The 72,089-nt window shown below is 45.4% G+C and overlaps 2 protein-coding genes across 4 annotated transcripts; one reads left to right on the forward strand and one right to left on the reverse strand.

Annotated features, from left to right (window-relative positions):
* The first annotated feature begins 13,752 nt into the window (after positions 1 to 13,752).
* spopla (speckle type BTB/POZ protein like a) lies at positions 13,753 to 24,719 on the forward strand. Of its 3 annotated transcripts, none has more exons than XM_056289707.1 (12): positions 13,753 to 13,898; positions 15,170 to 15,251; positions 16,932 to 17,057; positions 18,792 to 18,913; positions 19,110 to 19,261; positions 19,414 to 19,541; positions 20,708 to 20,885; positions 21,482 to 21,537; positions 21,783 to 21,905; positions 22,425 to 22,567; positions 22,662 to 22,715; positions 23,239 to 24,719. In XM_056289707.1, exons 3-12 carry the CDS (start codon positions 16,980 to 16,982, stop codon positions 23,381 to 23,383), a joined length of 1,179 nt encoding a protein of 392 aa, XP_056145682.1. In that variant the 5' UTR covers positions 13,753 to 13,898; positions 15,170 to 15,251; positions 16,932 to 16,979; the 3' UTR covers positions 23,384 to 24,719. The 3 variants fall into 3 exon arrangements, with proteins under 3 accessions (XP_056145682.1, XP_056145683.1, XP_056145684.1); XM_056289708.1 differs by having other exon boundaries at positions 15,175 to 15,251; XM_056289709.1 differs by having other exon boundaries at positions 13,769 to 13,835.
* A 5,626-nt stretch (positions 24,720 to 30,345) lies between these two features.
* On the reverse strand, positions 30,346 to 36,295 carry nxph2a (neurexophilin 2a). The gene is made up of 2 exons (XM_056288931.1): positions 36,188 to 36,295; positions 30,346 to 31,092 (listed from the first exon to the last, which is right to left on the reverse strand). The coding sequence occupies exons 1-2, from the start codon at positions 36,293 to 36,295 to the stop codon at positions 30,346 to 30,348; spliced, it is 855 nt and encodes a 284-aa protein (XP_056144906.1).
* Between the last annotated feature and the right edge of the window lie 35,794 nt (positions 36,296 to 72,089).

The raw sequence follows: 72,089 nt of genomic DNA on the forward strand, positions 1-72,089 counted from the left end.
CCTCAGAAGTTGTGCTACTTCTCAAAGGGACATAGTGGTATAGTGCAGTATACCAGGCGGGGAGTGTGCTGCTCCTTTAAGAGAGTTGCCTGAATGTTGACTGCTGCGCTGTTTGTCCGTGTAGACTTGCCGTAGTTTCCATTGCTCTGGAAAAAAGCCTCGAAGAAAAGCTGTTGTTTTTTCTCCTCTCGTTCACCTTTTTACTCCGCTGAGCACTAAAGAACATATGTCTGTGAGTAATACTTACCTTTATGTGAAACTCGCCTGTAATGGTTAATTGAAACAGTTGTTATTTTGTGTGGAAAACGTAAAAACTGTAGCGATGATATCCGCATTAGCCTGTCTACGGCATTTCCAATGTTAAGTTAGCATTGATGCTAATCGTTAGTTAGCTGTAGTGCTAATCAACGATAACCCCAGCACATGTTGAGGCGTAATTGTGTTGTTTTTATTTCTGTATTTTAGTTTCACAGTGCTTCTGACAGTAAACATCCTAAACTTAACTGCTGTCTCCTAGATGTTTATTAAGGAACCTGTTTAAATAGACTCGCTAGCCCTTGGCTAACGGGTCGGACCCTTTAGTCGACTGGTTAACGTTGTCACGGGGAGCTGCGGCGATTCCCGGGCTGCCCCCGAATTCGCTACAATATGAAAACTTTGATCTCTTCAAAGCTATAAGTCGGACATCTTTAATTACCTGTAGTAATAGATATATTACTGAATAAAGAACATTCCTCTAAAATTATTAATTTACAAAAAAGCCTTTTTTTCATCTGCCCCAGTGCAATTAGGATATTATTTCATTAGGATATCATTACAGTATTTCAATTGTTGATATTTAATCGAATTAAATTAGAGTAAAATCATGAGGCTGTTTTCCCACACGCTTTGTTAAGTTTTATAGAATCATATTCCGAACAAACTTGAGAACTGTGGTTGAACAAAGATGTCCTTTTTTTTGTTGTCAACAACTTTATAGGTTTTTTGAAAGGGTCACTGTTGGGTCATCTACTCACAGTAGTCCCATTCCCCCAAGTCATAACTTCTGTCTTTATCGTTCATCATCACTGAGAACACTGACTTCTAGTGAGGAGCAATATCATTAGTTCTTTTGAGATCCCTTTTGCCAGAGCCCTATCAGGCAAAGATTGTCCTAGCCATTGTGTTGGAAGATATTGATGCAGATGGATACGCATACGTAATAAATTTCGTGTCATTGAGGATAAAGGCATTTATAAATGGATATTCAAAGCCATTCATTACAAAATTGAATGAGTAGAGACCAAAATTAAAACCAGCAACAATAAAAATGATGTAAACGTTCCTCAAAATTGCTGAGGATATATTAAATTTGAAAAGTCCAGCGAGGATTTCACATCTACGGACTGGTTAGTGAACATTATATTTTCCACATCCGCCAACTCAGTGTTAGAGCATGGACAACAGGCGATTAGATTGGCATTGTTAATCATTCTGATTTCTGAATTATCATTATTATTAATGTCTGTGGTAGCATCCAGTTAAGCCTGTCTTCCCAACTGTAAAATAAACTGATTCAAGTTTATGATAAGCCTTCCTATAGCTGTTAAGCCATGAGCTTATCATCCATCGCTTCCATTTTAAAACGGGTCAGTGTATCATCTCTATTGCTTCAAAAGCATCTGATGTACATCTTGATATCAAAATCTGACATTTTGCAGCTATGTTTCCTCAAACATTTGACCAAACCAGGGAAGTATACACAATTGCTTCTAGCATTCGTAGTGGCTAACATGAAAACCATACTTGTGGGTTTTTTTTTTAAGCACAAAAATTTCATGATCCTAGCATAGTCTCCATACAACAATACCATGAATGTAGAGTGATTGGTGCAGAGGAGCCATTCATCGTCTGTTCTGTTGAATCGTGGACCATCCATCTAAACGGGAATTAGTTACACAGGGCCTACAGGGTGTCATTATAAAGCATTGTTTCAGAGAAAGGCAAAGTGAAAAGGCTGACTGAGAATCAGACAGAGTTGGGGGTTTCATCGATCATTTAAACAAAACTATAACATGTCTCCATTTAAAAATAAGGTATTAGCGTTACGCTGTGATGTATCTAGCCAATTTGTTGTATGCTTTACACTAAGATAATCATAGTCACATGATTTAATCCTTCCTTTATGCACAAACATCTCATGTACAAGCACATGTATACATAGTCACACTGCACACGAAAAAAATCAAATAGATAAACAGACACACACTCTGCTTGCATTACTTTGGACTTCTGAAAAGCCAATTTTATCAGTAAGCCATCCCAGTGAATAATACAGTGTGCAAATAAGATTGGTTTATTTAATCAGAATTAGCTCTCTGACTTCCTGCAGGCTCATCACAAAAGCTAATTGTGCTTTTACCATTCAGCTCCCTAGCTAGTATGCCTTACCTTTGAGAAACCTGATGCGTGTGTGTGTGTGTGTGTGTGTGTGTGTGTGTGTGTGTGTATATATGTATGTATGTATGTATGTATGTATGTATGTATGTATGTATGTATGTATGTATGTATGTATGTATGTATGTATGTATGTATGTATGTATGTATGTACACTACCGTTCAAAAGTTTGGGATCACATTGAAATGTCCATATTTTTGAAGGAAAAGCACTGTACTTTTCAATGAAGATAACTTTAAACTAGTCTTAACTTTAAAGAAATACACTCTATACATTGCTAATGTGGTAAATGACTATTCTAGCTGCAAATGTCTGGTTTTTGGTGCAATATCTACATAGGTGTATAGAGGCCCATTTCAAGCAACTATCACTCCAGTGTTCTAATGGTACAATGTGTTTGCTCATTGGCTCAGAAGGCTAATTGATGATTAGAAAACCCTTGTGCAATCATATTCACACAACCTAAAACAGTTTAGCTCGTTACAGAAGCTACAAAACTGACCTTCCTTTGAGCAGATTGAGTTTCTGGAGCATCACATTTGTGGGGTCAATTAAACGCTCAAAATGGCCAGAAAAAGAGAACTTTCATCTGAAACTCGACAGTCTATTCTTGTTCTTAGAAATGAAGGCTATTCCATGCGAGAAATTGCTAAGAAATTGAAGATTTCCTACACCGGTTTGTACTACTCCCTTCAGAGGACAGCACAAACAGGCTCTAACCAGAGTAGAAAAAGAAGTGGGAGGCCGCGTTGCACAACTGAGCAAGAAGATAAGTACATTAGAGTCTCTAGTTTGAGAAACAGACGCCTCACAGGTCCCCAACTGGCATCTTCATTAAATAGTACCTGTTAGAGCCTGTTTGTGCTGTCCTCTGAAGGGAGTAGTACACACCGGTGTAGGAAATCTTCAATTTCTTAGCAATTTCTCGCATGGAATAGCCTTCATTTCTAAGAACAAGAATAGACTGTCGAGTTTCAGATGAAAGTTCTCTTTTTCTGGCCATTTTGAGCGTTTAATTGACCCCACAAATGTGATGCTCCAGAAACTCAATCTGCTCAAAGAAGTGCCCATCCAACCAATCCAACTTGCGGGAGCTGCTTCTGGAAGCGTGGGGTGCAATTTCTCCAGATTACCTCAACAAATTAACAGCTAGAATGCCAAAGGTCTGCAATGCTGTAATTGCTGCAAATGGAGGATTCTTTAACGAAAGCAAAGTTTGATGTAAAAAAAATCTTATTTCAAATAAAAATCATTATTTCTAACCTTGTCAATGTCTTGACTCTATTTTCTATTCATTTCACAACATATGGTGGTGAATAAGTGTGACTTTTCATGGAAAACACGAAATTGTTTGGGTGATCCCAAACTTTTGAACGGTAGTGTACATATAAAGTGTATATATATACATATAAAGTATATACATATATATATATATATACACACACACACACACACATATATATAAAGTATATATATATACACACATATATAAAGTATATATATATATATATAAAGTATATATATATACACACATATATAAAGTATATATATATATATATATATATATATAAAGTATATATACATATAGATATAGATATATAGATGCAGTCTGTACAAAGATGCCCCTGAGACAGTCCAGCACTTAGTAGCAGGATGTAAGAGGCTAGCTGGGGAAGCGTACCCTGAAAAGTGTGTCTGACATTCTTCTGTAAGAAGTGGGGTTGTTGTGAAGCGTCTAGTGTGTTGGTGTAGTGTTCTGTGCCTGTCTCGTCTCACTCTCAACCTTCACCGCTGGCTAGCAGACATGCGAACAGGAGAGCCAAGCACGTAAGTCTCTCCCTGCCAGTCCATAGCCTCTCCAACAGCAAGCCCTACGTAGTGCCTCCTCGTGGCGACACATGGTAAATAGGTACACCCTGAACCCTGGCTGAACTACAAGGGACTTGGAGGAGGTCTGGCCCCTAGACGTGCAGTACGCAGGCCCACCGGTGTGTGGATATTCCCTGTAGCCCACGAACCAGCCCCCCAGCTATGGGTTAAATAGTGCCACTGCCTAGTGGGTACCTCGCGAGAGGAATAGGCTACCGGAGTAAACCCCTACAGAAAATCAATGTCTACAGTGCTGTTGTTTTTTGTTTTTCTTGCCCTTTTGATCTGTCCAAGTCGGAGAGTACTGCTGGCGTCGTGTGTGGCTGCCGCTTCTTCCCTCTTGTAGCCCCCCTTCCCATCCACCCCTGTATATTTGTGTTATGTTTATCTGTTGTCTAGTTTCGCCGCCGTTTATTGTAAAGCGACTTTGAGTCTTAGAAAAGTGCTATATAAGTTTGATTTATTATTATTATTATTATAACCAAGTGGCTGGGATAGTGTACAGGAACATCTGTACTTCATCTGCCACAGTTCCATATCCTCCGGGCGGACTGCAAAATGGAGCTATCGGGGGAAAAAATGGGGTGGTGGCATATGCTTTTACATAAACGAAGGTTGGAGTACGGATGTCACAGTGCTGAAGAAATCATGCAGCTCTCACTTAGAGACTTTCTTCATTGACTGTAAACCATTCTATTCATCACGGGAATATTCATCATCATTTATTCTGGTCAGTGTCTATATCCCACCCCAGGCCCGTGTTAAAGAGGCGTTAAAACACCTGGCTGATCAAATTACAAAAATGGAGCACAAATATCCAGACTCCCTACTCATTATCCCGGGGGATTTTAAAAGAGTAAACTTCAGCCATGAACTGCCAAAATATAGACAGCATTTTAAATGTCCCACCAGGCACAAAAACACTCTGGATCATTGCTACACAATATTAAAGGACGCCTATCCCCCTGTCCCCCATGCAGCCCTGGGACTCTCTGATCACTGTCTGATTCATCTTCTCCCAACCTACAGGCAGAAACTAAAATCTGCAAAGCCTGTGTTTAAAACTGTGAGGAAATGGACCAATGAGTCAAAACTCCAGGCCGGCCTGGACTGCACTGACTGGAGTGTTTCTGAGGTTGCATCTACAGACCTGGACGAACTTACTGACACTGGGCCATCTTAGGTCAGCTTTTGTGAGGACATGTGTGTACCCACCAAAACTTTATGTAACTTCAACAACAATAAGCCCTGGTTCACAGCAAAACTCAGGCAGCGTCATCAGGCCAAAGAAGAAGCCTACAGGCATGGAGATAGGATCTGATATAACAAAGCCAGAAATACACTCACAAAGGAGTTCACAGTGGGAAAAAGGTGCAACACTGAAAAGATGAAAAACTGGTTTTCTGCCAACGACCCAGCATCAGTCTGGAGAGGTTTGAAAGACATTACCAACTACAGGAGACCATGCCCCCACACTGCAGGGAACCATCAACTGGCTGACGACCTAAATGGGTTTTACTGCAGGTTCTAAAAGAAAATTTTTACACCTCTCAACCTCTCCGGCCACAACACACAACCAACTCCTTTCCCTGCCAGCCACTCTCCCCTTCCCACTTAACCCCCACCAGCACTCAGGATCTAGGTTGAGGATGTGCACCAGCTGGTCCAGAAACAGAAGACCAGCAAAGCACTGGGCCCGGATGGAATGTCACCCTCCATCCACACTGAATTAGGTCATGTCTCAAGGTGCTGCAAAGATCATGGAATGCCAAATCTTTTTTTACCTATCTCAGTGGCCTGGTAGCATTTTTGTCAAGATTACCTAAACACACAAAATTATTGGATGACATATGTCTGTACCGCTACCCAGAGTTGCCTCAACATCTCTCTTGGTCAACACAGTATATAACAGGAGAGAAGAGCTATGAGAGGTGTTTTGAGCACATTGTAGCTCATCACGAGGACTTTGATGCTGACAGCGTTTGCTGTGCAGATGGGTATGTCAACCTTATGTCCAGCTTCAAGTTCCATTTCCTTCTGGCTACCTTCAACTCCCATCTTTGCACACTCGGATGTACGTTTTGACATTCTGCAGACTTAGTGTTGGACATGCGGTTTTATCTGAAGAGGATTGGTGACTTTTATGACATCATTGAGAGGGAGAAGGTGAGCTTCCATGCCATCTATGAGGAAACATTTGGTGAGACTGGGGTACCCAGAAGGCGGCAAGGCTGGAGCACAGTCAGTATGACGTGCACACTCTTTACCAACAACTACAATGTAGGATAATGGGCAACTTGCACACACATGTAGGGACAGCTTCAAAGACCATGAAAGACTCATGTTTCTTGCACTACTAGACCCACAGCAGTTTATTGCATATAGGCAGAGCTTCCTCAACACAGCTCTCTGCAGTCTGGAGGAAAGTTATGGGTGCCACTTTGACATATCCTGTCTGAAGACTGAGCTATGTGTAATTTATGCTATGTCTGACTTAGAAGGACGGAGCCCTTCTGATCTCCCCCACTTTCTTCAGCAAAAAGGACTGACCAAAAGTAGGCCCCAACTCCACCTTCTCACTTTCCTGGTCTTAACCATCCCTGTGTCCACAGCTTCCATGGAGAGCACATTCTCAGCACTGAAAATGATAAAAACATACACAAGAAACAGCACTGGACAGGCTCATCTGTCAGTCTTGGCTTTAATCTCAGTTGAGAAAGAACTTCTTATGGAGTTGAAGTCAAGGGACAAACTGTAGGATCCAGCAATTGCTCACTTTGTTAAAAAGGATCGCAGGATGGACTTTGTTTTCAAGTGATCTTCATTTGGTGAGTACGCAGCTTTTCAGGTGGTTTTCTCTATTTTTATTCTATCTCAAAATTATGCAACTTTTGCTGACGTCTGCTGTTCTAATGAGGCATCTGTAAATTATTTTTAGTGTGTTTGTAAACGATTGACCAGAGGGGTATACTAGAAGCTGGGTTATAAGGTTTTCCGGAATCACCTTTGTGTGTTGTGAAGCCAGTTAGGGCAAAGAAACCTTTAATATACTGAACTTCCATGTGACAGGGCTCTGGCTATTATTTTTATTGCTATGTTTGATTTTTTTATTGCCACATGTGGCCCTACTGAAGTCCCAAGGTCCAAGGCCACAGTTCACCACTGGTCAGAAGTGAGATCAGATGGCGTGCCAAACCGGGCTACCCAGGACCCGATGAACACCCGGGCCACCTTGGCAGATGTGGTGGATGACAATGGAATAGCCTTTGGCCACCTGGTGGTGCAGTCCACCATGGTGAGAAGGTGAGTGAAACCACCGGAGGAGGGAAGGGGTCCTACTAGGTCCACAGTGACATGGTCGAAATGCCTCCCGGGCACCAGGAACAGCGCTGGGGGTGCCTTGGTGTGGTGGTGAACCTTGGACCACTGACACGCCATGCAGGTGCCTGCCCAGTCCTTGACGTCCTTCCTGAGGCCATGCCACATGAACTTGGCCCCCACCAACTTCGTCGACACCTTCATGCCTGGGTGTGAAAGGCCATGGATGGCGTCGAAAACGCCATCCATGGCCTTTTGTCGAGCAAATTAAGAAAACAATATGCAAAATATTCTCAAACAATGGGCTAAAAATCACAATGGAAGCAAACAAAAAACAAACTGACTTTCTGGACATCTCAATGGACCTTAGGAATGGCAACCATAAGCCATACATTAAGCCCAACAACACGCTGCAGTATGTCTATAGAGAAAGCAACCACCCACCCTCCATCCCAGAAAGCATTAATAGAAGACTCTCAAAATTATCATCTAATTAGTCCATCTTCAATGAAGCTACAAAGAGCGGCTACAATTTAAGTTCAAGTACAACCCACCAATAAATAGACTGCCAGCAAATCAACAAACATAGCAGAAGACAAAACATCATCTGGTACAACCCACCCTACAGTGATACCATGGCCACAAACATCAATAAGCAGTTTTTTTGAACTTTTGGATAAGTGCTTTACCCCGGACCATCAACTGAGGAAGATATTCAGTAAGTAAGAACACCATTAAAATTAGTTACAGCTGCGTGCCTAACATTCAACAAATAACATTGTCCCACAACACAAGAATCATGAACAAATCAATGACACCTTCATTACAATCAGACTTCCCCAACTGCAACTGCCGTGTGAACGACTCATGCCCCCTCGAAAGAAAATGCCAGACAAAAGGAGTTATCTACCAAGCTACGGTGACGAGAAATGACAACGGCAAAATAATAATAATAATGATAAATTAAACTTATATAGCGCTTTTCTAATACTCAAAGTCGTTTTAAAATATACAGGGTGAAACAAGACGACAGATAAACATAACACATACATACAGGGGTGGGTGGGAAGGGGGGCTACGAGAGGGAGAAGCGGCAGCCACACACGACGCCAGCAGTACTCTCTGACTTGGACAGATACAGAAGGGAAAGAAAAACAAGTATCATAAATCACAGATGAAGTCTGAAGAGGTGAGTCCCGACCAATGACCTGAATGTGGGCAGCCCGCAGCAGTGTCCGATGCGCTTGGGGAGGGACTTGAGGGAGGGGGCAGGTCGAGCGCTCAGTCCCCAGCCTGCCCCAGACCAGGGGTGGACGAGAGGATGGGGGGGGGGGGGGGGCACGACAAGGCAATGGAGAAAATGTGTGTCTTGAGACGGGATTGGAAGAGTGGGAGAGATTCTGAGTCTCTAATGATTTGGGGGAGTGAGTTCCAGAGCCTGGGAGCTGCCCTGGAGAAGGCTCGGTCACCAAAGCTGCGGAGCTAGGACCTGGGGGTAGAGAGAAGGGAGGCGGGGGTGGATCTGAGGGACCGAGAGGGTTGATAGGGGGAGAGGAGATCGGTGAGGTATGGGGGAGCCAGTTTGTGAAGGGCTTTATAAGTAAGAACCAGGATTTTGTAATTGATCCGGTGGGAGATGGGTAGCCAGTGGAGGTCTTTTAGGACTGGGGTGATGTGGTGCCAGGATTTGGTGAAATTTAAATGTCGGGCGGATGCGTTCTGGACCAATTGGAGTCTCTTGATAGAGCTAGCACTGATGCCATAGAGGAATGAGTTGCAGTAATCAAGGCGAGAGGAGATGAATGCATGGATCAGTATCTCAGCAGCAGGGCGTGTGAGAGAGCATCTTATTTTTGCAATGTTGCGACGGTGGTAGAAGGAGGATTTGACCATTTGGCGGATATGTGGCTCAAGGGAGAGGGTGGGATCAAGGATCACACCAAGGCTGCGTGCCTGGGAGGAAGGGGAGACAGCAGTGCCATTGATGGTGAGTGCAAGGTTGTTGATTTGGCTGAGAGTGGACTTGGAGCCAATTAAGAGGAGTTCAGTTTTGTCACTGTTGAGTTTGAGAAGGTTTTGCTGCATCCAGACTTTAATTGCAGACAGACAGGCGTCGATGTGAGAGAGGGGTGGATTGTGAGGGGATCTGGTGCTGAGGTATATCTAGGTGTCATCAGCATAACAGTGGAAGTCCAAGTTGAAATGGCAGAGAATCTGACCAAGAGGGAGGATGTAGATGATGAAAAGGAGTGGGCCGAGTACAGAACCTTGGGGAACACCTTGCGTGACTGTGGACGGAACAGAGGAGTGGTTGTGAAGTGAGATGAAGTGTGACCTGTTGGAGAGGTAGGACTGGAGCCAGCTGAGTACGGTGCCTTCAATACTGACATCTTTCAATCTGGTGAGCAGGACGTTGTGGCTCACAGTATCGAAGGCTGCACTCAGGTCTAGGAGGATGAGGATGTTAAGGGCTCCAGTATCAGCAGAGGTGAGGAGGTCATTAAGTACTTTAAGGAGTGCAGTTTCAGTGCTGTGGAGTGGGCGAAAATCGGACTGGAGGGGTTCGAGTAGGTTGTTGGAGTGTAGGTAGGTTTGGATTTGTGTGGCAGCAATGCATTCCAGGGTTTTAGAGAGGGAGGGAAGGTTGGAGATTGGCCGGTAGTGGTTGAGGCAGGATGGATCAAGACCGAGTTTCTTGAGAATTCGGGTGACAGCGGCAGTTTTGTAGGGAGAGGGGACAATTCCATGGGACAGAGAAGAATTGAAAAGGTTGGTGAGGTAGGGGCATAGGGCAGATAGGCCTTTTTTCAGTAGGGGGGTGGGGAGGGGATCAAGGGAGGAGGTTGTGGATTTTGATGAGCTGATGAGTTCAGAGATAGTGGTAAGGGCAACTGGAACAAACTGGGAGAGGTGGCGATCAGGGGGAGGGGTATGGAGGTCAAGAGGAATGGGTAGAAGAGGGGCCGGAGTAGGTGCTGCCGAGTCAGATGCAGGGGACAGTGATTTGTTGATAGCGGCGATTTTGTTTGCAAAAAATTGGAGAAATGAGTTGCATTGTTCAGGAGTAGAGCTGGAGAGGGCATCGGCACGGGGCTTGAGGAGGTTGTTTACAGTTGAGAAGAGGGTGCGGGGGTTACGGTTGGAATCATTAATGATGGTGGAAAAATAGGCAGACTTGGCAGCAGTGAGGGCATCTTTGTAGGCAGAGAGGTGGAGGTTGTGGGCTCCTTGATGTACAGTGAGAGATATTTTCTTGACGAGTCGTTCCAGTTGGCGGGCAGTCTGTTTCATTGTGCGGAGCTCAGGTGTGAACCAGGGTGCAGAGGTGTTGAAGGAGACTGTTTTTGTTTTGAGAGGGGCCAGTGTGTTGAGGGGGGCAGACAGAGTGGCGTTGAGGTGATTGGTGAGATCATCAGGTGAGGTAGAGGCTGGTTCCAAGGGGAGAGCAGATCAGAGAGTTAGAGGGGGTCAATAGATTTAGTATTGCAAAATGTTATTTCTCTGAGGAGGTGTGGCCGAGGAGTTGGGGATGGAATAGTGAACTGGATGAGATTATGGTTTGACAGAGGAGATGGGGATGAATGGATGTTGTGTACCGGTAGATTGACAGAGCAGATCAGGTCAAGGATATGGCCTTTGACATGGGTGGGGAAAGTGACGTGCTGGGTGAGGTTGAAATTGTCCAACAGAGTGATGAATTCTGATGCAAACTTACAGGTGGGTAAATCAATGTGGATGCTAAAATCACCAAGCAGTAGTAAGTGTGAGGAGAGAGATGAGGCTATTGTGAGGAGTTCAGAGAGGTCAGACAGGAAAGATGGATTTGGTGTGGGTGGCCGGTAGATCAGAATGACAGCCATTGAGCAGGTTTTAAAGGCGAGGAATTCAAATGATGAGACGGTAGGGAGTGAGAGCTCAGTGGTCCTGAAATTCCGATTGAATAAAACAGCAAGACCACCTCCACGATGGGAGGGATGGGGTCTGCAGATGTAGCCAAAACCAGGGGAGGATGCTTCGTTGAGGGAGAAAAAGTCGCCAGGTTGATGCCAGGTTTCAGTGAGCAGGAGAAAGTCAAATCAGTGATTGTTTAATGTAGGATAAGGGCTTTGTTATTTAGTGATCGGGTATTAAGGAGGGCAAGGTTGATGGAATGAGAGGGTAACGTAGTGGGGGCATACTGGAGAGGTCTGAGGTTGTCCAGGTTAGCAGTGCGGGGAGGTGCAGTGGAGGGGGGCGGTGGGAACACAGGGTTTGGATGTGGGATATCTTATTGGGGTTAGTTGAAGGATGTAGATGGCGGGAGCGTCTGGAGCCTCGATGAAGATAACGGCGGCAGCGGAGGACGCCAGCAGACAGAGCGGAGGTGCTTGCAATAGAGGATAGCCGGTAGTTTTTGTTGAGGGACAGGAATTCATCAGGAGAGTAGTGTAAGGGAGGAGGAGAGAAACTAAACAGGGGAGCAAATAAAAAGGGAAACCAGGGGGACACGAATTCATCAGGAGAGTAGTGTAAGGGAGGAGGAGGGAAACTAAACAGGGGAGAAAATAAAAAGGGAAACCAGGGGGACAGGAATTCATCAGGAGAGTAGTGTAAGGGAGGAGGAGGGAAACTAAACAGGGGAGAAAATAAAAAGGGAAATCAGGGTATTCTAATGTAGTCCCCGCGCTTAAGCATATCAGCTCCAATGTAGCGAATTCCGGGGACAACGCAACCGCAGGAACTGCCGCAGCCGGGAAGCGAACCCGCATCGCCCGCACCGCAGGAGACATCGCTAACCGCTAGGCTAAAGGTTCAGACCCGGCGGCCAGAGTGTCTTGTTATCCATGCACGTTACAGTATCGATAGGCTGCAACTGGTACAGAATGCGGCAGCAAGGGTCATAACAAAAACCAGGATGAGAGATCACATTACCCCAGTTTTAGCATCTTTACACTGGCTTCCTGTAGCATTGAGGATTGATTTTAAAATTCGTGTACTTATGTTTAAAGCTCTACATGGTTTAGCGCCCTCATACCTATCTGACTGCTTATCTGATTATGTTCCGAGCCGCTCTCTTAGCTCCTCTGGTGCTGGCCTGCTCAGTGTCCCCTAGGATGAACTACAGAAAGTATGGCGAAGCAGCGTTCTGCTTTTATGCACCGACGGCTTGGAATAGACTCCCCCAACAAATAAGAGAAGCAACGGCCATAGATTGTTTTAAGAATCAGCTCAAGACCCATTTTTATGCTCTTGCTTTTAATTAATTCCATTTTATGTCTTTTATTCTTATTTTTTTATCTCGTATTGTGGTTTTATTTCTTGCCTTGTTTCATGTTTCTTGCCTAGGTCTGTGTTTTATTACTTTTAACTTATTTTATCTGTACTGTTGTTGAGTTTTATCGTTTCCCTTGTTTTTAATGTAAATCACTTTGAGCTGCGTTTTATGTATGAAAGGTGCTATAAAAATAAAGTTTGTTATTATTATTATTATTATTCAACCACCTGCAAAATCCCCTCAAAAACAAAGCATATTGCACACCTCTCCCTTCCCCATTGGACGATGTGCACGTGATGTGCATAACGAGGCAGTAAATGGTATGTTCTTTCCTGTGTAGCTTTATTGTCAGCTGATGATCGCTTGCCTGCCACTGTCTCATAAAGAATTTACTTGACTCACTGGATTATTTTGCTCCTTATTTGTCGAGCACTTTCCCTACCATTAAGTGTTTCATATGTGTGTGTGTGTGTGTGTGTGTGTGTGTGTGTGTAAATCACGTTTGTTTGTCTCTTTTCCTTTGACAGTTTTGTTTTGATTTTAATTTTCACCTGTGATTAATCTTTGATCCTTGATTTGTACCCCTCTGCCTTTTTGGCCTTTAAGTGCCATGGAATAATCTTTCGTAATACCGCCATTGTTGTCTTTATTACGGTTATTACAAGTGACAGTAGTTGAAGGGTTGGTGGTGGTCGTAACACTAAATTTTATTATTTGTGACACCCCCCCCCCCAATTCAGTCTTGCCTGTTTGGCAGATCAGCTGATCAGCTGTTCAATTAGGAGGGCAGAAAGTTTGGCTCTGTACTGCGCACGCGCTGAATGTAAGCAACATTTTTATTTCCTGCCTCTGAAGCTGTTAGCCAGCTAGCAAGATACACCTCAGATAGGAAAATAGACAAAGAGGGCTGGTGGGTAAATTGAGTAAAATAAGAGTTTGACGGCCGCATCCCTCACCGTACGTTGTTTCAGAAAGAGCTGTTTACGTTAGTTAACATAAAAGGAAGCATGAAATTGAAAGGTTCGTTGTTAAAACGTATTTTATAACTTTTTATAAACGTTACTTTGCACACGTTAGCTTCAGCCAACTGCTGGTTAGCCTGCGCTAGCGTCGTTTTCCATTAAGCGGATGGTGGCTAGCCGAGATGGCTAACACTGGCTGGCTAGCATTTTACCACAGGGATTAGCAAAGGCCCTATTATCTTTGCACTGGAGAATTAAAGCTAGTCAACTCTGATAAAGTACACGCATTGACTTGCCGTTAATGTAGTGCAATTCGATTTGCAATTGTGTGGAAAGTAGTCCTAAAGCTAAACCCTAGCTAGCGGAATGCTAGCTAGGGTTTAGCGTAAAGACCGTAAATGTAGCGAATACTAGCTAAACCCAAAACATTTTAGCTAGCTAGCAATTTGCTGCATTTACGGTCCTAGGCTGTTGTAAAGTGATGTTGTATAACCTGTGATAACATTTACTAAGTCACTGCATATTGCCTACAAAATATTTTGTGTCTTACAACACTTTTCCTGCAAGATCCCAATTTACTGACGTTAATTACCCTTCCCGTAAGATCCGCTAACGCTGTGAATCAAACTAGAAGTTGACGCAGGCATGCTAGCTGTCGCTAACATTAGCTAGTAGCATTGACATATTCTCTTCGACTATACTAATTCTTTTATTTTCATTCATTGAGCCAGCGCTGACTTAATATTGGTAACTCAGACTGACATGTCTTAACGTTTCTTTAAAGCTAGATGTGCCTGATTTCTCTTCTTAGTTAGGTTAACAGCACAGCTGTTTGGTTGGCGTGCCTTCTGCTGTATACAAAGGCAATATCCTTCCAGTGCCAACTAGCTCTAGTTGAAGAACTTCAGTTTTATTACAGAATATGCCATATTTTGACTAGATGTTTTATCAAGCAAATATTCAACATTACAGTCAAACTTCTTTCTGCAGGCATTTATACTATTAGTAAATGGCATTTAGCATTTGCTCGTTATCCCAACTATGTGTAGCTCATCGTCCAGTGATCTGTCCAGTTTTTTTCCAAAATGTTTGCCTTTTGGAGCATTCGAAGCAAGACATCTTTGCCAGCCTTGCAATTTAAGCATAACTATTTGACTAACGTTTCTTAACAACAATTACCAGCTTGATAAAATGGTATCTTGGTAGATACAACAAACCTAGTTAAGAGCAATATGTTTCCACACAAGAATACCTGTTGGGCTACTAATTCTGTATAGATGGATTAATTCGCCTAATTTTCTGATTCTATTTTTTTTGTTGCTTTTCTAGTGTAGGTTCTGGAGATAAGGCCATGGAGCATCCGGTGATTACTTAAAAAAAGTCATCTTTGAACATTTCTCCCACTGAAGAGGTATGTTTATGGGTACATACCACCTAAGCTGCTGCTTCCAAATGACTTAAAACAATTTCGCAAATGTAACATGTTTTTTATAGGAAATACCCCAGCTTATGGATGTGTCACACTAACATTGTTCAGGCTGCAGCTCGAGATGAACAATTTTTCCAACAAGTCGTCCCAATACAATTTTCTCATTTTTCTGCTCATTGTTTTGTCCCAGTGGTCAGTCCCTGTTTCAGACAGTATGATCCATCTTCATTTCCTGAAAATTATGTCTCTGCATTAATATCCTTAAATGAGAAGCAGCATAATCTAAAAGAATGAAGTACATATTTTCCTACCTTGAAACTAGCTTTGAACTAAGTATATCCAGTTGTCTATTCATGAACGTAGTGCATAGTATAATCAAACTAGCAAGCCTGTTGAAATGTTCTGAAGACTAAGGTTTAGGATTATCTTAATATTAGGGGTGTAACGGTACACTTATTCGTACCGAACATTTTTGGTATGGCTCTTTCGTTTCGGCAATTATGTGTACCGAATGAGTGCGGTGTTGTTTTAACCACTGCACGTGTAGAACTTTTGTGTGTGCGGAATTTATGAGTTTCCCCCCTAGCATCTTTCACAAAGGGCCGGATGTTATACGTTCAGCCATCCCACTAAGCATGCGTGCACACGCCACAGAGAAATTGACGGTAATGTAGCACAGCGCAGCCTCGTTGTTATGGCAAACGCAGATAAACCAGAGCTTGAAGATCACGTACAGTTTGAGAATAGTTAATTTTCTAAATGCTGCACCTTAATGGGTATTTATTTTATTATCTTTTTCCCACGGCACCTCGCAACTGCTGTTGTGGGCTCTGCGTCGCAAATTGAGGTCACTTATTCACTCATGGACAACCAGAGAGGGACATTTAGTAGGTTCATTTATTAAGACGTGCTCACAACTCGTATCAGGTGCACTGACAGTCGGTTTCGTGTTTGTTTGTTTATTTGAGAGAATATTTGTTGCACAGTCCTAATGTGAAGTTGGAAGCTGCTAGTGTGAATACAAGTATAGTACAGTTAATTTTCTAGATGCTGCATCTTAACGGATATTAATTTTAGTATTGTTTTTAGTTATTTATGAGAATATTTATTTTGATTTACTTTTAAGGAATTTTTACTGTTTTTGTTAGTAGGTTGCAGCCAGTTGCAGCAGTATTGGCACTTTTTTATTTTATTTAAGAAAGACAGAATCATACCCTAGTTCGTTCAGTCAACCACTATTTAATAAAGAAAAAAAAAGCCATTTTATGTTTTGATTCTTTTCCCCCAGCTGTACCGAAAATGTACTGAATGGTGACTTCAAAACCAAGGTACATACCAAACCGTGATTTTTGCGTACCGTTACACCCCTACTTAATATACGTCCGAGATATTCCTGCAAACATTTCTGTTTTCTGTGTGTCATAGTATCTTGTTTCCATGTCATGTTTACCACTGAAAGCTGTTGACAATATAATATCAAGCGTCCTCAACGCACATCTGCCTGTTCATTTGCACAATTTTAAAAGTTATTTTAAAATGGGTATGAACCATTTTTTTATTTGTATTTAAGAGTGCTGAGCTGGCATCTCAGCATATTTGAGATGTTGGATGAAATTTGTATTTGAATGTCCCTAACTTTTCTCTTGTGTTGACCCTGGAAAGGTTAAGTGGTACGTGTTTAAGGACGTCAGCGATTCTTTTAAGCTGGCGATGTCACGGGTTCCCACCCCTCCTCCACCTGGGGAGATGTCAAGTGGACCTGTGGCAGAAAGCTGGTGTTACACACAGGTATGTCACTCTTTTGAATTACAGCTGCACGATTCATGCATAGAGATAGAACTTGCAACATTGATTGTGAAGTCTTTGAATGCCAGATTATCCAAAGGGGTTGAATCAAGTGCAACTGGACTTGGAATATATCCGTGAAGACGTTTCGCCTCTCATCCAAGAGGCTTCCTCAGTTCGTGCCTTTCTGACTAGACCAAGCTAGTCTGACTGGCTGGTGATGAGACTCAGAATTTATCCTCTTTGGAGTCGTTGTCAGAGCTATAGATGTCCATCACCAGCCAGTCAGACTAGCTTGGTCTAGTCAGAAAGGCACGAACTGAGGAAGCCTCTTGGATGAGAGGCAAAACGTCTTCACGGATATATACCAAGTCCAGTTGCACTTGATTTAACTCCTTTGGATAACCATGACAATGGATGAATGAGAACATTTACAGACATGAATGCCAGATTATATCTAATCTCTCGTTTCTCATTGGGTATTCAAGATAGTTTCCTTACAAAAAATGTTGCCACTTTTCAAAGCAAAAACCTAGAAACTTGTTTCGTAGTCACCTGTATGATCTGTATTTGATTGCCCTCTGGCCACTGATGCTGCTTGATAGACCATCATTTTATTATAATGTTGTGTCCCGGTTGTGCCACATTCTCAAATAATATGTTGGAGCAATAAAATAGGGAACAGAGAAAGAAAGATACTAATTAGGAATAAAAATAAATAAGATATCCTAATCCTTCTTATGAATTGATTTTTTCAAAACAAAGGGTGTCAATTGGAAAAATTAAGTGATTTAAAATAAAAGAATAAATCTGATTCATGAGCAAAGTACTAAATATAACAAAGTGAGGAGAAAGTATGTGTGTGTGAATTGAAGTATATTGATGTAAGTGATAATCCACGGTAAGGTGTGTATTAAAGGATTTTATCATACGATGCAGAGGCAAAGAACCACCCAACATGAGTGGATTATCTCGCTTATAGCATCATTATTTGCCAAAGAATTTAAATAAAAACATTGACTTATTTTTTATTGCACATTTTGGACTTAGAATTAAAGGGTTGTGTTTATATGTCTGTATTATTATGATTTTTAGTTTTTGTTTGCTTGTGTCGCTGTGTATGTGAGTGCTCGATTTGATTTCATGCTTCATACGCTGTTTCAGTCTGATCAGGGAGGACTGTGTGGTGGGAATCATCTAGTTGACTCATAGGGGCCCTGGTTTGAGGGAAAGCGGGTTTGAAATTGTAAAATACGAAAATACCTGTTCTTTTGTGCTTATGCTTTTGTGTTACAACCTTGTCCTCATAAGATATTGTAAAAAAGAAAAAAGAAAAAAGTTGTGAAGCAAAAGTTAGCCGCTCTGATGCAAAACTTAGCCGCTAAGCTAACACTGTTGATGTTTCTTGGGCTTGCTACTGATTCAACATGTTGCTATGGTTACATAGCAATTTTGGCCAGTGTATGAATTTAGAACAGCAAGTAAACTTGAGCTGGACTATGTGTGCATTAAACAGTTTTAACACACACCCTCCAGCCATTCCGAAGTAAGTATTTTCTCTGACCGTGGTATAGATAAATATATTTGACTCTAGAGATTACTATTTAAGAAGGTGTCACACGGGGACCTCCATACTTTTCCCTATGTCAATAAAACCTGTAGCCCTTAGGTTTAATGGTTCTTCGTGTTTTCTTTTCGTTCTGTCATTCTGTTTTGTTTTGTTTTTTTCTCCCCAAGGTCAAAGTGGTGAAGTTTTCCTATATGTGGACCATCAACAATTTCAGTTTTTGTAGAGAAGAGATGGGGGAGGTGTTGAAAAGCTCAACATTCTCCTCTGGTCCTAATGACAAGATGAAATGGTTAGTACTCAGGCTAAGCTCCTCTCTAGACTCCAGTTATAACATCAATAATTCACACATTAAGTCCCTCAAAGCAGAAGAGAATTTCATTCCTGCAGACTTGGTCATAGCTTTTTGAGAGAAGTGCTTAAAGTTGTACTGTCTCCTGTAGTTCATAACACAACTGATATTCTTTGTTCATCTGTTTGCTTCCCAGGTGTCTACGAGTCAATCCAAAGGGACTTGACGATGAAAGCAAAGATTATCTGTCACTGTATTTACTACTTGTTAGTTGTCCAAAAAGTGAAGTCAGAGCAAAGTTCAAATTTTCCTTATTGAATGCTAAAAGGGAGGAGACAAAAGCAATGGGTAAGTACAAAATCAAATTCCGTTATATACATTGCTTTTTCCCACTATCATTAAGTTACCACTATCATTAAGTTTTTTTTTAAGCTACCAATCTTGAAAAAGAAAATTTTGGTCACAACATCACCACTGTTCCCTTTCCTCCCCCATTACAGAAAGCCAAAGAGCATATCGATTTGTCCAAGGCAAAGACTGGGGCTTCAAAAAATTCATAAGGAGAGATTTCCTGCTTGATGAAGCCAATGGACTATTACCAGATGACAAACTCACGCTATTTTGTGAGGTAGGTCTTGAATGTACCTGGTATTACACTTGTCTCAGTCATGGTAAATGGCAAATAAAGTTTCACTTGAGAAATACTGTAATTTTATTATTTTCTAAACGGCAGCAGTTGCTTTTCAGAGACCCAGTATTTTCTTGGGTCAGCTGTTCAGTAGAAAATATATCAAAATATGCAGTCTTGGGATTGGAGCCTTTTGGCGAACAGGGATCAACACAGGCAAAATAATCTTTGTGCTCAGGTTATCGTGAGCCAGTGCTTGACCTTTTGTCACTCTAGTTTAACTGCTGCATCACTAATGGCAGAGGACTGGTTTAACTGGAGGGCATGTAGATGTGAGGGAAGTAGTGACCTGCTAAAATCAGAATGTAGGCTCAGCAAAACATTGCTGGTAAATCAAGATTTAAAAACACAAGTTCCATATCATGTTTCAGCTGTTTTCATAGAAAGTCACTTGAACATTGCTAGTGACGTTTATACCAGTTCAGCAAATCATTAGGGCAAACCATTGTAATGAAATAGAATTGAGTTTCTAAACTATCAATACCCATTTGCAGCTGTCGTTTTCGTTCACTTCAGGTTAAATCAAAGGATATGAAATGACTTCCTCCAGGTGACAGCATTTACCATTTCACTAACAACGGTTGTAAAACAAATAATTGAATCCAATGTGTCAAGAAGAATAGACATTTTCTAAAATGCATCTTTAGAGGGACAAGTTAAATAAAATGTCCAATGATTTTTGATGTAAATGCAATTAGCTGAATACTGCCTGGACTAAGTGCCAGTTTGCATGACAACAACCCTACCAAGGTTTAACAGTTTCAGGGAAATTGGCAATTTCATAAGCAAATTAGATTCAAATTGAAGATGGAATGTCTCCTCATTAATTAGCCATCTCATCAAAGTTAATTAATTTGGGTTACGATTGTCTGTGTTTTTGCAGCTAAGATTTTCTCCCTCTGTTGGCTCCGCAGTCTTGTATGGGTCCTAAAAAAAAAAGTTTTCCAGGAGAAATTTGCTCCGGCATTAACACGTCGAAATTGTGTTCACTCACTGCAATAAGACGGTTTACTTGGTTGCTGGATCTTTTCGGTTGTGCTGTTTGTCAGTCAGCTGTGGTAATTGTCATGCTTCATCATATGTTCGACTGTGTGTCTCATGTCCAGGTGAGCGTCGTCCAGGATTCTGTAAACATTTCTGGCCAGTCCAACATGAACATGCTGAAGGTTCCGGAATGTCAACTGTCTGACGACCTGGGGAACCTGTGGGAGTGCTCACGCTTCACCGACTGCAGCCTCTACGTGGGAGGGCAGGAGTTCAAAGCTCACAAATCCATCCTGGCAGGCAAGATTTTCCTAACACCGCTGCCAGGATTTTAGTAGGCAAGAACCAGGGCATGAACCCCATGATGGCCTAGCAAGATGCTTATATGGCTCTCCTTGGTGGCCTCTGCTGGATAGCCTTAAGCACCTTGATGAGCTACTAAGGGTCTTCTTTCCTTACCTGATTTGCAAAAGGCTTCTTTTGCTGTGGTCTTTAATCCACCCTGCTTGCCCAGCTTGGCCCTGTTTGGCCCAGCTGACTGCAGGATCAGGGAGATTGAGAGGCATGCTCTCCCTCCCCAACTGTTTTCTGCATTAGCCATGGTTGCAGCTGCATTGGCTAGAGGGCTGAGGATTCAGATAGGACAGCTAATAGGAATTTACACCTTATAATTAATTGGTCTAGTTCTATACTGATATTGTTTGTTGTTTGTGCTGAAGACAACCCAGGTTTCCATCATATGCAACCTGTGTCAGTAATTTGCCTGTGACATATGCTGGAAGGCCATAATAAACAATCTCACAGTATTTTATGCTAGTCAAGCAATTTCGTAAATGTTTATTAGCCCAATACTATCATTATGATATTTAACATAAGCTCTTTTTTTTTCTTGACAGCGAGGTCGCCGGTCTTTAATGCCATGTTTGAACATGAAATGGAAGAGAGTAAAAAGGTAAGAATTAATGATCGTTTTCCACTGAAGGTCACATACCATGCTATTCTTAAGCTTCGGTTATTTGCAGCTAATGGAGCACCACCTGCAGTTCCCGAAAATCCATTACTTAGAATGTTTTCTTTTTTTGACTTCTCCTATTTCTCTCTAGTGTTAGGTTGGTACTTTTTTTTTAATCAGGAACATGTTATGGTCATTGACATGGTATGGGTATTTAAGGACAACCCCTCATCTACTTGTTTCAGAACCGTGTCGACATCAGTGACGTGGACCCAGATGTCTTCAAAGAAATGATGGGCTTTATCTACACGGGCAAGGCTCCAAATCTGGATAAAATGGCAGACAACTTGTTGGCAGCTGCAGATAAAGTAAGCTGTACAAATTGTAAACTCTGTTACTAATACTGATAATTTAGAAAATGAACACAATTTTACCTGACATTAACCCATTGTTGGATATATTTGTTATATATTGTATGTATGAATAACTTCCTTATACTTATGCTTTCCTTATTCTCTTATTCTGCATCAGACTTCTTTTACATTAAAATCTCCACTGTTGGGTTTAAAGTAACAGTGACCCTTTGAGTATCATTCACTAGAGTATACGAGTGATATCGTCTGGATCAAACTGTTGAAAGATAGTAAATGTAGACTGACATTTTTTTGCAAAGAAGAAGCCCAATTATTGTAACCATTGTACCTGTAGTCTCTTATGTTTGTTGATAATAAAGGCGTCATCATTTGACTTGCAGTTAAAGCAGCTGACTTCATCTGTAGGTTTTGAGCGCACGCAGTGCCACAGACAGTCTCGGTCACAAACCATGGGGACACAGACGGCGTCCCAGCTGTAACCCCAGCATTCTGTGTCCATATCCTCTCTTCCAGTATGCTCTGGAGCGTTTAAAGGTCATGTGTGAAGAGGCCTTGTGCAACAGCCTCTCAGTGGAGAACGTGGCCGACACCCTCATCCTAGCAGACTTGCACAGTGCCGAGCAGCTCAAAGCACAAGCCATAGATTTTATCAACAGGCAAGTATTGCAAAAAAAACTCCCTGTGATAAATTCCTGCTGCCATTTCTGTTTACCAGCTCTGAATACTTACCTTTTTATCTCTCTACCTTAGGTGCAGTGTCCTGAGACAGCTGGGCTGTAAAGATGGGAAGAACTGGAATAGCAAGTATGTAATTAGCTGATATGTGACACAAGATTAATAACAGACTGCTTATCTCTTCCCCCAACCAGATGCATTAGAATTCATTGTTTTAGCAAAGGCAGACAGAGTGCTATTTGGTGTTCCGTGTCAAGCTCCATATCTTTGTATCCATGTTATTAATAGACTCATACCTGGATAAGCTCTGAAAATGGAATATTTCTAGAATTTGAATGAAGGAAGGTGGTCCTCTATTGGAAGTTTTTTTTTTTTAAATTGCGTTAACATGGCAGTGTCGTAGGACACCTTGAAATGTTTGCTCATATATCCTTCTGTTGTACTCAACGCGTGAAGACAAGTGATAGGTTAATTTTACCTAGTGGGCCAGCATCGCCTGTGATGCCACCAAATTAAAATTAGCAAATTCTGCAAACTGCTCCTAAGTCACATCTACACTATTTGATTCCCATTATTGTCTTTCATTTCAATGGATTTTTAATGTGCATATTCTTGTGTCTGAGTGTTAACCTTCTTTTGTCTGTGCTTGTAGCCACGCCACAGATATAATGGAGACTGCAGGCTGGAAGTCAATGATCCAATCCCACCCTCACTTAGTAGCAGAGGCCTTCCGTGCCCTGGCTTCAGCACAATGCCCACCCTTTGGTCTGCCCAGGAAACGTCTAAAACAGTCCTGACTGCCCCACTGTGCCCTAAGACTTGAAGCATGGGTTTACAAAAGAAGGACTAGAAAGAGTACCGCTCTATTTCAACCAATACCCAACCTTCATGAGCAGAAGAAGAGGGGGACTTCATGGCTGGGGAAGATGGGAGCCTGGCATGTGGCCAACTGACATCATTGGATGGGAAAAATTTGTTCAATTGGTGTTGTCCGCTTGCCTTGCTGCCTGAACTGACTTCAGTCCAGGTAGTAAGTCAAGTTCTCTGCTATGTTTTCCTGTAATTTTCAAAATGGCCTTAATATATCTGCCATTGCTCTGGAGCTGCTCTAGAGTACTTTGTCTATTTTACTCTGTGCCTGCCTTGTCACAAAGACCAGGCCTCCTCCAGATTGCACTAGTTCCCATGAAAATAGTCATTTTGATATGGAGTTCTATAGGAACGCAACAAGGGTTTGATTAAATGGGAAATATATATTTGTAATGTTTAGCCCATTTTGTGACTAGACATTAAAAAAAGTGTGAACACTTTCAGTGCAAGGTCAATTCTCTACACTTTTTAAGAGTATGCCCCATATTGATGGCACCATTTATACGTAAATGACAGTTAAACCATCTTCAGAAGACCGGTGTTCAAGAAAGTGTGTTCTATTCCATAATTGTGGGGAAAATAATCTGGTGTTTTAAAGACGCTGTGCTGGTTGCCATTTTAAATGTAAGGCAGAAAAGCAATGTCTATACTCTGGCCCTAACCTAATAAAAAAACTTATTGGTAGAATAGGGAAGTATATATCCCGTCTCCCATTTGATTGACATATTCCACAACATGAGTCTGAGCTGTTATAGATTTCAATTTTGAGATTTTAGCTTTCCATAGTACTACCAACTTGCAAGTAATATATATTCTCAATATATTGTGGTTAACAAAAAGTGGAGAGACTAATGCATGGTCCTGTGCTGTTGAAAAGGAAGTGTCCAAGTACCAATTTTGTTTTAACAAGTTATTTTCTGCAGTTATCTAAAGAATATCTGTGCAGAATTAAATGATCGAGTACAATTGAGTTTGCGCGAAAATTTCTCCAACACGCTTGGATTTGTATAGGATGCTGAGCATCACTTCCATCGACAATGTTACTCTGTATAGGAATGGGGGGGGGTCACATGTTGATTCAGTTTGTTTATGTTGTGTGGTATGACAGAAGCTTTGGAGTATTTTGTAAATTAAGAGTGGCGTCATTTCTAAATGATGCTGCTCATCATTCAGTGTCATGTTGATGTTGAAAAATTTTCTTTAGAAGTTAAAAAAAAATATGAAGTTGTCTCCAAGAATGCCTGCATTAACCCATTAAAACATTTTCCAGCAGTTTACTGGGGCAGAATCGTTTTTACTCTGAACAGGACTGCTTGAAGACACGGTCAGGTCTGTGGCTTTAACTCAACTTGGGGTTTTTTTTTTTGTCAATAAGTATTCATATTTTCTGTTCCAACAACTTCTTTTTGTTGTGTCGAGCACTATCTGCAATGCAGCATCCACCCACCGGAGAACGTTTTCTCTCTGGTCAAATGAAAATGCAGTGAATTGGGAGTTTGCCTATGAAAGTGAAAGCTCGCTTCTCGCCCGGCTGTTTGTTCTAGCCAGGGAAGGAAGTCGCTGTGAAGTGATTTTATTGTTTCTGACGAGAAAATGTTCCATTCCTTTTTTCTTTTTTTGTTCCTTCAAAATTGGAAATGCACGTTTGCTTTGGGGTGCACGCTGAAAGGTTGATGAGATTGTAATGTTGGTTTTACTTTGTGCAAAGTGGATCACAGGCTTCCTGTAACGATTGCTTATTTATTTTATTTTATGTATGTATTTATTTGACAAAACACTCTTAGAGTGACCTAAATGAAGCATACTTAGTTCGCACGGGGAGAGTGAAGCAGATGGACAGCTTTTGAAGCTGAGAGGCAGCGCCTTGGACTTTGTAGCACAATGAGGGGAAAAAAAGCTCTATCGTGTGTTGTCCACATTAATGGTGGATCTGCCTCTGTGTGAGTGTCTGTCATAAATAGACTAATTAAAGTGAACAGCGTGAAACCGCGTCTGGCTGGAACAGAGACGTCTTCATCAGCAGCGAGTGCACGCTGACATCCACCGTCCCTGCACCACCCCCCCAAAAAAAACATCCTAGGAAAGCTGATATCGTCTCCGCTTTAGCACGCCTCTTCAACCTTTCATCTCTCTCCCTCTTCTCCCGCTCATCTGCTCTTCCTCTCCCCTCCTCCTCCAAACTGGGATGCTTGAAAGGGATGCCTGGCGCGCCACCCCACAGTCAGTGTTGGGCTAATGATCTGGAATTGGTTCTGTACTGTTGAGATCATAGGAAATGAGATTGTCTGAGGGGCAACTGGACAATGTCCCCCGGAGGCAGAACATTGAGAAGCTTGATAAATTAAAGCTCGGGGCTCACTCACTGAAAAGACATGTCATAACTAATGAGTTTAAATTCAGGCTTTAAGGTTTATTCAGTCCAAGCTATGATTTCTGCTGCGTGGCTCAGATAGTGTTCCACCGACACTACAGGCTCCCCTTTTAAATGTCCAGACCCAAAGCTGTGTGATAAAATAACATGAATATAAGCTTCGTTTCTGTGATGATGATGGTGATGATGTAGGTTTATAGGGAGGGATGCTTTGTAAATAACTTGAGTACATTAGAGGGAAGATGCTCAACCCATATGAATAGGGTGTTTAAAACTCTCAATAGTGAGTAGTTGAAAATACATACATGCAAATATCAATATCACTGTTACATTTGACGGCACGTGATTTTAATTGACGGCCAAAATCAAAGGTATCTGGCCAGGTGTTTATTCAGAATCACTGCTATTTCTGCTTGTGGGCACGTTGGTGTGCACAGGCAGGGCCGGCTGATCTGACTTGATGCTGTGGAGTGGATGCCTCGCCCCGATCAGATAAGAGTAATGGAAGTGAATGAAAAGACCTCTGTCCCCAATGGCCACAGCAAAATGGATGTGCTCCCTGAGGTGTACCTACGGTATCATCCTTGCCCGTGGACACAGATTTATAGCCCATTAAAAAGCTACACTGAAATGTACCCCTTAAAAATGGTGTGTTTATCCCGTTAAGAAATCCTCGAAGAAATGAAACAACTCAACACCGGCAGAGTTAAGATGATCCGACGTGACACTGTTGCGGGAGTCGAGTTCAAATAAGGTTTTTAATGCCATAAAAACCTAAATTGATCTTTTACAAACAACTTCATTTTAACAAAATGAACCCCCTGCTAAATCAAATGGTCCAAAATGAATATATTTTTTTTTGTCCTCATACAGTATACACACAACAGTGCTCTTATTCCTGTCTTACAGGAGAAAAAACTTTAAATGAGACGAAGCAAGCAGAAAGCAATATAGCTACCACATACAGTCTGCTAGGTTTACAAAAATGAAACCTAATAAAGCAACGAGTATGACATACATCACTAGCTCAACACACACCAAAACTAAGAAACAATTTACCTATTGAAATGTTTTTTTTTGGGGGGGGGTTTAAAAACTAAAATAGAGTTGACATCATTTACTCTGAAGCCATTAGTAAACACGTTTAGTTGTAGGTTTTTCAGTACTGAGACTTTACACATAACACACTTGGCATTGCACAAAGGATTGGAACTAAAACATCAACATAGATCAACTGAGACGCTGTTGTTTCTTTATCATACACCTCTCCTCGTATGCTACATGTGACGTCATCATTTACATCGGGAATGACAGCTATATCAGATATGAGCACACACACACACACACAAAAAAAAACCCAACATGTTGTCAGCCTCGCTCCCCCGTTCTCTCGCCGCAGTGACTGACGTGTGATTTAGTCCGTGGCTCACGGTGCAGGATCAGCTCTGCTTCTGGCATTTTTCAGCTGGATAGAGCTTTAAGAAATAAGTAAAAACTTGGATTTTGTTTCAAAGCACACTTCGCAGCTCGGGGACAGATGGGACACGACCCTCGGCCAGACAAAAGGCAATCAACTTAAGCATTAGCGCCCCCCCCCCGCTCCCACCAGTAGTGGCAGGTGGCTGTGTAACGACTTAGACCCAACAGTATGCCTAACTTTTCCTAACGTACAAATGCAAAAAACAAACAAAAAAACAACAAAAACAAAACATACCTTTATTTTAAACAGTGGGCGAGGGCTGCGTGGGATGTACATTTCTAATAATAACGTGAGTAAACGCTCCATACAAAATGTGCTACACATGCGCCTTACGAGCAAAACAATGACGTCATATTGCTGCGACCGGGGTAGGCGGCCGCTCTCACTCCGTTTACACTCGGTTTTAAAATGCGTTTTTTTTGCGATCGGATCACAAGTGGACTTCGCTAAAAAAAAACAAGTGTAAACGAAAACCGAAACGTTTTGTGAACTGGTTATTCAAACCAACTGCGAAGGCGGTCTTGGACGCATTTGACCACATTTCTTTTGTCGCGTAAACGCTAATGCGTCCTGGCGCATCCCCGACAAGGACGTAACAGGAAGATACGTCATCAATGCCGGAAGTGGTGGTTGTTTTGGTAACAGCGCGCCAGCTTTCGGAAAAAAAAATGGAGCGCGAGAGAGGAGAGTGCACGTGGTTGGAGTACAAGTGAAACGAAGATGCCTCATCTCCGTTTGGGCACAAGAATCAGTCCTGTCGGTGTCAACAGCTGGAACAGTCCGTATACATGTACGCGCACATAAGTGCTGGAAACATCTTCAAACATTCGCTATTGTTTTCACAGCTAAGCCGGCAAATCTGGCGCCTGACTGAGGCCCTTTAACGTTGTAGCGGAAGTGACGTAGACAGTAACAAACTCTTTGGAGTAACGGAATCTGATCACAAGCGGTCAGCAGGACGCGTTTGGAGACGCATGAGAGACACGTGTGTGAACGGCGACGTGTCTGGCTGTCCAGTTGTGACCCGACCGCCCCAAAAACGCATTTTAAAACCAAGTGTAAACAGGGCGTCTGACTGTCGGCGGTGGTTCTGCGCTGTGGGGGCGGGGTGGGGGGGGTTGCAATATTGATGGGGCTGTTAACGTTGGATTTAAAATGGTGTTTTAATGATGTGGCGTTCATGTTGCGGTTGTGTTGTGTTTTTTTTGGGATTCGAGTCAGATTAAGTAGGAGACCGTGGCTGGGACATGGGGGGAGGGGAGGGGGGGCCGTAACGTTGTCGGTTCTGGTCCGTTCTGGCCGGTGTGAATAAAAGGGCACCCCCGGGGTCGTGTGGTGTATGGGGGGGGGGGGCGCACGGGAGATGCGATTGAAAAGAAGCCGCTGCCTTTCGACTCCTTCTTCCGAGCCGGCTCGCCACCCTACTCCCGGTTTTACTTGGCAGCCCCCCTACTTGAAGCATCTTCCCGCGCGCCTGGACTTAAGTCGTCTCACCGCTGGCTGGCGGTGTCCGACGTTTGTCGAATTCAGACCCGTTTTTTTTAAACTTTCATTCTACGGGCAAATGAGCACGTTTCACCTTTTTTATTTTTATTTTGTTTTTTTTTCACTTGGTGTCGAATAAGTGAAAATCGTGAATCCAATTACGGCCCATTAAAGACAGGCCGTGTCAGGGCTGCCGGCAGGACCATGACAAAGCGCTGTTAATTGTCTGCCAGACTCACTAAATCTACCTGTCCTGTAATTATCGCTTTCACGCGCCGCTCCTGACACACCAATCCACCTTAACATCCGGCTCCCATCGGCAGGCGGATGCGCGGAGACCGCATCCCCCAAACACGCCCTGGATTTCAGATCCGGTTTTTTGGGGGGGAGGGCTGCAGCCCGCGGGAGGGCATCGGCACAAAGCGGCCACGCCATGGTAGACGGATGCTTACTGACGTGGTAAATTTTAAACAATTTACGTGGCAATTAAGGAATATTCTGTACCGCACTGTATCAGCTGTTGTTAGAAAAGTGTTAATTTAGATGGTTTGAGTTTGTCTATATCGTTGTGGGCACTCAATATTCGGCCATAAGGCCATATTGATGTCAGACCTTTATAGTGTAACGTGCATGGATAAGAAGACACGCTGGCCGCTGGCTGGCGGGTCTGTGACCCTTTAGTCTAGCGGTTAGCGATGTCCCCTGCGGTGCGGGCGACACGGGTTCGCTTCCCGGCCCCGGCACTTCCTGTGGTTGCGTTGTCCACCGAATTCGCTACAATATGATTACACGCCCATAATATATCCATAAGGTGTATTTATAACCAAATACACTCACTGATCAATATTATCTGAAATATACTGCTAGAAATCTTCTTGTCTCTAACAAGCGATCAATCAAACTGCCACCCTCAACGTTACGCTATGGGAAATATACGTCTCAGATGTCCTCGAGAAATTTCTCAAAAATCTTTTTTTGTATTTTTTTTATTTTTTTTGGGGGGGAAATGAAAATTATTTCATCCGAGACGTGAACATGTCAATGAAAAAAGGAGGAAATGTCCACCGCTGACATCACTGAAGGTCTACCGACAAAGAAGCAGACAGTGTACTTTGAATCTAGGGCCCAATTACCCGCGGTCTAGCTTGGTAGCAAACATCTGGATAGGACGCTAATTAGCACGGATTTACAGAAAATGTGCGCGGCGATGATGAAAAGGTGTCACAGAATAAGCCTCAACCGGGTTTTTCGGTTTGTAATTTAACAGGGACTCTTGCAGTCAACCCTTGCGAGATGCCCCCCCCCCCGGAACTCGTCCCTGGACACCTGCTCATCGTCTTAAAATCGTCACCCTATAGGCTTGTGCGCAAGTATGTGTCAAACAAACGTCAAATTCCCAGGGGTGCTCCGCACTCTCAGAGAGCATTTTTTGCATCGTCAATATGTCTCGCGTGTGGGTGTCGAGGGACGGGAGGAACGAGGGTGGTCCGAGATTTACATACAACGTCTTACGGGAGAGGGAGATCTGACGCGCTCGCTAACAAACAGCCGGGTCATCCTGTGGAGGAGTACGGCGTGTCGCTGTGGTAATTATAGTCAGGGCATACCTTTTGCACCAGTTTATAGTCGACACTGTAAAAGGCTATATAGATGCATATGACTTTGAAGGGTTTGGAGCACAGCCAGGAAACGTGGCTCTGGGTCTGCTCCTGGTAGCACACCTTGGACGGGTCGAAGCTGCACAAGGCGGTCTTCTTGTTGCGGTCTGTCTTCTCGTACTCGATGCGACAGTTGAACGACTTGGTGTCTTTGGTCTCCAGCGTGGACTGCTGGGCGAGCTCGAATTCCACCACCTTGGAGGGGGGCACCAGACTGACCGACACGTTCCCCAGGCCCGTGGAGTTGTGACGGAAGTACACGCTGAAGGTGCCGTTCCCGTGGTCCACGATCTTCCCTGTGATGAGGAGGTTGAGTTTCACAGTCTTGATGTTGGAGTGGAAGTCCCCCCACCCAAACATCTTTTTGAATTTGCCGGTCTTGACGATGGGTCTCCGCTTCGTTCTGGCCTGTGCCTCCTGAACATCTGTCAGGTTAGATAACCAGTCCCAGAAGTCCTCCATGTTCTCTAAATGTGCCATTTCCCTCATGTTGCTCTTGAGCCCCGGGGAGCCCCTGGCAAACAGGCGCAGGGGTTTGAGGATCCGAGGACTGGCCCCCGTGGGAGAGAACTTCTGCTCAGAGTCACTTTCCCCCCATTCGATGAGCTCCGTCGCTGCGCCATGCGTTTTCCTGCATGTGACCTTCACAGAACACAGAACACAAGTATACAGAGGAGAGAAAATCAGTAATACAGAACATTTGATAATGCAGATCACTAGCTAGCTAGCTAGCTAGTGCTGTTCATATGCACAATATACTGTATAATAATTGATTTGACTGATGAATCCTTACATGCATGAGGGATTTTGAAACATGGAAGGGAGGATGATTTTCAACACACTCATGAATTGTGCACTCATTTCCACAAAGCTAGAATAAGATGGCTGGTCGTGTCGCATGTCAAACCCATATTAAGATCCCCAAGACTTAAAAAGGCAAGTGGTGTCAGATCAGCATAGCCATTCGTACGGTGAGATATGCGTATAACACCAAAATAGGCTTTAGAAACGGTAAAGTATGAACTCAAAGTACTAATCCGGACGCGGCAATGAACTGTGATCCCTCCTTGTACCTCAAAGCCCCTTAGCTTCAGGAGTGATTCCTGGTCCACTTCAGATAAAGCTTTGGTAATTCACGGCAATAAGCTTAGCTAGTTTTGATAGTAATTAGGGGTGCTGTCTTCCCCCCAGGCCCAGTTTCAGGGATCACTGGGAGGAAGCAGATGTGAAAGCACCAAGCAGCGGCTGTTGGAAATCTCTCCGAGCTGCAGACGCACTACTTCAAGACCAATTATAATTTCGCTGTAAGCTCAGCCGAAGCACACGTGTACACAAAGCCAACAAACTAGGTCTTTCTACCATAGTTTGTTTGGTACTGTAACTGCATTTCCCTGTTATCGCATCCGTAAAAAAAAACTCCCCATTTGTCTTAGAAAGTTGGGTTTGGTACATATTGACTTACATAAACACGCTGCTATTGGTGTCATATGTCACCACTATATATATTGTAACGTGCATGGATAAGAAGACACGCTGGCCGCTGGCTCGCGGGCTGACCCTTTAGTCGAGCGGTTAGCGATGCCTCCTGCGGTGCGGGCGACACGGGTTCGCGTCCCGGCCGCGGCAGTTCCTGTGGTTGCGTTGTCCCCCTAATTCGCTACATTGGTGTCAGCAGTGGGATGGAGCGACCGTAAGGCCATCGGAAGCGCATGCGCCCTGAGGCGTGAAGGAGCTGATATGCTTAAGCGCGGGGACGCGCTTACCGAAGGAGGGGGGTAGTGTAACGTGCATGGATAAGAAGACACGCTGGCCGCGGACTCGCGGGTCTGACCCTTTATATATATATATATATATATATATATATATATATATATGAGGAGAGGCCTGATGTGCAGGAATGCGGCAGACGCCTCAGACACCAGAGGCACTTGGGTGCTGCAAACGGGACTTAACAGCTCGGCCATTCGAGAGCCCTTAGACAGGTAATGTGAAATCGATGTGTTGCCCATGGATGATGAGCCGGGTCCATTTATCAGCCCTACAGAAGCTTAATTAAGACGATTCCTCCGCGTAAACACAGACGAATGAGAGAACACCGATAACGTCCCCATGTGTCGCTCGTCACAACCGCAGGTGTTTAATCAACCAATTCAAGCGACAGCGTCCCTTCGGTGCGCGCGCGCGCGCGCGCGCGCCAGTTGGTAATATGCGGCGCGTTCTCAGCTGTTCCCTCGATTCGCCTCGCGCTCCGTCACGGCCAATCGGCTGCACGAAACGTAACCTCAGTGGGACGCCGTACCCTCGCCGGGATCTCCTACGGGACTGGCAAAGTAGTGCGCTCACCGGGCCGGGCTATCGCGTCCTTTTTTTTTTTTTTTTTTTTTTCTTTCTTTTTTTTTCCTCCACATCGGGTGTCACACTGCGCTACTTCAGAGGGGGAAACCACATTTCTCCTTTCACTGTAAACCTCAGGTGAGCTTTGCGAGAGGTGATTATAATGGAAATGAGAGAGGAGTTTAAGTATGATGAGCAACTGGGGAAATCGCTGTGACAACAAGCGGGACGGTGAGAGGGGCGTAGTGCTTAAGCGCCCTGAGAGAGACGAGGCACGGGGCAACTTAAAAGCTCACGCTGACACATACACCCTCTGCCCCCCCCCACCCACCCACCCTCGCTCCCTTAACACCCCCCCCCACACACACACACAGTTTCTCCCCTCGCCTCTCTCCCTCAACACACGCGCGCATGCGCACACGCGCATATACGCAAACGTGCGCGCACGTTGCTCTTTTGAACGGAAGTGGTGAGTGTCAGAAAAACACAGCAGACTAAAGAATTGAGAGTTTTTATACCACAAAACAGGCTGGGAAAAGAGGCAAGGTCTGATGAAGGAGAACTCACAAAAGCTTAATTAAGATTGCTTAATCAGAGCTGCTATGCTAGAGGCATTTCAGAGAAACTTGAAACGAGACATTATTAAGATAATAACCTCAGACTCGCGGAGCTGGAAACACTGGACCTCATTTCGACAGTGCGAGGCAAAGCAACCAGCAGCATAGAGCAGGTCTCTCTCTCTCTCTCTCTCTCTCTCTCTCTCTCTCTCTCTCTCTCTCTCTCTCTCTCTCTCTCTCTCTCTCTCTCTCTCTCTCTCTCTCTCTCTCTCTCTCTCTCTCTCTCTCTCTCTCTGTGTCTCTCTCTCTCTATGTATGTATGTATTTATGATTTAGTAATTATTATTCTGCACATTCCTAACTTGGCATCCTGCAGCAATGACGTTACAGCTACATACCACAGCAGGAGTCAGGTCGAGGGCAAATGCAGATACAGGAATGTGGAGAATAACTCAACTGTCTCTCTGGGTATGTAGCATCTATCCATCCATCCATCCATCCATCCATCCATCCATCCATCCATCCATCCATCCATCCATCCATCCATCCAACCATCCATCCTCTATCTATCTATCTCTCTCTCTCTCTCCCTCCCTCCATCCCTCCCTCTCTCTCGCTCTCTCTCCATCCACCCACCCATCCATCCATCATCTATCTCTATCTCTCCTCCCCTCCCTTCATCCATCCATCCATTCATCCATCCATCCATCCATCCATCCATCCATCCATCCATTCACCCCCCCCCTCTCTCTCCCTCCCTCCATCCACCCCCCCTCTCTCTATCTATCTATCTATCTATCTATCTATCTATCTATCTATCTATCTATCTATCTATCTATCTATCTATCTATCTATCTATCTATCTATCTATCTATCTATCTATCAGTGAGAGATAGACGTGCACTCCATGCCGGTGGACACTGATAGATTAGACTAATGCGTGTAATCTATCAGTTGCTGGAGTATATAGGATGGTCACACATGAACAACCACCTCTTCTCAGTAGTGCACAAGCCAATTCAGGTGCCACTACGCTACTCCGCCTTATAGAAGTGCCTACTTATAGTACACACATACGCTCCAACAGTGTGTCGGACAGTAATATCAAGAGGCAAAGATGATAGTTAGCCTCACTGTTGACAACGGGCAGATAGCAGCCAGCCACACACACACACACACACACACACAGACCCCCCCCCCCACACACACACACCCTGAGTCAGGATAATTCAGCCTCAGCATCCATCTGTAATCAGCATCATGGAGCCGGCTGCCTGCTTGTCCCATGGGTAGACATATCTTTCAGAGGCCTGACATAAAGGTAATTGCCATAGTGACCAGAACTAGCCTCTAGAAAGTTATTAAGAAGCCGGTGACATCTGGCTGCTGGATCATCCGAAGAGATGCTGTTAAAACGTATTTGCGGCGAGCGGCCGGTGACACGCCGCTCCGCCGTGATGGGTTCTGGGCCGCGGGCTAGGCTACCACCCAGGCTTGATGGCATCAATAGAAGCTTTTCTCTCTCCCCCCCCACCCCCCCACCCCCACTTCTAAACTTGGCCCAGCTGACGATATGGCGTAAAGATTTGAAATGGTTTTTATTGGGGGGGTTCCCCCCCTTTTTTTTTTAAATGTTTGGCATTATAATTACTGACTTCTATTTTTTGCATCATTATGTTGCTGTTGTTGTTATTCCATGGTTTGATCCCCCCTCCCCCCTCCCCCTCCCCTCCCCCAGCACATAAGGTTGTAATATCTGTCTCGGGGAAAATTGGTTTCAGACATCTTTCTCACAATAAACAAAATGGGTAATTAACCTGCTCATCAGTGCAAGCAGAGAGGCTGCGGCGATGCACTCCGCCGTTCTTCATGGGTTTATCTGTGCAAATTGACCTCACTTTTGGCGGCGCAATTCATTTCTCCGCTAATTTTCTGTGTCTGCAGCTCCATTAACTTGATGCCTTCCTCACGTAGTAAAAAACCTGGACTGCGGCGCTGAAATAACACCGGGCTAAGCCAGCGGCCTTATAGCACCCGGCGCCATAAGGCCGCAGACCAGACGCAAGCGGCGAGCTGCAAGATTGCCAAGGAGTCGAGTGGACTGCAGCCAACTGCCTTAAAGCGCCGAGCGAGACAAGCCCCACTCACGTCACGCCCCAATCCGCGTCTTGCACTTCACGGTAAAACCCACACCCATCACCCCTCCACGCCGCCCCCCCCCCGCTTCCCCTCAGCTACCTCATATCACCCCCCCCCCATGCTTGTACGCCTCTCCTCGACGTTATGGAGCATGCCATTTGTAATGATTCACACAAAGAGCGTCGCTACAGAGGAGATGGGGCCCCGGAGGCCCCCGGGCAGCCCGCTGGTCTGCACGCTCCCGAGGAATAAATTGCTGCTCGGGTGCTGGAAACGGCATCACGTCCCGGAGCCATCACTCTTAATCAGGGTCCATCCAGGCTAACACTCGGCAGGTGTTTCCGGCAATGAAGAGGATCACAACAGCAAATCCCCGCTGGGGGTACCTTACCTATCACAGAGGGCTGCGGCTGGCGTGTGTGTGTGTGTGTGTGTGTGTGTGTGTGTGTGTGTGTGTGTGTGCGCGTACATGTCACATATCCACTGCCCCATAGTATCACCTCTAAGGACATTATCGCCGTCTGCTATGAGAGTGAAATATGCCAGTGTGTGAGCAGCTTAGACTTTAATACCATAAGTCTGCAGCTGCAGGTGTTGTGGCTCCAAATGGATATTGACTCGCTGGCTTTAGTGCATCAGCAAAGCGTTTAAGATGCTCTGTCCGCCTACCTACTGAACATACGCCGCAGCCCGCACAGTTCTCTTACGACATGTAGAATGTGGCCGTGGCTGAAGTTTGGCGCCTCCTCTTGGGAAGAGCATGCCACGTATTCAAGGTCTCGTTTCTGGTTTGGCCTATTCAGCTGTCGAGTCATTCTGACGATGACTTCCCGCGTTCCTGCACAATGCCACCAGTTTACAGTACTTTCAAGAACAGCGCGATTTTTTAGCAGCTACACGTGTAGGAATTGTAACAATGGTAAAACTGGGGGGGGGGCGGCAGCGGCGGCATCCGGGTAGCGTAGCGGTCTATTCCGTTGCCTAGCAACACGGGGATCACCGGTTCGAATCCCCGTGTTACTTCCGGCTTGGCTGAGCGTCCCCACAGACAGAATTGGCCGTGTCTGCGGGTGGGAAGCCGGATGTGGGTTATGTTCCCTGGTCGCTGCACTAGCGCCTCCTCTGGTTGGTCGGTCGGGAGGGGGAACTGGGGGGGAATAGCGTGACACTCCCACGCGCTACGTCCCCCTGGAGAAACTCCTCACTGTCAGGTGAAAAGAAGCGGCTGGCGACTCCACGTGTATCGGAGGAGGCATGTGGTAGTCTGCAGCCCTCCCCGGATCGGCAGAGGGGGTGGAGCAGCGACCGGGACGGCTCGGAAGAGTGGGGTAATTGGCCGGATACAACTGGGGGGAAAGGGGGGGGGGTCCAAAAAGAAAGGTAGCTAGAGGAGGGTAAATGATACTGATGCTCCTCGGCAGTGTCAGGGTCTCAGTGTCTTCAGAGGGCGTTCATCTCCCTCATTGATTACTTCTTGTTTTCCTTTGTTGCGTATTTAAATTAAAAAGTGGGATTTTCCTTCTCCTATAAGAGCAAATCTCTTCATCAAAATGTATTAAGAATTAAGATGTCATCAGAAAGGCATTGAAAATTTACTTGCTAGATACCCCCTCTCCCCCGTAATAAACAGCTTTAATTAGGTTAAGTGTCTTCCATTTTCTTGAGAGATGAAACAAAATACGTTAACAAGGTCCACCTATGTTATTCCCAAATCCAGGAAAATAACACCGGATTTGTGAGATTTTATAACTGAACCACCAGATCAGTTCATTCCAGTTGTCCCGGGGACCAAGAAACGGCCTGTGTAACATTTAATATAAAGTTATTAGGAGGTGAAAAGCTGGAAAAATCATAAAAGTCTATTGTAAAACATGGGGAAAAATATGAAACGACATCTCTACAAAGATCAGGTCTTCCTACTAAACTGAGCAACCAGATAACAAATGGGCCAGTTACAACACTCAGAGCTCATGGGCCGACATGAAAGAAACTTTCCCGAGACCAGCCATCTCTTCAGCACGTCACAGATTCGGCTTTGTGGAGAGACTGGCTCAAAGAAAGCCATTTCTTAGAAAGCCCAACATGAAGTCGCGGCTGGGGTTTGCTAGAAGCCATGTGACATGCTCAGGGACCTTCTGGAAGACGAGTCTGTGGGTTGATGAGACTTGAAGTTGAGCTCTTTGGCCTGAAAACACTGTACCCAAAACCAAACACGACCCACCGCCCAGACAACGCACACTGCAAACACGATGTATCCGAACAGGTCTACCAGTGTTACAATCACAGAAATAGCTTGTTTCAAGATTCAGTTACTCGTCACGAACTGACCATTTAAGGTTATTTATCATTATTTCAGGATATCAAGATATCGTACCTAGTTGAAATACCGGCAACACTTTAGTATGGGGAACATAAAAAAATTAATTACTAGTGAATTAGTAATGATCAAGATGTCACTTTAGTATGGGGAACATATTCTAAGTAACAAAAACTTAATTTACAGTAATTTAACACTATGAACACTTGTAGTTTTGTGTTTTGTTATGTAAGAACAGACCATATTCATTAAGTGTTAGTAAGGGAGAATAACTCTTCTTGTGGTACTACCACCTTATAAAGTCCATACTAAGCAAAGCATATTGAGATGGTACTACTAATAAGCAATAATTCTGAGGTTATAGAGGGAAAACCCATAGTTAATGGCTTACTGGTTGTATAATAAGGCCATGCAGAATAAGGCATTAATGAGTACGTAATAATGACCAATTAAGAGCCAATACGTTGCTAATTTGCATGCTAATAAGCACCTAATTAATGGTGACTACGTTCCCCATACTAAAGTGTTACCGAAATATCTTATCACACTTGCTGATTGTTCAGCTTGTTTTCTTAATTGAACGCTCCAATCGTAGTCTCGCGATACCAGACAATCGGAGCTCTCCGCCTACCAATCGTCTGGGGATTTCTAAACGCAAGCTCGTTGCTAGAACGGCGGCGAGAACGGCCGCTAGCGAGCCTGCGCCCGCTGCTGCGCCCCTTGTCAAGGCCGCGCCTTACCGGAAGTGCTCTCTCCCCATCCTCCTCCGCAGTGAAACGAGCTGGAGATATAGCGAGCCGCTTTGTAACGGATGTCCCGAGTAACGTTACATCATCTGATTCGGTTCTGTCGAACGTGAGCTCAGTCCACAAGATTGGTGCAGTTAAGGATTTACAGCGTTAAAACGTTTAACCCAGGACAAGAAAGACGTGTTGGCTTGTTCACCAACTGGTTAGGGGAAAAGCTTGGGTCTAATCAAGCCTGGCCAGCTGTCTGCGACTTGTTGTCCGCACAGGGGCAGAAATCTGTGGTGCTGGTCATACGCCCTCTGCTGTCCATAATGGGAGGAGCAGGGGCAGTTTTAGAAAGCAAAAGGCTTTGCTGCCGCATACGCGGGACAAAGCGAGGACATGATGACCTGCAGGTCGCCGCCGGTGGTTCCGCCCTTGTGTTTGGCACACCAGAGACTTTTGTTGGCCAAGCAAAGTGGAGACGGCTTCTACAAACACCGTTATTTCGGGAGCGGCTGTTGACAAAGTACACACTGTAGTGCAATGGTGAGTTTGAAACCATAATTAATGCCAGCTCGCTGACTGTATTGTTTGTCTAGTTTTCATCGGTGACTGCGCGCCTGAGCCATCCTATAGCGCAAGTGTTGCTGGTACGACGGTGTTTACAAGCCCACGACTTCTGCATGTCACCGCCCCCGTGTGACAGCCCCGCCCCCATGTAACGGCCACGCCCCCATATGACGGCCACGCCCCCAAGACTTCTGCAATGAACGTTTTTTTTAACTCTGTTTCCACCCAGTTTTAGCAACGAAAGCTGGGAGTGTCCTCAATCTCTAGTTGAGCAAAGCGTTTAGAGACTGACTTGTGAGTCTAGTCTAATTGTGTTTCAGTTTTGCCATGGCATTTCTGCAGTGCACCATCCCTTCTGTTAAGCATGGCGGTGGCAGCATCTTATTATGGGATTGCATTTCAGCAGGAGGGACTGGAAAGTGTGCTGTCTCCGCAGGCAAAATGGCTGGAGCCAAATACAGAAAAATCCTTGAGGAAAAACTCTCAATGAGTAGGAGATGTACCCTAACCCTAAAAGAAACGAAGGGTAATGTTTTGAAATGGACTGGCAAAACCTTAGACTTAAAGTCAGACTAAAATCAATATCAGATTTAACTTTTCATTTCTAAAATCTTTGAAGACAGCAAGAAAAAAACATTAAACATTTTTTTATTCATGAAAGCATAATATTGACATTTTTATATCTTTATTCATAACTTTTTTCGATAGTCTCAAGCATTGTGAGGGAGTGGTTGACCTTTGAGGGACAAGTATAAGCAACCGTTGGTGGTAAGGGTGGGCGGGGTTTCATATTTTGATGATTTGATCTGATTGGCTGTACGTAAATGAGTGTGTCTGATGACACCATGAATATTAGATAAAATTAGAGCCGAGAAAAAGCTGAACCAGGGATAGCTCTTTTAAAAAGAGAAAAAGAGAAATTATACCTTTCATATCTATATCTATAAAAAACAAAATCTCCCTCTCAGCCTTTTTTGGGTTGTGCTTGTCTTCCCAGAGGCCTGGGAGTTTGAGGGTTCTGCACAGTATCTTAGCCGTTCCTAGGGCTGCATCTTTCTGGACGGACCTCAGATGTTGTTCCTGGAATCTGCTGGAGCCACTCTCCAAGTTTGGGGGTCACAGCCCCTAGTGCTTCTGTTACCACTGGGACTACTGTGGATTTTACCTTCCACATCTGGTCTAGTTCTTCCATCAGCCCTTGGTATGTCTGTTTGGTTAGCCAGCACCTACTTGTCAATCTGGAACTTGAAGTCCCACAGGATCTTAGCTTTGCCATTCTCAGCCACCTTTGGTGGTGTCTCCCAGTTGGATGTTGGGACTTCCAGTCTGTTTTCAGTACAGATGTTTCTGTACACTATCCCAGCCACTTGGTTATGCCTTTCAGTGCACGATTTCCCAGCTAGCATCTTACACCCTGCTACTAAGTGCTGTAGTGTCTCAGGGGTGTCTTTACACAGCCTGCATCTTGGATCTTGTTTGGTGTGGTAGACCCCTGTCTCGACTGATCTGGCACTGAGTGCCTCTTCTTGTGCTGCTATGGTCAGAGCCTCTGTGCTGTCCTTCAGTCCAGTATTTACTAGCCACTGGTAGGATTTCTCAATATCAGCCATGTCTTCTACCTGTTGATGGTATGTCCCATGGAGGGGCTTGGTCTTCCATGATACCTCCCCACTCTCTGTCTTCTGCTGCCTGAGATACTTTTTAGTTTAGTTTAAGTTTTATTCAGTCACCCACGATTAACAAATGTTTACAATACAAACAATGTACTCAAAACAGTGACTGAAAAGGCACAGGCAGAAGCATAATGCTTATATTTAAGCCTGTCCTAAGCAGTTCTTCCTGGGGGCCGTCTTTCTGATGTACTCATGGATGTGCCTTTTCTGATCATTGATAGTTACTCTGACATTCGCTAACCCTCGGCCCCAATCTTTTTGCTTATCATACAGTCCCAGGCTGCTGGGCTTTGGATGGAACCCTCCATACATTGTGAGGAGTTTCATGTCCAGATATTCTTGGCCTTCGTCTCCTCCCTTGGCCAGCTTACTATTCCAGCTGGGTATCTGATGACTGGTATGGCATATGTGCTGATAGCTTGGATCTTATTCACAGAAAGATGAATCAGTTCATCTGGACACGTTTATTGAGTGAAACGTTTCATCACTCATCTAAGTGACCTCTTCAGTCTCAACTGACTGCAGGTATCCCCACCCTTATAAACAATACAGTGGCATAACAACTGAAAATTATCAGTTTCAATTGCAAATTGCAATGAACATTTACTAGAATTACAATGACAATGTGTACTATTCACAGAAGATTTGGGAATGGTTGCAATCACAGCATTGTAAGATGGCGACAGATGTACTCTTAGCCCCCCCCCCCCCAGTTCAGGCATGGTTGTTCCCTCCTCACATAGACGGCCTCTTTGACTCCCCATTCAAACCAGCGTTCCTCCTTATCAAAGATATGCACAGCCTCATCCTTGAATGAGTGGCCACTGGCCGGTAGATGGGTAAAGACCGTGGAGTCCTGGCCTGACGCGTTAGCTCTCCTGTGTTGTGCCATCCCCTTAGCCAGTGTCTGTGTGGTTTCCCCAATTCACAGCAATCCTCCTGGCATTTAACAGCATATTGCTGTTTTTGTGCTGGGGGCCCGATCCTTGGGGTGGACCAATTTCTGGCGCAGCATGTTTTGGGATTTGAAAGGGTGATTATAAGAGGGTTATAAGGGTGGGGATACCTGCAGTCAGTTTGGACTGAAGAGGTCACTTATATTAGTGATGAAATGTTTCTCTCTCAGTAAACGTTGTGTCCAGATGAACTGATTCAACTTCCTGCGATTTTCTTACCTGGATTATTTAGCATGCATAAAGACACTTGGATCTTATTCTTCTCATTGAGCTGGCTCCTCAGGAACTACCTAACTCTCTGGAGGTATTTGGCTGTAGCTGATCTCCTTGCTGCTTCCTCGTGATGTCCATTTGCCTGTGGGATATGCAGGTACTTGTAACTGTCCTGTAAGTCTACTATCCATCCTGTCATCTGGTAATTCAACCCCTTCAGTCATCACCATCTGTTCACTTTTTGCCACCATTCAATTGCACTTTACCAGTCCGAATGATAGCCTGATGTTGTTGCTACAGATCCTGGTGAGTTGGATCAGCAAGTCAATGTCTTGCTCATTCCTGGCACACAGCTTGATGTCATCCATGCATAGTAGGTGGCTGATGGTAACTCCACTTCATAGCCAATCTTTTTGATCATCTGACTGAGGGGTTCAGGCCTATGCAGAACAGCAGTGGGGATAGTTCATCACTTTAGTATATGCCACATTTGATGGATACCACCTGTGTGATTGTCTTTGAGTTGGCCTCTAGAGTTGTTTTCCACTGCCACATTGAGTTCTTAATGAAGGCTGTTAGTGTCCTGTTGGCTTTAAAGTGCCAAGCACTCCAGTTACCATGTGTGGGGCATTGAATCATAGGCTTTGTTGTAGTCAATCCAGGCTGTGCTCAGGTTGGTCTGTCTGGTCTTACAGTCTTGGGTGACTGCTCTATCAACCAGTAGCTGATGATTTGACCCTCTGGTGTTTTTCCCAATTCCCTTCTGAGTTTTGCTCATGTACTGACTTGTGTGCCCATTCAGCTTAGCTGCTTATGATGCCATGATCCTCCATGTTGTGGAGAAGCAGGTTATCAGCCAGTAGTTTGAATGTGTTGTACCCTTGCAGTTAGATTTAGTTTGTTTTTGTTTCCAAATTTGTTTCCAAATTTTCCTTCATGATCAGTATTGTTTCTCCTGTGTTAGCCAGTCAGGTTGAGACCCTGATGTTAGCAGCTGGTTCATCTGTGTCACCAGGCATTCATGGAGTGCTGTTAGCTTCTTCAGCCAGTAGGTGTAGATCATGTCAGAACCTGGTGCAGTCCAGCTCTTCATGCTTGAAATTCATTGTTGGATGTCAGCCACTGTCGTGGGAACTGGTTCTTGTTCTGGGATATTGCTGTGGTCTGCTTTTAGATCCACCAGCCACTGGGCATTGGTATTGTGTGATACCTCCTTTTTCCCATATATCCTTCCAGTATCTCTTCGTCTCTACTCTGGGAGGGTCTGGTGTTGTTCCCTTGTTACCCTGCAGCTGAGAATACACTTTGGATGGTTCTTTGAGGAGCAGGCCATTTACTCTTGGCTTCTTCTTCACTAGTGTATCTCTCAGCCTGGTGGCCAGAGCTGTGAGCCTTTGTTTGGCAGTTTCCAGGGCCTCATTTATGAATAGCTTGCTGTACTTCTTCAACCAGGGCCCATCTTTCATCACACCTTTCTGCTCCTCTGTTAACTGGAATCTCTTCATGCTACTTTGATCTTGGCATCCAGCCTTCTCTTCCATTGAGGGTACTGTTTATGACCTATGTTCTTAATCCTGTGCCCAAGCATCTCCAGGATTACTGTTGCAGTGGCATATACAAGCTCATTGGTCTCTGTTTTGGTAGCAGTCAAGATATTGCATAAGGCTGTGTTCACATCTGCAAGCAGGATTTGTGATGATATTTTGTCACTGAGCAGTGGAAGCCGAGCCTGGGGGTTGACTGTTTTTAGTCTGGCCTTGATTCTCATTTGCACCTCATTAGCTTCAGCTGTCATGGCTGTTAGGATTGTTTCAGCTGGTTGTATCTACTGTCTACTGGGCAGCCCTTCAGGGTGCTGAATTGTATGGTCATCCTGTTGGAGCCTCACCATCTCAAATTGTGACAGTAGCTTTCTTCGATTGATGTTCGAGCATTGAGCCACTAGCTGCTTCTGAGTCAGTGGGGGAAGTCCACAGTTCCCGCATATGCTTCATATAACCCCTCTTCTGGGGTCTGCTGTTGTAGTAGCTTGTCCATGAATTTATTGTTCCAGTAGTCCATTTCTCATCAGGTTGTCCTGGTTCCCCAACACCTGATGTGGATCTTGTTACCCTGGGCAACATCCAACCCCTCACTCATGTCTGAGGTAATTGACTTGTATAGCATTAGGAGTCTAAGCCACAGACTGTTACTGGAGACTCGCCCGGCAAGAAAGCTGGTATTCTTACCTACTGAGCTATCCAGCTGCTCATATATATAAAATATTCTGATTGGTTGCTGTCCAACCGAAATTAGGGGCGTGACGCTGGGCAACGTAAACTAGAAGTGCTCAACTAATGAGGAGCGGAATATCAATACAGGTGCAGGAAAAAAATCCTGCATCTGTATTGCTATATATATATATATATATATATATATATGTGTGTGTGTGTGTGTGTGTGTGTGTTAGTACAGTTTGGTAAACTATACAAAATGCTGATTAAAATCAAATGGAAGTCAAAACACTACTATTTTCCAACATCACTTATTACTTGAAATCTTAGTTAAAATCAGTGGTATAACTTGAAAATTGCTGTCCACTGACTTTTGCAGAGTTGGAACACATTTGGAAACAAAAACAGACAAAATCTAACTGCAAAAATTATGAAGATGTCTCCATTTTCTCATCCAAATGGCTCGACTAGCCATCACTCATATTTAATGAGTCATTATTTTGATTGAAAAAAATTGCTGGCTGACAATTTTATTTGAGACACTGCACTTCAACCGCTGGACCAAAGTTGAACCTGGAGTTATTAGCATCTGTCCTGCTGATATGTCTACTCAGATCCTGTCCTGTAGCACTTTGACCGCCCCTCAGTTTGACAAATGGATTCAGTATTAAGCATGCTTAAGATATTCTTTTACTCGTATTTTCTTCATTCAAGAATTCTACAATCCCATATTTCCTGTCTTTTACTCCGGTTTTCGATGATTCATCCTGAGTTTGCCTTTGCTTATTGCTGTTGTACACGAGACCGCAGAAATGATGACACGTCGCCTCCGGCTGTCTTAGTAAGTATGGCGTTGGGGTGTGAACCTTTCAACTTGTTGATGATGCCTGGTCCTGAGGATGTGCTAACCAAAGCCCAACAGCTTAACTGAGCCAGGAGAGTCATAGAGGGAGAGCAAGAGAGAGAGAGAGAGAGAGAGAGAGAGAGAGAGAGAGAGAGAGAGAGAGAGAGAGAGAGAGAGAGAGAGAGAGAGAGAGAGAGAGAGAGAGAGAGAGAGAGAGAGAGAGAGAGAGAGAGAGAGAGAGAGAGAGAGAGAGAGAGAGAGAGAGAGAGAGAGAGAGAGAGAGAGAGAGAGAGCTGCTCTGGAGTGGTGGCATGAGAGCCTTCAGGTAATCTGGGATACTTGTGTTATCTCGGCACCTGCCACATCTGACAGCAGCAAAGCCCTGAACACCTCACTTTCAGGCAGGTGTTACCTTTCAACGCATCATCACTTTCATAATCCCCTTACATGGTCAAAGCACCTACTCCCGTGCTGCCTCCTGACACCTGCAGCATAGGGCATAAAGAGGATAATACCATAAGATGTTTTGGATCTGTGTAATTATCATCTTCTTGACCAATATTGTACATTTCTTATTATTGTCACATGACAGCGAATGTGTTTTGGAAACGCTCGAGGAGACACTGCTTTTTCACCCACTAAATTAACACTTTCTGGTTAGTTCTTCCACTTTCAACCCAGCCAAGTAATCCTGGTGTTTTACTCATTAAGCATCTTTGAAAACTTAAATTTGATGTTTTTTTCCCCCCCTCTTCAACACCGCGAGCGAGAACATGGCATTACATTTAGAAGTATAGCAGGTAATGCATCCGCCATGTGGTCTTGATGGATTCGTTAAATTTGACAGAGCAAATGTTTCCATTTCCTGAGCAGATCGCACCTTGACTGAACGGCATCCTTTGAAGAAGAAACGAGAGAGGGGAAAAGGCCTCGCTTTCATTTTCTTTTCTTTTTTTTCTTCTTCTCTCTCCATAGCTCTGAAGACAGGTACTTCACAGGAAATGTGCAAAGACAGAAGGGAGCTGACAGCACTTCGTTAGTGGTAAAAATGACAAGCAAAGACGAGCGGCCTCGAACCCCGGAGGATGAGAGGGGGGTAACAAAAAGCGGAAATCTCGTAATAATCAGAATGGGAAATGTTTAAGCTCATTCTAAAGCTACCGTATCTCCCCTTGTACAGGAACCACTTCTGGTTTAATTAAAGAGGTCAGTCACCTTACAACGCTGTGGTGTGTGCTGCCTTTTCACAACAGCAGCGCTGTGGCGTGTATAGACCCCTTACATTCAAAACCTTGATATTGCGCGAGGCTAGAAACACGGTTTCAGCAATGCCACGGCACGTGATTACAGACTTTTATGGAGGGTCCATGCTCCGGCGTAAGTGGTGGCCCATTCAGATGAGAGGTCGTGGCATCAATACAGGAGTGCCATATCCATTATTTAATTGTCATCGCCATGTGGTGATTAAGATTGAAGAAGGAATAGTGGCATCTGTGTCCATGAGTTAGTCCCCCCCCCTTTCCCCCCAGTTGTACTCGGCCAATTACTCCACTCTTACGAGCCATCCCGGTCACTGCTCCACCCCCTCTGCCGATCCGGGGAGGGCTGCAGACTACCACATGCCTCCTTCCATACACGTGGCGTCGCCGGCTGCTTCTTTTCACCTGACAGTGAGGAGTTTCGCCAGGGGCATGTAGCGTGTGGGAGGAGCACGCTATGCGCCCCGACTGACCAGAGGAGGCGCTAGTGCAGCGACCAGGACACATACCCACATCCCGGCTTCCCGCCCGCAGACACGGCCAGTTGTGTCTGAAGGGACGCCCGACCAAGCTGGAGGTAATACGGGGATTCGAGCCGGCGATCCCCATGTTGGTAGGCAACAGAATAGACCGCCGCGTCACCCGGACGCCCATGAGTTAACGATAACATTTCATCGACATGTGACTTGGACAAAAAAAACCCATCCTGTTTGTATTTTGTAAATGGATGTCATCATTTTGCTCAGCTGTCTGCACGGGAAAGTGTCTCCTGGCATGGGGGAAAGACGCGCAGATTGTAAAGGAGCAGCAAAACAGGCACACCGTGTAGCGGAGCGGCCTCTATCCCGCGGAGTTAATGAAAACGCCATAAGATGGAGCCTCTAGATCTAACACTTTGCCTCCAGCTCCACACTATAAAAATTCATCGCTGTGGCCCAAGACCAGGAAATTCAACATGGTATTAAACATAATGTCCCTTTGCAGCGGAGCCGGTGTGGCCAGCGGTGCAGGTCGATCTCTCTACAAGGGCCGCTCAGCACTTTACTTCACCCTAAACACTTCCAGTCGGCGTCATAAGAGCAGCTGGGGGAGAGTCATCACACTGCAAATAAATAAAAGAGTTTGACCGTGGACGTTGGCGGTCCATTCACAAGCCAGATTATTAGCTTCACCGTCGATGGACCTGCCAATGGGGAAACACCAGTAGTGAAAAGGCCATCAAACATCTAGACCTCTTTTCTCTTCATTTTGGAAGCTGGATGGCATCAATGGATTTATTGCCAGCTCGCACAAAGCTGATTGATGATTAAAATTCGACTCGCTCGTGGTAGTCGGTCAATACCGGGTGCAGGCTGTTGTCGTACAGGCCACAACTTGGCGTTTTTTTTTTTTTGTTGCAGCGAATTGACAACCTTTGTTTCGGGGGACCTAGGTGAGGACTGCAAATGTCACGGACAGTATTGTTTATAGGGGATTACCCAGTCAAGCCTTCTGGGTGGAAAGATTGTGACCTCAATATGAGTACAGATACACATCAGGACCATGTAAGCTCCATTATGATTCCTGGAGCATCTCCACCAGCCGGTACACCCGGCCATTCACTCTGTCAGGCCATCTTTAATCACTTCCACGGGACATTTTCTACTGGTCTGCCAGACCACCATTTTCCCTCACATCCATTTTTTTTTTGCTCTCCCCATTCAATTCCTCTGGTGGGTTTTCAGAGACACAAGTTCCACTTCTTTTTTTCTTCTTTTTTTTTCGTGGGTCCGTCTCTTACAAGGCAAATCCTGGGAGAGGTTGATGTGGAGACCGGGCTATAGCAGGGATGTGAAGAATATAAACACTCTCTTTTTTTTATTGTCCAGGGGGAGATGGGGAGGAGGGTGTGGACGGGGGTGGGCGGCGGGGTGCTCTGAAAGAGTCGAGGACCTTATCACAGCCCAGCAGCTCTGTAATTCGCCGCCATGATAAAGTGGCGGAGCGGAAAACCTTACAAGGCTGGCACAATCCAAAGACGGATTAGGTTTTTCTGACATAAGCTTCCTGAAAAACTAATCAATCAGCCCATGCAGTATTATCAGAAGCGTGAGATTAAAGAGCTGCTCCTAATCCCCCCCACTGTACATTTTATTACACTTTCCAGTGTTATTCGCCTTTAAATATACAACAAATAAATAATGAAATCAAACCTAATTGAGCGCGGGGAAGGGGGAAAAGGGGGTAAAGGGCCCTCAGAGAGAGAGGGGGGAATTCATGTAGCATTTGTGTTTTGTTGTGGAGAGGGGGATAAAACTGTTGTCCTTGCTGGAGCCCATTTTGACTTTGAATGGAGCCATGCTGTCTCAGCCCGGCACGGCAGAGGGGCGTGCAGCCGGAGAGAAATACGCAGGCAGATTTTCACTACAGTACGAGAATCTGAGCTGGCGCTTGGACTTTCCACTGAATTCCTTCATTCCAGGGACCAGGGACTCGGTCAAGTCCGTTAACCGATCAATCGCAGTTGATCATAGCTGTCTAACCATCTGAAATAAAGACATAAAAGGGACAGATGCATACGAACACGCATGGGATGGACGCTTTAAGAAAGTATGTGGAGAGATAAATTCACAGCTTCCAAAACGAGACGCCCAAATGAAACGCTTTAAATCCTCGGAGCGGCGAGTTGTAATCCCTTAAATCAGCGGACACCGGGGGTTGAAAGGATGAACCGCAACGAGCGGCGGAGGCCACGCCTGAGACGCGTTCGGCCTCACTTGCGCCACCAGGATGGGCTGCGTGACTTTCCGGCATCGGGGCCGTGCTAATATGCTGGCTCCGTCTCGGCCCGGCCCGGCCCGGCCCGGCCCTCCTCGTAAGTTAGAGTAACGAGGAGGCAGCGGCGTAGCTGATGTTACGCTACTGAGTCCTCTAACGTGGGCCACACAGATGCACGTTGTGCCATGAAAATCACCAAAAAGGCTCCGACACCAGCAGTCAGATGAGCCGGGGTAGCAGACTTCTCTGTGGCGGTAGGCCGGCACATTACAGCGTTGCAAAAAAACACACACACACACACACACACCGCCCCCCTGCATGAGATCAACAGTGTAGGAGCAGGAGGGAGGAGACGGCGGGAGAGAGATGGCAGGGAGCAAAGCTCAAATAGGTTTTGTCCCCGTCTACATTGTTCTCCTGTGAGTCCACAGAGGTTGACTGCGGCAGATGTCACAGGAAAGAATAGATTCTCACAGGAAGTCTTTGACCCTCCTAGCGGTCCCTAGGGTACGGCACAGATGCTGGGCCAACACTTACACACTTTGATTCATGCTTCGTGGCCTTCCATCTGTGTATGTGTATGACATGTATGTGTATGTGCATGATGTGTATGTGTATGTGTATGTGTATGTATGTGTATGTGTATGTGTATGTATGTGCATGTATGTGCAAGTGTATGTGTTATGTGTATATGTATATAGTATATGTGTATGTATGTATGTCTGTGTATATATATGTATATAGTATATGCATATGTATATGTATGTACATATATATATGTATATATATATTATATATATGTGTTAATGTATATATGTATATAGTATATGTATGTATGTATGTATATGTATGTGTATATAGCACATGTATATGTATCCATATATACATACACATTATGCATATATGTGTATATAGTATATGTATATGTATGTATGTGTATATAGTATATGTATGTATATAGTATATGTATGTATACACACATATATACATATCCATGTATATGTATATATGTGTATATAGTATATATATGTGTATGTATATGTATGTGTTTATAGTATATGTGTATATGCATGTGCATGTGCATGTGTGGTGGCGATGGGGAAAGTGGGTGTGGGGCTTTTGTATTCATGTGGGTGGGGGGGGGGGTTTGCTATCTGAGTCTGGCAGTTATGTGCGTCTTGTTCTCCTGTGTGAATGACCTCACAGTGTACGGCTGTAAACGCGTTTCCCTGTAAGTGGGAGGCTGTTAAAGACCGCGAGCCTGGCCTGTCCAGCACAGCTACCTACACGGTAAGCTAGCGCTTCCGGCAGGTGCTGTTAATTCATCCATCTCGAAACTTTTGTCGGCACACGTGTTTCAAGGTTCGATACCGGCATGGTCTGGAAGGTATGTGTGAGCGCTCCTGCAGTAGGTGCATATTGATGAGGGCCGGTGCGTTGGCAGCCAGACAGCAGCGGTCTCTTTTGGGAGAGAGTCCACTGAGGCGTATGAAGGGTGGCTCTCCAGGGAGGCAGACTCTCCCTCTCTGTGGAGGCAGAGCTCCCACAGGCCCATTACAGCAGCCCGGGCACACCACGGCGCTTCCTGAGAAACCCATCCTAACCGCTCAAAGCAATCTTTTAAGAGGCACCTTTGAGGGTGGGATTAACGCGAGGAACTTTCAATCATATGGTATTTTCTGTTCATGGCTAGACTCCGTCAAGCACGGATGATTTCGATAAAGCGTCCAACGTGGTCAACTACCCATGCAGACAACATCAGCAGCACTTGGATGGGGGGGGGGGGGAGGAGAAAGTCGCATAAATCCATTTATTTCTCTAAATCTCATGATCTTTCTTTGGGAAAGCTTAGTCATGCGATGAGAACAACATTAGGCTGCAAACAGCTCGCGCCAAACAGCTTAAGATGAACAGTTTGCTAGAAAATACGAAATAATTTCCCGTGGATTAGTACAGACGTATCAGTCCATCATATTGCGCGAGAGAGTAAAGGCTTCGGACGCTTGCATGGCAAGCGGTTCCCTATTTTCAGCTTGTCTGGCTTGTCTCGTTCCCCGGCCTCCTCCTCACTGCACAGAGGGTTTGTGCCACAAACACCGGGGGTCTGATCTTAAACAAAGGGGAAGGAAGGAAGGAAGGAAGCTTTAGGAGGACAAATCTATCCACACCCACCGACGAGAGGATGCTGGTTAAAAATGAAAGAGGATGTAGGTGGTAGTGTTGATCCCAACGGTAATAAAGCCAGCGAACGGGACGCCAAACTCGCAGTTCAACACAATACAGAAGGAACTAACACATTAGAAACAGTGTTGCCAATTTAAAGTCAATGAATAGAGATTCTTTTTTAACTGCAGCTGCATATTTTTATGCAAAGCATTTTTTTTATGTTTAATTCTTGAAGATTCTTTACGATAAGCTTTACGGAGGAGGGACATTTTGAAGGCTAGCCGCACGTGCGTTTCCGTTTTCCTGGACGGAAACGCGCGCGTGTGTGCAAAACAAGCTGCAAGTTTGCAGCCAGATGGAGAAATTAAGAGTCTAACAGACACCGAATGGGGAAATTGATTGCGTATTGTCCAGTACCAGATCGCTCATGCCACGATCGACTAGTGGCTTGTCGCTGCTCTGCAAAGCTGAGAACAAGCAACCAGACTGGCTATTATTTCAGTTACAGAAATTAGCTTTGCTAAATAGGGCATTAGCAAATAGAAAATAATCACCATATTTTGGCAGTGGGTTGGGGAAGTATTAAACAACCCACGTTGCTCATTATTCTGGATTTTTGATAACATTTGAACAACAATTAGCAGGAAAATAACTAATGACTGGATTTTTTTTTTACATTTTGTGCAGCTGGTCATGACTGCATCAGGTTTTTATATGCTGCACGGTATTTAATCATATGGATTATGGCAAGGAAACAGCACAATATGAATAACTACGTGCTACTGTAGGTTAACGTGGAGGACGACCAGCCACGTCCTGCGAGCCAACAAAATGCCGAGCAGCACGAGTGTTAAAGTTGCGCCTGGAAGGATGCTCCGCGAGGAACTTCCCCCTTCTCTACCGCGAGCGGACGGTGTCGTGCGAGACGGAGCTCGCGCACGGCTCACCTGGTGCAGCACAAACAGGAGGAGTATCGCCTGCAGCGTCCTCATCTTCGAAGACTTTCTCTTATTCAAGACGAGCGCAGGTTAAATCCACTTGGGGAGATTTTAGGGGGAGTAGCTGATGCATGGCTCTCGTCACCTAAGAGACAACAATACAAAAACAAAAAAAAACAAAAAAACAAAAACAAAGTGAAAACATCGCAAGTAGAAAAGGATTCTGCTCTCTCGCCATCACACCGCGAGGTTTACGCACAGCATCCGCCGCTGGCGATAACGACTAGGGTACCTTACTTAGTTGTGTGAGGTCGTGGAAATCATCCTTTTCCATCCACTTTGGAGGAGGAGGAGGAGGAGGGGGGGGGATGAGCAAATCTTCCTCAAGTATTTCTCTTCTGGGTCCTGAGGGGAGAAAAAAAAAACAATCCCCTCCCCCCAACCCCGAAGATAGACGTCAATTTGTTCTCCGAAATGTGTCTCTCCTCTTCTCTCGTGCGATGCGCGGTACGTTGCAGCGTCTGGAGCAGCGGTCCGGAGATGCGCGTCAAGCCAAGTCCAAATCGGTATAGCGGTCCCCTCCTCCTCCTCCTCCTCTTCTCTCCCCTCCTCTTTCTTCCCTTGTCAAAAATGAAAAAAAAAACTTTTATCATTCATTCAATTCCAAGTCATTGAGAGTGGGTTGTTTGCACCCTCTTGTAAAGTGTGTCATTATATATAGTGCTCCTCCAGCGTGTTTCCGGTGGCGGCTCCGCTCCTCTGAAGGACTTCAACTGAATGGCTGGCTAAATGACTGGCTGACTGGCTGGATGACTGGCTGACTGGATGACTGGCTGGATGACTGGCTGGCTGGATGACTGGCTGGCTGACTGGCTGACTGACTGGCTGGCTGACTGGCTGGCTGGATGACTGGCTAACTGGGTGACTGGCTGGCTGACTGACTGGTTAGCTGGATGACTGGCTGGATGACTGACTGGCTGGCTGACTGGCTGGCTGGCTGACTTGCTGGCTAGCTGGCTGACTGGCTGGATGACTGACTGGCTGGCTGACTGGCTGGCTGGCTGGCTGACTTACTGGCTAGCTGGATGACTGGCTGGCTGACTGGCTGGCTGGCTAACTGACTGGCTGACTGGCTGGCTGGCTGGCTGGCTGGATGACTGCGCATCATCTGAGCCCGAGAAGTCGGAGCGCATTTGTGGGGAATGGCGAGACGAAGTTCATCCTTTAAATAAAAACGTCCCGACACCACGTTGCTAGTAGGACCTGTGACTTGTAGATGATGTTAAGATAATTTTTTTTGGGGTGGTTTTTCTTTCTCTTGCCAACGCGTCAAGGGGTTTAACCCTTGCAACGCCTGCCTTATTTTGCGCATTTCTACACCTGCCATGGCAGCTGTCGCGGGGTTTCAGGAATACTTTCATTTAATCACTTTCACTTGACCGGGATGACGCAAACCCCCAAACCTCATAGATCAGAACACCTCAATGCTGAACCGGGAGCCGCCTCTCAGAAAGTTTAGGAATATCTCTCCAAGAAGGGCGAGACGATTGCAAAGCCAATGTTAGCACTCACTTTGTCTTAAAACAAGTTAAGAGTTAAACTGGCTACGGTCAGATTTCCTTTTGGTTTTCAGCGAGTCGTGATGAATATCAGGATGGACTGCTGCCTTTACTGGAGAACTAAATACTCTTGCAGCCCTGACCACTTGCTGACCACACACTGAAAACATACCAAAACATCAAACATTCTGCTGAAAGCAAGTACCAAGGCAATGTAAATGCTCTTCACTGTGGCCAGAGGTTTTCTATGGCTGTAGCGCCACCATGTGGTTGAATCTAACCACTTGCCTCATATTCTACAGTCCTTTAGTCCAGGGGTCCCTCTACCTTTGGCTGATAAACGTGTAGTGTCTGTACAGTTAGAATGCAGGGATTCGTTATAATAGCTTGATATAGGCAGGCCCGCTTCAGTAGTTTGGAAACAAATAGAAACATTAACCATATGTTTATATTTGGTTAATTAAACATTAATCAATTAGTGCACAGTAAAACAATTCCTTTACCACCACGTACTCAATCAAATAAGGGCCCGTTAAGAAACAGGAAATCTGCAAATGCTCCAGTTGTAACTTAACAATCAGATTTTCATAAGAAATTCCAGATTTCAGCATGGTTCTGTAACTGTTATTGCTCAGGGCATCACAAAATATGTTGTAACGATCACGGCTGAGTAGACTCGCTAGCCCGTTACGGGCCAGACCCTTTAGTCGACTGGTTAGCGCAGTCGCCCGTGGTGCGGGAGACATGGGTTCGCGTCCCGGCTGCGGCGGTTCCCGGCTGCCCCCGAATTCGCTACGTTGGTAGTGGAAGTGGAAGTGTAAGGGTGAGGCCATGGGAAGCATGCATGCTCAAGCGCCTTCCCGAAGGAGGGAGGTAGTGTAACGACCACGCATGAATAGTCGCTAGCCCTTGGCTAACGAGTCGGACCCTTTAGTCCAGGGGTCCCCAACCACCGGGCCACGGACCGGCACCAGGCCGCAAAGCATTTGCTACCGGGCCGGAAGGAAACAATATTCAAATAAAAGCCCGGTCCAGCCATCTGGACCGTGTAATGCTTCGGCACCTTGAGTCCAAGCACCCTGCACTTAAAGAGCGAAAACAACGCGAGCAAGCGGGACAGAAGCGCGTGCTGAGAGCCACCACCTCTACAAATGCTGCTGCTCTTGAAGGCGTCATACTTAGTGGCTAGTCGTGTTGCTAGGGCTACTTAGTGGCTAGTCGTGTTGCTAAGGCTACTTAGTGGCTAGTCGTATTGCTAAGGCTACTTAGTGGCTAGTCGTATTGCTAAGGCTACTTAGTGGCTAGTCGTGTTGCTAAGGCTACTTAGTGGCTAGTTGTATTGCTAAGGCTACTTAGTGGCTAGTTGTATTGCTAAGGCTACTTAGTGGCTAGTCGTATTGCTAAGGCTAAGAAGCCTTTCACTATTGGCGAGGAACTGATTCTGCCTGCTGCCAAGGACATGTGCCGTGCACTGTTGGGGGAAGCTGCAGCTGGCAAGGTGGCAAAGGTTCCTCTTTCAGCTACCACAGTTTCACGGAGAATTGATGAAACTGGTGAGTCGCAATGTTGTTATATGTATGTTATGTTAATGCGAGGAAAATATGCACCGTGTGTTTAATATCCAAACATTACTTTCGATGTTATGATACTGTAACGTGCACGGATAAGTAGACACGTTGGGCCGTGGCTAACGAGTCGGACCCTTCAGCCGAGCGGTTAGCGATGTCTCCCGCGGTGCGGGAGCTACCGGTTCGCGTCCCGGTTGCGGCGGTTCCTGCGGTTGCTCCCCGAATTCGCTGCAATACTGTTGATTTATAAGCCTAACTTTGCATATTCCGGTCGTTATTCCCCCTGTTCGCCAGAATATTGTATATTAGACCGGCCTGCGGTGCAAAAAAAAAAAGGTTGGGGACCCCAATTTTAGTCGACTGGTTAACGTCTGCCGCCCATGGTGCGGGAGACACGGGTTTACGTCCTGGCTGCGGCGGTTCCCGGATGCCCCCCCCGAATTCGCTAGCGTCTCCCTGCCCTCCACCCAATGTCTGCTGGGGTGCACTCCAGCTCCCAAAGGCCCTGGATTAGATTAAGCAGGTCACAGGTCAGGTCAGCTCACAAATGAATGATCCTGGTGACGTCGCAAGATGAAACATCATAAACAAGACTATTACAGTACATTTGATATTTCCACGAGAATTTGAAAACGGAACCCACGGACATAGAAAACTTGCCTATGGACAACTTTGAACGAGTCTGTTTCTCACCAGTTTTATTATCAGGTACTCATCTTGTCACTGGGCAGCCATTGTGTTTGGATACCTGCTAAGGCAGAGATTTCCCTTTTCCCTGTAGACTGTCTTCATATCGCCCCTTTTACCTTGAACGACTGGCGCAGCATTTCATATTATGAATATTCTTCATAGCTTAGCTGGACATATTTACGTGACTTCATTTGTGTGGCCTGGTCTGTTTCATATGATGGTAAAACATGATTTTTGCTTGTGAATGACAAGTTTTTAGAGTAGATTTAGAGAAGAATTTGGACTGTATGTAATCAACGACGACCTTCATCGATTTTATTTAACAGTGAGATGTTGTCTGTCATGGAAACACAATTTGTGTAACTGCTGAGTCCAGTTCTGAACCAAATCAAAACAGATTGTCTCATCCCTCCAGTCAAACGACAACTGTAATAGAAAATTAATCTAGAAAAAAGAAGGAAAAGAGCTGTTGCAGTCCTTTGTGCGTTAGCGCCATCGTGTGGTTGAAGAAGCTCAATATCATTTGTTACAGAGAACGTATGATAGAAAACTAAATGTAAGCGTTAGACATAGTAAACATGACATTGTTGTTGGTTTTCTCTTATTTTAGAAAGTAGATAAAGAAGAGAGAGAGAGAATTTATGATTTTTCAACAAGTCTTTATTGAGTAAAAAAAAATGATCAAGAAAACAGACTTGATATCTTTTTAACAATATACACAATATTTGTCAGCTTACAAACAAATACTTAACATGTATCTTCAACATTACCAACAATGATCATTCAACAACAACTCAAAACATAAAAAGCAAAAAAAAGCAAAAAAACAAAAACAAGAAACAAAAAATAAAAAACAAACAAACGGAAATCCGGTAGGACCCCTTTTATCCGAGCTCTGCAGCAAAAATCAGCTCATCCTCTCTGTTTGAACACAGCACCCCTTTATAACACCACATGCTTGTGAATTTGTCCAGATCCCTCATTGCGTTGTAATAATTAAAATCTACCCTTATCCTGGCCTTGACCGTCCTTGGTCAACAACAGTTCAACATCACATTGTACACACTCTTCCATTCTTTCTTCCTCCGGCTCACATAAATAGCCATTTTTGCCTGCCCTGCAATGAAGTTCAGGAGTTGTCATTTATATCGTAAACATTGCCTTAAACGTTGGTACATGTTAACACAGAACAGACTGACTACTGCTCATCGCCTGGCCATAGGAAGATGTTAACACAGTACAGACTGAGTGCTCATCGCCTGGCCATAGGAAGATGTTAACACAGTACAGACTGAGTGCTCATCGCCTAGCCATAGGAAGATGTTAACACAGTACAGACTGAGTGCTCATCGCCTGGCCATAGGAAGATGTTAACACAGTACAGACTGAGTGCTCATTGCCTGGCCATAGGAAGATGTTAACACAGTACAGACTGAGTGCTCATCGCCTGGCCATAGGAAGATGTTAACACAGTACAGACTGAGTGCTCATTGCCTGGCCATAGAGACATGTTAACACAGTACAGACTGACTGCTCATCGCCTGGCCATAGGAAGATGTTAACACAGTACAGACTGAGTGCTCATTGCCTGGCCATAGAGACATGTTAACACAGTACAGACTGAGTGCTCATCGCCTGGCCATAGGAAGATGTTAACACAGTACAGACTGAGTGCTCATAGCCTGGCCATAGGAAGATGTTAACACAGTAAAGACTGAGTGCTCATAGCCTGGCCATAGGAAGATGTTAACACAGTACAGACTGAGTGCTCATAGCCTGGCCATAGGAAGATGTTAACACAGTACAGACTGAGTGCTCATCGCCTGGCCATAGGAAGATGTTAACACAGTACAGACTGACTGCTCATTGCCTGGCCATAGGAAGATGTTAACACAGTACAGACTGAGTGCTCATCGCCTAGCCATAGCAGCTTGTTAACACAGTACAGACTGAGTGCTCATCGCCTGGCCATAGGAAGATGTTAACACAGTACAGACTGAGTGTTCATCGCCTGGCCATAGGAAGATGTTAACACAGTACAGACTGAGTGCTCATTGCCTGGCCATAGCAGCATGTTAACACAGTACAGACTGAGTGTTCATCGCCTGGCCATAGGAAGATGTTAACACAGTACAGACTGAGTGCTCATAGCCTGGCCATAGGAAGATGTTAACACAGTACAGACTGAGTGCTCATTGCCTGGCCATAGGAAGATGTTAACAAAGTACAGACTGACTGCTCATCGCCTGGCCATAGGAAGATGTTAACACAGTACAGACTGAGTGCTCATCGCCTAGCCGTAGGAAGATGTTAACACAGTACAGACTGAGTGCTCATAGCCTGGCCATAGGAAGATGTTAACACAGTACAGACTGAGTGCTCATAGCCTGGCCATAGCAGCATGTTAACACAGTACAGACTGAGTGCTCATCGCCTGGCCATAGGAAGATGTTAACACAGTACAGACTGAGTGCTCATCGCCTAGCCGTAGGAAGATGTTAACACAGTACATACAGACTGAGTGCTCATAGCCTGGCCATAGGAAGATGTTAACACAGTACAGACTGAGTGCTCATCGCCTAGCCATAGGAAGATGTTAACACAGTACAGACTGAGTGCTCATCGCCTGGCCGTAGGAAGATGATAACACAGTACAGACTGAGTGCTCATAGCCTGGCCATAGGAAGATGTTAACACAGTACAGACTGAGTGCTCATCGCCTGGCCATAGGAAGATGTTAACACAGTACAGACTGAGTGCTCATAGCCTGGCCATAGGAAGATGTTAACACAGTACAGACTGAGTGCTCATCGCCTGGCCATAGGAAGATGTTAACACAGTACAGACTGAGTGCTCATCGCCTGGCCATAGGAAGATGTTAACACAGTACAGACTGAGTGCTCATCGCCTAGCCATAGGAAGATGTTAACACAGTACAGACTGAGTGCTCATCGCCTGGCCGTAGGAAGATGTTAACACAGTACAGACTTGTGTGCTCATCGCCGGGCCATAGGAAGATGTTAACACAGTACAGACTGACTGCTCATCGCCTGGCCATAGGAAGATGTTAACACAGTACAGACTGAGTGCTCATCGCCTGGCCATAGGAAGATGTTAACACAGTACAGACTGAGTGCTCATCGCCTGGCCATAGGAAGATGTTAACACAGTACAGACTGAGTGCTCATCGCCTGGCCGTAGGAAGATGTTAACACAGTACAGACTGAGTGCTCATCGCCTGGCCATAGGAAGATGTTAACACAGTACAGACTGAGTGCTCATCGCCTGGCCATAGAGACATGTTAACACAGTACAGACTGAGTGCTCATCGCCTGGCCATAGAGACATGTTAACACAGTACAGACTGAGTGCTCATCGCCTGGCCATAGAGACATGTGAACACAGTACAGACTGAGTGCTCATCGCCTGGCCATAGAGACATGTGAACACAGTACAGACTGAGTGTTCATCGCCTGGCCATAGGAAGATGTTAACACAGTACAGACTGAGTGCTCATCGCCTGGCCATAGGAAGATGTTAACACAGTACAGACTGAGTGCTCATCGCCTAGCCGTAGGAAGATGTTAACACAGTACAGACTGAGTGCTCATCGCCTGGCCATAGAGACATGTTAACACAGTACAGACTGAGTGTTCATAGCCTGGCCATAGAGACATGTGAACACAGTACAGACTGAGTGCTCATCGCCTGGCCATAGGAAGATGTTAACACAGTACAGACTGAGTGCTCATAGCCTGGCCGTAGGAAGATGTTAACACAGTACAGACTGAGTGCTCATCGCCTGGCCATAGAGACATGTTAACACAGTACAGACTGAGTGCTCATTGCCTGGCCATAGGAAGATGTTAACACAGTACAGACTGACTGCTCATTGCCTGGCCATAGGAAGATGTTAACACAGTACAGACTGAGTGTTCATAGCCTGGCCATAGAGACATGTTAACACAGTACAGACTGACTGCTCATCGCCTGGCCATAGGAAGATGTTAACACAGTACAGACTGAGTGCTCATAGCCTGGCCATAGGAAGATGTTAACACAGTACAGACTGAGTGCTCATCGCCTAGCCATAGGAAGATGTTAACACAGTACAGACTGAGTGCTCATAGCCTGGCCGTAGGAAGATGTTAACACAGTACAGACTGAGTGCTCATCGCCTGGCCATAGAGACATGTTAACACAGTACAGACTGAGTGCTCATAGCCTGGCCATAGGAAGATGTTAACACAGTACAGACTGACTGCTCATCGCCTGGCCATAGGAAGATGTTAACACAGTACAGACTGAGTGTTCATCGCCTGGCCATAGCAGCATGTTAACACACTACAGACTGAGTGCTCATCGCCTGGCCATAGCAGCATGTTAACACAGTACAGACTGAGTGTTCATCGCCTGGCCATAGGAAGATGTTAACACAGTACAGACTGAGTGTTCATCGCCTGGCCATAGGAAGATGTTAACACAGTACAGACTGAGTGCTCATTGCCTGGCCATAGCAGCATGTTAACACAGTACAGACTGAGTGTTCATCGCCTGGCCATAGGAAGATGTTAACACAGTACAGACTGAGTGCTCATAGCCTGGCCATAGGAAGATGTTAACACAGTACAGACTGAGTGCTCATTGCCTGGCCATAGGAAGATGTTAACAAAGTACAGACTGACTGCTCATCGCCTGGCCATAGGAAGATGTTAACACAGTACAGACTGAGTGCTCATCGCCTAGCCGTAGGAAGATGTTAACACAGTACAGACTGAGTGCTCATAGCCTGGCCATAGGAAGATGTTAACACAGTACAGACTGAGTGCTCATAGCCTGGCCATAGCAGCATGTTAACACAGTACAGACTGAGTGCTCATCGCCTGGCCATAGGAAGATGTTAACACAGTACAGACTGAGTGCTCATCGCCTAGCCGTAGGAAGATGTTAACACAGTACATACAGACTGAGTGCTCATAGCCTGGCCATAGGAAGATGTTAACACAGTACAGACTGAGTGCTCATCGCCTAGCCATAGGAAGATGTTAACACAGTACAGACTGAGTGCTCATCGCCTGGCCGTAGGAAGATGTTAACACAGTACAGACTGAGTGCTCATAGCCTGGCCATAGGAAGATGTTAACACAGTACAGACTGAGTGCTCATCGCCTGGCCATAGGAAGATGTTAACACAGTACAGACTGAGTGCTCATAGCCTGGCCATAGGAAGATGTTAACACAGTACAGACTGAGTGCTCATCGCCTGGCCATAGGAAGATGTTAACACAGTACAGACTGAGTGCTCATCGCCTGGCCATAGGAAGATGTTAACACAGTACAGACTGAGTGCTCATCGCCTAGCCATAGGAAGATGTTAACACAGTACAGACTGAGTGCTCATCGCCTGGCCGTAGGAAGATGTTAACACAGTACAGACTTGTGTGCTCATCGCCGGGCCATAGGAAGATGTTAACACAGTACAGACTGAGTGCTCATCGCCTGGCCATAGGAAGATGTTAACACAGTACAGACTGAGTGCTCATCGCCTGGCCATAGGAAGATGTTAACACAGTACAGACTGAGTGCTCATCGCCTGGCCGTAGGAAGATGTTAACACAGTACAGACTGAGTGCTCATCGCCTGGCCATAGGAAGATGTTAACACAGTACAGACTGAGTGCTCATCGCCTGGCCATAGAGACATGTTAACACAGTACAGACTGAGTGCTCATCGCCTGGCCATAGAGACATGTTAACACAGTACAGACTGAGTGCTCATCGCCTGGCCATAGAGACATGTGAACACAGTACAGACTGAGTGCTCATCGCCTGGCCATAGAGACATGTGAACACAGTACAGACTGAGTGTTCATCGCCTGGCCATAGGAAGATGTTAACACAGTACAGACTGAGTGCTCATCGCCTAGCCGTAGGAAGATGTTAACACAGTACAGACTGAGTGCTCATCGCCTGGCCATAGAGACATGTTAACACAGTACAGACTGAGTGTTCATAGCCTGGCCATAGAGACATGTGAACACAGTACAGACTGAGTGCTCATCGCCTGGCCATAGGAAGATGTTAACACAGTACAGACTGAGTGCTCATAGCCTGGCCGTAGGAAGATGTTAACACAGTACAGACTGAGTGCTCATAGCCTGGCCATAGAGACATGTTAACACAGTACAGACTGAGTGCTCATTGCCTGGCCATAGGAAGATGTTAACACAGTACAGACTGACTGCTCATTGCCTGGCCATAGGAAGATGTTAACACAGTACAGACTGAGTGTTCATAGCCTGGCCATAGAGACATGTTAACACAGTACAGACTGACTGCTCATCGCCTGGCCATAGGAAGATGTTAACACAGTACAGACTGAGTGCTCATAGCCTGGCCATAGGAAGATGTTAACACAGTACAGACTGAGTGCTCATCGCCTAGCCATAGGAAGATGTTAACACAGTACAGACTGAGTGCTCATAGCCTGGCCGTAGGAAGATGTTAACACAGTACAGACTGAGTGCTCATCGCCTGGCCATAGAGACATGTTAACACAGTACAGACTGAGTGCTCATAGCCTGGCCATAGGAAGATGTTAACACAGTACAGACTGACTGCTCATCGCCTGGCCATAGGAAGATGTTAACACAGTACAGACTGAGTGTTCATCGCCTGGCCATAGCAGCATGTTAACACACTACAGACTGAGTGCTCATCGCCTGGCCATAGCAGCATGTTAACACAGTACAGACTGAGTGTTCATCGCCTGGCCATAGGAAGATGTTAACACAGTACAGACTGAGTGCTCATAGCCTGGCCATAGGAAGATGTTAACACAGTACAGACTGAGTGTTCATCGCCTGGCCATAGGAAGATGTTAACACAGTACAGACTGAGTGCTCATCGCCTGGCCATAGGAAGATGTTAACACAGTACAGACTGAGTGCTCATCGCCTGGCCATAGCAGCATGTTAACACAGTACAGACTGAGTGCTCATTGCCTGGCCATAGAGACATGTTAACACAGTACAGACTGAGTGCTCATAGCCTGGCCATAGGAAGATGTTAACACAGTACAGACTGAGTGCTCATAGCCTGGCCATAGGAAGATGTTAACACAGTACAGACTGAGTGCTCATCGCCTGGCCATAGGAAGATGTTAACACAGTACAGACTGAGTGCTCATCGCCTGGCCATAGGAAGATGTTAACACAGTACAGACTGAGTGCTCATTGCCTGGCCATAGGAAGATGTTAACACAGTACAGACTGACTGCTCATCGCCTGGCCATAGGAAGATGTTAACACAGTACAGACTGAGTGCTCATCGCCTGGCCGTAGGAAGATGTTAACACAGTACAGACTGAGTGCTCATCGCCTGGCCGTAGGAAGATGTTAACACAGTACAGACTGAGTGCTCATCGCCTGGCCATAGGAAGATGTTAACACAGTACAGACTGAGTGCTCATCGCCTGGCCATAGGAAGATGTTAACACAGTACAGACTGAGTGCTCATCGCCTGGCCATAGGAAGATGTTAACACAGTACAGACTGAGTGCTCATCGCCTGGCCATAGGAAGATGTTAACACAGTACAGACTGACTGCTCATTGCCTGGCCATAGAGACATGTTAACACAGTACAGACTGAGTGCTCATAGCCTGGCCATAGGAAGATGTTAACACAGTACAGACTGAGTGCTCATAGCCTGGCCATAGGAAGATGTTAACACAGTACAGACTGAGTGCTCATCGCCTGGCCATAGGAAGATGTTAACACAGTACAGACTGAGTGCTCATCGCCTGGCCATAGGAAGATGTTAACACAGTACAGACTGAGTGCTCATTGCCTGGCCATAGGAAGATGTTAACACAGTACAGACTGACTGCTCATCGCCTGGCCATAGGAAGATGTTAACACAGTACAGACTGAGTGCTCATCGCCTGGCCATAGGAAGATGTTAACACAGTACAGACTGAGTGCTCATCGCCTGGCCGTAGGAAGATGTTAACACAGTACAGACTGAGTGCTCATCGCCTGGCCGTAGGAAGATGTTAACACAGTACAGACTGAGTGCTCATCGCCTGGCCATAGGAAGATGTTAACACAGTACAGACTGAGTGCTCATCGCCTGGCCATAGAGACATGTTAACACAGTACAGACTGAGTGCTCATCGCCTAGCCATAGGAAGATGTTAACACAGTACAGACTGAGTGCTCATCGCCTAGCCGTAGGAAGATGTTAACACAGTACAGACTGAGTGCTCATCGCCTGGCCATAGAGACATGTTAACACAGTACAGACTGAGTGCTCATAGCCTGGCCATAGGAAGATGTTAACACAGTACAGACTGAGTGCTCATCGCCTGGCCATAGGAAGATGTTAACACAGTACAGACTGAGTGCTCATAGCCTGGCCATAGGAAGATGTTAACACAGTACAGACTGAGTGCTCATCGCCTGGCCATAGGAAGATGTTAACACAGTACAGACTGAGTGCTCATCGCCTGGCCATAGGAAGATGTTAACACAGTACAGACTGAGTGCTCATTGCCTGGCCATAGGAAGATGTTAACACAGTACAGACTGACTGCTCATCGCCTGGCCATAGGAAGATGTTAACACAGTACAGACTGAGTGCTCATCGCCTGGCCGTAGGAAGATGTTAACACAGTACAGACTGAGTGCTCATCGCCTGGCCGTAGGAAGATGTTAACACAGTACAGACTGAGTGCTCATCGCCTGGCCATAGGAAGATGTTAACACAGTACAGACTGAGTGCTCATCGCCTGGCCATAGGAAGATGTTAACACAGTACAGACTGAGTGCTCATCGCCTGGCCATAGGAAGATGTTAACACAGTACAGACTGAGTGCTCATCGCCTGGCCATAGGAAGATGTTAACACAGTACAGACTGACTGCTCATTGCCTGGCCATAGAGACATGTTAACACAGTACAGTCTGAGTGCTCATAGCCTGGCCATAGGAAGATGTTAACACAGTACAGACTGAGTTCTCATAGCCTGGCCATAGGAAGATGTTAACACAGTACAGACTGAGTGCTCATCGCCTGGCCATAGGAAGATGTTAACACAGTACAGACTGAGTGCTCATCGCCTGGCCATAGGAAGATGTTAACACAGTACAGACTGAGTGCTCATCGCCTGGCCGTAGGAAGATGTTAACACAGTACAGACTGAGTGCTCATCGCCTGGCCGTAGGAAGATGTTAACACAGTACAGACTGAGTGCTCATCGCCTGGCCATAGGAAGATGTTAACACAGTACAGACTGAGTGCTCATAGCCTGGCCATAGGAAGATGTTAACACAGTACAGACTGAGTGCTCATCGCCTAGCCGTAGGAAGATGTTAACACAGTACAGACTGAGTGCTCATCGCCTGGCCATAGAGACATGTTAACACAGTACAGACTGAGTGTTCATAGCCTGGCCATAGAGACATGTGAACACAGTACAGACTGACTGCTCATCGCCTGGCCATAGGAAGATGTTAACACAGTACAGACTGAGTGCTCATCGCCTGGCCATAGAGACATGTTAACACAGTACAGACTGAGTGCTCATAGCCTGGCCATAGGAAGATGTTAACACAGTACAGACTGACTGCTCATTGCCTGGCCATAGGAAGATGTTAACACAGTACAGACTGAGTGTTCATAGCCTGGCCATAGGAAGATGTTAACACAGTACAGACTGACTGCTCATTGCCTGGCCATAGAGACATGTTAACACAGTACAGACTGACTGCTCATCGCCTGGCCATAGGAAGATGTTAACACAGTACAGACTGAGTGCTCATAGCCTGGCCATAGGAAGATGTTAACACAGTACAGACTGAGTGCTCATCGCCTAGCCATAGGAAGATGTTAACACAGTACAGACTGAGTGCTCATAGCCTGGCCGTAGGAAGATGTTAACACAGTACAGACTGAGTGCTCATCGCCTGGCCATAGAGACATGTTAACACAGTACAGACTGAGTGCTCATAGCCTGGCCATAGGAAGATGTTAACACAGTACAGACTGAGTGCTCATCGCCTGGCCATAGGAAGATGTTAACACAGTACAGACTGAGTGCTCATAGCCTGGCCATAGGAAGATGTTAACACAGTACAGACTGAGTGCTCATCGCCTAGCCGTAGGAAGATGTTAACACAGTACAGACTGAGTGCTCATCGCCTGGCCATAGGAAGATGTTAACACAGTACAGACTGAGTGCTCATAGCCTGGCCATAGGAAGATGTTAACACAGTACAGACTGAGTGCTCATCGCCTAGCCGTAGGAAGATGTTAACACAGTACAGACTGAGTGCTCATCGCCTGGCCATAGAGACATGTTAACACAGTACAGACTGAGTGTTCATAGCCTGGCCATAGAGACATGTGAACACAGTACAGACTGACTGCTCATCGCCTGGCCATAGGAAGATGTTAACACAGTACAGACTGAGTGCTCATCGCCTGGCCATAGAGACATGTTAACACAGTACAGACTGAGTGCTCATAGCCTGGCCATAGGAAGATGTTAACACAGTACAGACTGACTGCTCATTGCCTGGCCATAGGAAGATGTTAACACAGTACAGACTGAGTGTTCATAGCCTGGCCATAGGAAGATGTTAACACAGTACAGACTGACTGCTCATTGCCTGGCCATAGAGACATGTGAACACAGTACAGACTGACTGCTCATCGCCTGGCCATAGGAAGATGTTAACACAGTACAGACTGAGTGCTCATAGCCTGGCCATAGGAAGATGTTAACACAGTACAGACTGAGTGCTCATCGCCTGGCCATAGGAAGATGTTAACACAGTACAGACTGAGTGCTCATCGCCTGGCCATAGGAAGATGTTAACACAGTACAGACTGAGTGCTCATCGCCTGGCCATAGGAAGATGTTAACACAGTACAGACTGACTGCTCATTGCCTGGCCATAGAGACATGTTAACACAGTACAGTCTGAGTGCTCATAGCCTGGCCATAGGAAGATGTTAACACAGTACAGACTGAGTTCTCATAGCCTGGCCATAGGAAGATGTTAACACAGTACAGACTGAGTGCTCATCGCCTGGCCATAGGAAGATGTTAACACAGTACAGACTGAGTGCTCATCGCCTGGCCATAGGAAGATGTTAACACAGTACAGACTGAGTGCTCATCGCCTGGCCGTAGGAAGATGTTAACACAGTACAGACTGAGTGCTCATCGCCTGGCCGTAGGAAGATGTTAACACAGTACAGACTGAGTGCTCATCGCCTGGCCATAGGAAGATGTTAACACAGTACAGACTGAGTGCTCATAGCCTGGCCATAGGAAGATGTTAACACAGTACAGACTGAGTGCTCATCGCCTAGCCGTAGGAAGATGTTAACACAGTACAGACTGAGTGCTCATCGCCTGGCCATAGAGACATGTTAACACAGTACAGACTGAGTGTTCATAGCCTGGCCATAGAGACATGTGAACACAGTACAGACTGACTGCTCATCGCCTGGCCATAGGAAGATGTTAACACAGTACAGACTGAGTGCTCATCGCCTGGCCATAGAGACATGTTAACACAGTACAGACTGAGTGCTCATAGCCTGGCCATAGGAAGATGTTAACACAGTACAGACTGACTGCTCATTGCCTGGCCATAGGAAGATGTTAACACAGTACAGACTGAGTGTTCATAGCCTGGCCATAGGAAGATGTTAACACAGTACAGACTGACTGCTCATTGCCTGGCCATAGAGACATGTTAACACAGTACAGACTGACTGCTCATCGCCTGGCCATAGGAAGATGTTAACACAGTACAGACTGAGTGCTCATAGCCTGGCCATAGGAAGATGTTAACACAGTACAGACTGAGTGCTCATCGCCTAGCCATAGGAAGATGTTAACACAGTACAGACTGAGTGCTCATAGCCTGGCCGTAGGAAGATGTTAACACAGTACAGACTGAGTGCTCATCGCCTGGCCATAGAGACATGTTAACACAGTACAGACTGAGTGCTCATAGCCTGGCCATAGGAAGATGTTAACACAGTACAGACTGACTGCTCATTGCCTGGCCATAGGAAGATGTTAACACAGTACAGACTGAGTGTTCATAGCCTGGCCATAGAGACATGTTAACACAGTACAGACTGACTGCTCATCGCCTGGCCATAGGAAGATGTTAACACAGTACAGACTGAGTGCTCATCGCCTGGCCATAGAGACATGTTAACACAGTACAGACTGAGTGCTCATAGCCTGGCCATAGGAAGATGTTAACACAGTACAGACTGAGTGCTCATAGCCTGGCCATAGGAAGATGTTAACACAGTACAGACTGAGTGCTCATCGCCTGGCCATAGGAAGATGTTAACACAGTACAGACTGAGTGCTCATTGCCTGGCCATAGAGACATGTTAACACAGTACAGACTGAGTGCTCATAGCCTGGCCATAGGAAGATGTTAACACAGTACAGACTGAGTGCTCATAGCCTGGCCATAGGAAGATGTTAACACAGTACAGACTGAGTGCTCATCGCCTGGCCATAGGAAGATGTTAACACAGTACAGACTGAGTGCTCATCGCCTGGCCATAGGAAGATGTTAACACAGTACAGACTGAGTGCTCATTGCCTGGCCATAGGAAGATGTTAACACAGTACAGACTGAGTGCTCATTGCCTGGCCATAGAGACATGTTAACACAGTACAGACTGAGTGCTCATAGCCTGGCCATAGGAAGATGTTAACACAGTACAGACTGAGTGCTCATAGCCTGGCCATAGGAAGATGTTAACACAGTACAGACTGAGTGCTCATCGCCTGGCCATAGGAAGATGTTAACACAGTACAGACTGAGTGCTCATTGCCTGGCCATAGGAAGATGTTAACACAGTACAGACTGACTGCTCATCGCCTGGCCATAGGAAGATGTTAACACAGTACAGACTGAGTGTTCATCGCCTGGCCATAGCAGCATGTTAACACAGTACAGACTGAGTGCTCATCGCCTGGCCATAGGAAGATGTTAACACAGTACAGACTGACTGCTCATAGCCTGGCCATAGAGACATGTGAACACAGTACAGACTGACTGCTCATCGCCTGGCCATAGGAAGATGTTAACACAGTACAGACTGAGTGTTCATCGCCTGGCCATAGAAAGATGTTAACACAGTACAGACTGACTGCTCATCGCCTGGCCATAGCAGCATGTTAACACAGTACAGACTGAGTGTTCATCGCCTGGCCATAGGAAGATGTTAACACAGTACAGACTGAGTGCTCATAGCCTGGCCATAGGAAGATGTTAACACAGTACAGACTGAGTGTTCATCGCCTGGCCATAGGAAGATGTTAACACAGTACAGACTGAGTGCTCATCGCCTGGCCATAGCAGCATGTTAACACAGTACAGACTGAGTCCTCATTGCCTGGCCATAGAGACATGTTAACACAGTACAGACTGAGTGCTCATCGCCTGGCCATAGGAAGATGTTAACACAGTACAGACTGAGTGCTCATAGCCTGGCCATAGGAAGATGTTAACACAGTACAGACTGAGTGCTCATCGCCTGGCCATAGGAAGATGTTAACACAGTACAGACTGAGTGCTCATCGCCTGGCCATAGGAAGATGTTAACACAGTACAGACTGAGTGCTCATCGCCTGGCCATAGGAAGATGTTAACACAGTACAGACTGAGTGCTCATTGCCTGGCCATAGGAAGATGTTAACACAGTACAGACTGACTGCTCATCGCCTGGCCATAGAGACATGTGAACACAGTACAGACTGAGTGTTCATCGCCTGGCCATAGGAAGATGTTAACACAGTACAGACTGAGTGCTCATCGCCTAGCCGTAGGAAGATGTTAACACAGTACAGACTGAGTGCTCATCGCCTGGCCATAGAGACATGTTAACACAGTACAGACTGAGTGTTCATAGCCTGGCCATAGAGACATGTGAACACAGTACAGACTGAGTGCTCATCGCCTGGCCATAGGAAGATGTTAACACAGTACAGACTGAGTGCTCATAGCCTGGCCGTAGGAAGATGTTAACACAGTACAGACTGAGTGCTCATCGCCTGGCCATAGAGACATGTTAACACAGTACAGACTGAGTGCTCATTGCCTGGCCATAGGAAGATGTTAACACAGTACAGACTGACTGCTCATTGCCTGGCCATAGGAAGATGTTAACACAGTACAGACTGAGTGTTCATAGCCTGGCCATAGAGACATGTTAACACAGTACAGACTGACTGCTCATCGCCTGGCCATAGGAAGATGTTAACACAGTACAGACTGAGTGCTCATAGCCTGGCCATAGGAAGATGTTAACACAGTACAGACTGAGTGCTCATCGCCTAGCCATAGGAAGATGTTAACACAGTACAGACTGAGTGCTCATAGCCTGGCCGTAGGAAGATGTTAACACAGTACAGACTGAGTGCTCATCGCCTGGCCATAGAGACATGTTAACACAGTACAGACTGAGTGCTCATAGCCTGGCCATAGGAAGATGTTAACACAGTACAGACTGACTGCTCATCGCCTGGCCATAGGAAGATGTTAACACAGTACAGACTGAGTGTTCATCGCCTGGCCATAGCAGCATGTTAACACACTACAGACTGAGTGCTCATCGCCTGGCCATAGCAGCATGTTAACACAGTACAGACTGAGTGTTCATCGCCTGGCCATAGGAAGATGTTAACACAGTACAGACTGAGTGTTCATCGCCTGGCCATAGGAAGATGTTAACACAGTACAGACTGAGTGCTCATAGCCTGGCCATAGGAAGATGTTAACACAGTACAGACTGAGTGTTCATCGCCTGGCCATAGGAAGATGTTAACACAGTACAGACTGAGTGCTCATCGCCTGGCCATAGGAAGATGTTAACACAGTACAGACTGAGTGCTCATCGCCTGGCCATAGCAGCATGTTAACACAGTACAGACTGAGTGCTCATTGCCTGGCCATAGAGACATGTTAACACAGTACAGACTGAGTGCTCATAGCCTGGCCATAGGAAGATGTTAACACAGTACAGACTGAGTGCTCATAGCCTGGCCATAGGAAGATGTTAACACAGTACAGACTGAGTGCTCATCGCCTGGCCATAGGAAGATGTTAACACAGTACAGACTGAGTGCTCATCGCCTGGCCATAGGAAGATGTTAACACAGTACAGACTGAGTGCTCATTGCCTGGCCATAGGAAGATGTTAACACAGTACAGACTGACTGCTCATCGCCTGGCCATAGGAAGATGTTAACACAGTACAGACTGAGTGCTCATCGCCTGGCCATAGGAAGATGTTAACACAGTACAGACTGAGTGCTCATCGCCTGGCCGTAGGAAGATGTTAACACAGTACAGACTGAGTGCTCATCGCCTGGCCATAGGAAGATGTTAACACAGTACAGACTGAGTGCTCATCGCCTGGCCATAGGAAGATGTTAACACAGTACAGACTGAGTGCTCATCGCCTGGCCATAGGAAGATGTTAACACAGTACAGACTGAGTGCTCATCGCCTGGCCATAGGAAGATGTTAACACAGTACAGACTGACTGCTCATTGCCTGGCCATAGAGACATGTTAACACAGTACAGACTGAGTGCTCATAGCCTGGCCATAGGAAGATGTTAACACAGTACAGACTGAGTGCTCATAGCCTGGCCATAGGAAGATGTTAACACAGTACAGACTGAGTGCTCATCGCCTGGCCATAGGAAGATGTTAACACAGTACAGACTGAGTGCTCATCGCCTGGCCATAGGAAGATGTTAACACAGTACAGACTGAGTGCTCATTGCCTGGCCATAGGAAGATGTTAACACAGTACAGACTGAGTGCTCATCGCCTGGCCATAGAGACATGTTAACACAGTACAGACTGAGTGCTCATAGCCTGGCCATAGGAAGATGTTAACACAGTACAGACTGACTGCTCATTGCCTGGCCATAGGAAGATGTTAACACAGTACAGACTGAGTGTTCATAGCCTGGCCATAGAGACATGTTAACACAGTACAGACTGACTGCTCATCGCCTGGCCATAGGAAGATGTTAACACAGTACAGACTGAGTGCTCATCGCCTGGCCATAGAGACATGTTAACACAGTACAGACT

The sequence above is a fragment of the Lampris incognitus genome, chromosome 11 (genome assembly GCF_029633865.1).
Source record: "Lampris incognitus isolate fLamInc1 chromosome 11, fLamInc1.hap2, whole genome shotgun sequence".
Classification (NCBI taxonomy): Eukaryota; Metazoa; Chordata; class Actinopteri; order Lampriformes; family Lampridae; genus Lampris; species Lampris incognitus.

Coding starts and splice junctions, on each gene's coding strand:
- nxph2a (XM_056288931.1), bottom strand. CDS start 36,295: ATGACTCGACAGCTGAATAGGCCAAACCAGAAACGAGACCTTGAATAC. Junction 31,093..36,187: donor ACGGCCACATTCTACATGTC/GTAAGAGAACTG, acceptor TGTTCTGTGAAG/GTCACATGCAGGAAAACGCA.
- spopla (XM_056289707.1), top strand. CDS start 16,980: ATGTCACGGGTTCCCACCCCTCCTCCACCTGGGGAGATGTCAAGTGGA. Junction 20,886..21,481: donor TCACAAATCCATCCTGGCAG/GCAAGATTTTCC, acceptor TTTTCTTGACAG/CGAGGTCGCCGGTCTTTAAT. Junction 21,538..21,782: donor AAATGGAAGAGAGTAAAAAG/GTAAGAATTAAT, acceptor TACTTGTTTCAG/AACCGTGTCGACATCAGTGA.